The 68,096-nt window shown below is 36.0% G+C and overlaps 3 protein-coding genes and 1 pseudogene across 4 annotated transcripts; 1 reads left to right on the forward strand and 3 right to left on the reverse strand.

Moving 5' to 3' along the window:
• Positions 1-5,222: 5,222 nt before the first annotated feature.
• LOC133297721 (annexin-like protein RJ4) lies at positions 5,223-7,947 on the forward strand. The gene is made up of 6 exons (XM_061496910.1): positions 5,223-5,295; positions 5,534-5,679; positions 5,825-6,046; positions 7,179-7,391; positions 7,528-7,617; positions 7,744-7,947. Exons 1-6 carry the CDS (start codon positions 5,223-5,225, stop codon positions 7,945-7,947), a joined length of 948 nt encoding a protein of 315 aa, XP_061352894.1.
• A 23,069-nt stretch (positions 7,948-31,016) lies between these two features.
• Positions 31,017-31,574, reverse strand: LOC133297717 (uncharacterized). Its single transcript, XM_061496906.1, has one exon. It carries the CDS (start codon positions 31,572-31,574, stop codon positions 31,017-31,019), a length of 558 nt encoding a protein of 185 aa, XP_061352890.1.
• Positions 31,575-36,821: 5,247 nt separating this feature from the next.
• LOC133297719 (uncharacterized) lies at positions 36,822-50,358 on the reverse strand. Of its 2 annotated transcripts, XM_061496907.1 has the most exons (11): positions 50,325-50,358; positions 49,017-49,161; positions 48,501-48,893; positions 48,120-48,334; positions 46,963-47,473; positions 46,378-46,470; positions 46,189-46,280; positions 45,775-45,892; positions 45,537-45,622; positions 37,577-37,628; positions 36,822-37,467 (listed from the first exon to the last, which is right to left on the reverse strand). In XM_061496907.1, exons 2-11 carry the CDS (start codon positions 49,023-49,025, stop codon positions 36,943-36,945), a joined length of 2,094 nt encoding a protein of 697 aa, XP_061352891.1. In that variant the 5' UTR covers positions 49,026-49,161; positions 50,325-50,358; the 3' UTR covers positions 36,822-36,942. The 2 variants fall into 2 exon arrangements, with proteins under 2 accessions (XP_061352891.1, XP_061352892.1); XM_061496908.1 differs by lacking the exon at positions 46,378-46,470.
• A 3,588-nt stretch (positions 50,359-53,946) lies between these two features.
• On the reverse strand, positions 53,947-55,427 carry LOC133297718 (putative disease resistance protein At3g14460; annotated as a pseudogene).
• Between the last annotated feature and the right edge of the window lie 12,669 nt (positions 55,428-68,096).

Here is a 68,096-nt window from a genome sequence, read left to right on the forward strand (position 1 = left end):
AGATAGTATTCAAGTTAGATTTTATTAGCATAAATCCAAATTGATTTATAGGCAAGGTTGTTAAAATCGCGTGGAATATCGTCGGATCGTACGATCCCACGATTTTTTCCCTTCCAACGAGCTGAATCACACATAGGATCGTTTTCTTCTCAGATCAATTGGGATTGACGTGTAAACACGTAGAATCGGTAAGATCGGACGATCCCACAAATCTAGCGATTCAAGAGAAAAATCACAAAAAGAAGAGTGGGAGAGAAGAAGAAGTTGGCTGTTGTCATCAGCGACCATCATTGAAAGAGGGAGAAAGAAAGAAATCATCCTTATCGCTTGAAGTAAGTAGAAACTCTTCTTTTTGAAGAGGGAAGAAGACTGTTTTTTTCTTCTTCTTTTTTTGAAATCAGAGGAAATAAAGACAAGAATTGAAAGCAAAAACACAAAGAAACTTCCTCCTAGTTTCAGATTATACAGTCCTTGAGGAGCAGGTCGAAGGTCGAAGCAAGCCACCGATGGAGATTGAAGATTGGGTTTTTTCCCCTCGAAACTGCAGCAAAACAGTCTCGTACGAGAGAAATAGAGGAAACAACAATTAATCTGTGTGCTTGTTTCTAATTGGTTCAGAGAGTTGAGGATTGCCAACGCAGATGATTTGTGTTTCTTTTTATGAGAGCCTTTTTTTTGTCTATTTACAATTTTTTCGATTTCCTATACGATACTGGTTTAGGAATTTTGATAAAATCAATTTTTTAAAAATTCAGTTATATGATTAATAACAAAAGAATAGTCCATTCAGTATTTTTATTTCATTTAATTATTTCCAGGTACAGATTTATAAAAAATAATATTGAAAAATAATTGTATTTTATTTTATATGTACGGGTACGATTTTACGATCCGTATCGATCTTACGATTTACGATTTTTTTATCCCCTCCGAATCTTATTTAAGATCTCGATCTTAACAACATTGTTTATAGGGGCTTTGGTCTCTATTCTCAATCGAAGCTCAGTAACTTTCTCCCACAATTTCATTTTATGACTCAAACCTTAATGTCTCTATATAACAATTATAGATATCTCCCTTGTTCTTGTATATAGGGACAATGATACTCTTTCTCCATTCATGAAACATCTTATTAGTTTGGAAAATATTGTTAAAAAGATTAATTAACCAATTTATTGCCAAGTTCCCTAAGCATCTCTCCACCTCAATTTGGACTGCATCAGGTAGGGGTGTTCGCGGTCTGGATTGGATCGGTTTTGGAAGTAAAACTCATCCGATCCAATCCCTTCGGTTTGATCATGTAATCATCCATTCGGTTTAGATTTTTTTTCAAATCCGATCCGATCCAATCCAATTTTTTTCGGTTTGGATTGGATCGGTTTTCGGTTTTTTGAATATCCTAAAATTAGTTTCATGATTATTGTGCAAATAACATCTTTTGTATATATTGGCTTTGTAAAAAAAAATTGAAATACAAAAATATCAATAAACAATACTATAGTTGATGAGACATGACTAAGTTTTTTTTTGGGTTTAGTTGATGAGTTAATGGGTCTTGAGTTTAGAAATTTTTGGGCTATGATTGGAGAAAGGACAAGTAGGTAGAGGATAATTAATATATTGAATTGGTTTGGATTGGATCGGTTTTCATCAACCCATCCGAAAACCGATCCAATCCAATTAAAATTTGCGGTTTTCTTTCGGTTTCCGATTTTTTGGTTTTCAGTTTATTCGGTTATTGGTTTTTTTGTTCGATTTTCGCGGTTTGAATCGGTTTGGATCGGTTGATGAACACCCCTAGCATCAGGTTCTACAACTTTACCGGTCTTCATCTTTTTTAATTCATTTTTAACTTCATGTACTCTAACAATTATATGACTAAACCTTTTAATTAGCTTTCTTGTAATCGGTTTCGTTTTATCTCTTTATGGGTAACTAATTGTGTAATTAGAATAATTAATATTTGTTTACCAAAAAAAAAGAATAATTAATAATTATTTGTTTTAGCTTTTCTTTGATTATGTAATTTAGAGAAAGCTTAATTTCAAAACATTGTGCAGTTTAAATGATAAGCTCACATTAAGGATAACTAGAATCTAATTACTTAATTTTGGAAATCTTAGCTTAAATAATATGATATAATTATAAATGATAAAATCTTTCTTTTAAATATTTATGCTATCAAATAAAATTACATAATTACTCCTCGTTAAATCAGGAGGGCCACATAACCTCTGTGCAATCAAAGATGAGGATGAACACATAGATGTCTTTTAATGTTGAGCTTAAGGCATCTAAATTATGCACAATGAGAGTATTAAATCCATAGAAGGCTAAATATTTGAATCTTTTAGTACCAATATATATATATATATATATATATATATATGAAAAATATTTTTTTATGTCGTAAGAGAATTATTTTTTTCTAGACTCTTCGATTTTTGTGTAATATTTTTTTTTGTTTTTTAATTTTTTTAATAGATGTGGGTCCCACATAAAATATGTTTACAGTATGAATTTTTTTTTTCTATGAGAAAATCAAAACTCATATATATATATATTTGAATCTTTTGTTAACATAGAAACCTCAGTCAAGACCTAACAATGACACAATGCCAATTGTCCTTTTCATGCTCCTCAATGCAGGCTTTGAGTTACATTTTTTTTTTTTTTGTAAATGGCTTTGAGTTACATTTAGTGTGAACGCTGTAAGCACATTTAGAGGAACAAAAATTTCTTGGGAAAACAAATGTCGCTAGTAAGCACATTCTCACATGTCCTTGTGTGCGTTCTCATCATATAGTGTGAACGCTGAAGTTACATGGGAATTATTCTACCATCACATGAAGTAAAAATGATTTTGTGTCTCGAAATCATCACCTATAGATTATAACGGACAATCGTGCAAGTACAAAAACTACTACAAAATTAAACAAAATAATGTTACAAATCAACAAAATTAAACAAGGTACTCAAGGGTTGTTGGTGGCGATCCAGTTGGATTTTAGAATTTCATCTATTCAAAGAATGATGAGTTAGATTTTTGAAAATCACAATTCCTAGGAAAAGTAAAGAGACTCAAATTAAAAATCAAAACTAAATTAAATTAGCACTTTTGACACTTGTTGATATTTAAAGAAGGGTTTACTTTTTCTGCAGTTTACTGCGAATAAGTTATTTGCAGTAAGCCCAATATGACGTTGTTTTGGGGTGAACATCATGGTATTTTTGTAATTTTAATTTATTTCAGGGTTATTATAGTCTTTATAATTATAATTTTTTAATATTTTGATCCCAAAACAACGTCGTTTTAGAAGTAAATGCAGATAATTTATCTGCAAATAATTTCAGAAATATTTTTTTTTGAAAAAAATAAAATAAACAAGTTCAAAAGTTGAGAGAGGATGCTTATGTTTTGTCCAGGACGAGGATAGGTGTTTGACTATTGCATTGCTTATTTATTAAAGATTTTTTTTTTTTTTTGAATAAAATGTATTATATATTCCTTGCGAAATAGAGACATGGAGATCAAAATATTTAATGAGCATCCTCCATTTATTCATTATTTATTTTGGCAATATTTATTCTTTTATTTGGTATCCTTCTGTTTGGATTTATGTTAAGCATAGCGACCTTATAGAAAAGAAACTTAGTTTAGTTGGAGGCCGAAACCTAACACAATGATAAGGATACCCCGTCTTAGCTAGAAAATTAAATTAAAAGTGCAAAGTTAATTGCATCATTGAATTGTGTTACCCGTTTGATTTGTAGCGCTCATGTAATAGTCATCACATTCTATAAATTTAAAATATAAAGCTTTATTTCCAAGGCTAAAACAGGTCGATGATTCCGATAAGAAAAAAAGTTCTCTAGAATGTTATCTCAAAACTATTTTGAAGTTTTTTATATACAATTTTGTTCTTTGTACACCGGCATGTCATTGGATTCTTCCCCCATTAATTCATATTCTTAATGTTTCCAAAATTTGTAATTTTTGTATTAATTTATTCTTCGGGGATGAGAAATAATTTATATCGCAATGTTCTTAATGATAATATTTTATAGTAAATTGTTAGAGTACATTATTATAACTTCTTTTTAAGAGATATTGTTAGATAAATATAAAATCAATAAAATCAATATTGTGTTAAGTACATGTAGGTGAGTCTATACATTGTCTACCCTTCAAGTCTAATAGGCTCTCATGAGATGGACGTATTAGAGAAACATAAGATTATTAATGTTACCTCAACCAATAGATTAAATTTTTGGGTTAAATTGGTTCTTTTACAAATATACTTATTTGATAATAGTTTTGGTGTCAATTTTGATTATATATAATCATTTAAAAAATATTATACAATTTAAAGTTTTAGATATTAAATTCTTTTAGTCATTTATTGATTCTGTGATCTTTTGTATTCAACTTCCACTCCACCACACTATCTAGAAGGATTAAAAATCTCACTAGGGAGAGACAAACCTCCACCAGATATGTTTCACTAGCTACGACGAGGAAACCCTAGTAGATGATCAGATGCGTGAAAAGGACTTATTTTTTAAAATAATATATTGAAAAGTTAATGATTAATTAAAATTAATGTAAGCGAATTATTCTTTTTAAAAAATTGAGAGTTAATATTAAATAATATATTCTATATAGTGATATTAATTACTTCTTAAACTTATTTTCTTTTACATTTAATAATAATAATACTTGTAATTTAATAGGGTCATTATTTATCTCACAAATAATATAATTTTATTAAACACCAATTTCTCCAAGGTTGAAGCTTGCAAACATTGTGTGTGCTAGAGATTATTAACTATTAAATGAAGATTTCATCATTCAGATGTATGTAATAATTAAGTTACTTAAATAAATAAATAAAATAAAATAAAGACAGATACAAGGGGTTGTTTTTTTTTTACATTAACCCTCCAAAAACGGACCAATAGTATGAAAGGAATTCTATCTACCTAATTAATGCATTTCTTATTAATATTTCTAATATATAGAAGGAACACCTGTAGCAAAAATAACTGAAAATGGAACCATTCTAAGAAAACAGTGGGCATTCTTAAATCTTAATGCATAAGTAATATATTATATATATGTAAAGTATTAACTTGTGTGTATGTTTTATATATAATAGTGTTTGATGAAACACTAATTACTCATTAACAAGCCAGCAGCATAGAGTAAAGGACATCCAACCATGGCTACTCTCATTGCTCCTCCCAACCACTCTCCTGTAGAAGATGCTGAAGCTCTCCATAAGGCTGTCAAAGGTCACATGATCCAACACTTCCCATTTCTTCTTAAACAATTCATTTTAGTTTGATTGATTTATATATAATTTTCTATCTTGAATATTGTCCATTTAATTTCAATCCTTCATTCACATAACAATCATTTTTAATGTAAATTATTTTTTCCCCATATAAGAATAATAACAAGTTAGAAACTTAGCATAGTTGATGAATATGTGATATATTTTTTCAATTACTGGGTTTCAAAACTTTGTAGGTTGGGGAGCTAATGAAAAAGCCATTATAGCAATACTAGGTCATAGAAATGCTAAACAAAGGACACAAATCAAACAAGCATACCAGGAACTCTTCCAAGAGGATCTCATCAAACGCCTTGAGTCTGAGCTCTCTGGTGACTTTGAGGTATATATACAAAAATGAAAAAAGAACCTTATTTTTTATTTTTGGCAATGACAATTTCAAAAAAGGCTTGTAATGAAAAAAATTCTAATTGCTTTGATGCACTAATGAATTTGACTTGTTTTTGTGTGGGGATTGTACAAAATAGAAAGCAATGTACCGGTGGATGTGGGAACCTGCGGAACGTGAGGCTTTGCTAGCAAATATAGCGCTCAGAAATTATGGTAACAAAAACTACCATGTGATCGTGGAAATTTCATGTGTCCTTTCACCTGAAGAGCTTTTTGTTGTGAGGCGTACCTACCATGACCGGTACAAGAGTTCCTTGGAGGAAGATGTGGCTATTAACACCAGTGGTCATCTTCGCCAGGCAAGTCATATTTTTTCATATTTATACTAGTTTTTCTTTTTTTTAATAAGAATGAAAAACAAGTGAATAAGTGAAAAACGTAGGGGGCCTTTGGTTGGGGAGAAATTTTTATGAATTATAGTCAAATATGATTAGTGGAGAAATGGGTGGAAAGTGAGTTTGGTGGGAAAATGTAAAAATAGTTGTTTGGTTGAAAAATATTTTAGTAGGAAAATTAGGTAAAAAAAGTCTACGTTTGGCTGATGGTAAAAAATAGATGGGGAACTCAATGCACAGTTACGAAAATAACCTTCTTTTATTAAATTAAACAATGTGGGCATCGTACCCTTTTGTAAACAATGAGGGTAAGCTGGTCTTTTGTTAGTCTAAACAGTGACCAAATAAGGCTGCTTTTCCAAAATACCACTCGACCATGGGGCAACTTTCGCTGGCTAAATGGTGTTGGAAGTCTATGCTTTTTGGTTATCTACACAACTGATTTAGCTGGCATAGTAAGAAAAATAGTCCAACCAAACGTGAGCAAGTTAGATGTCTTGCTTTCATTTCCCATCTTTCTCCAAGAATCCGTAAACCAAACGCACCCTTAAAGTGTTCGGACCAAAAAACACACGCCATCGCAAAACGTAATAGAGAGAAGTGAAGAAAAAATGGAGACACAAATTTACCTTATTCACTCAACGTGAGCTATGTCCATTAATAATGTTTTATCACGATCACTTGTAACACTTTGTTTACAAAGAGAATCTAAATAGGTTTAGAGATCCTAAGCAATAACTATTTATGAGTCCAAGCTCAAATTATTATGCGAAGTATGAACCATACCAAATATAACGTGTATTTATTTGCACAAGTTTAGACACAATTTATTATGTTTCCACAGCAATTAAATCCTGATTTATAGGTTCAATCAAAATCATTATATTTTAGGAGAGATGTGGAATTCCTCTGTCTCAATAATTGAATAGAATCAATTTTAATATTTTCTCAATTAGAGTTGATTATTATAATTATTAATTTTCTCTCGTCTTGTATATATATTGTAATCTCACTCTATTGAAGAATTTGAATGTATGAAATACCAATTTTTTACCGTAGTGACTAATGATACTAGTCTATGGTTGATTTTGAGCAGCTTTTGGTAGGGTTGGTGAGCTCATTTAGGTATGGTGGGAATGAGATCAATGCAAGATTGGCACAATGTGAAGCTGATATTCTTCATGAGGCTATCAAAGACAAGAATAGCAATCATGATGAAGTTATCAGGATCCTTACTACAAGGAGCAAGACCCAACTTGTGGCAACTTTCAACCGCTACAGGGATGACCATGGCATTGCCATCACTAAGGTACAATTAGGAACATTTTCCCAATTGTTTTGTTTCATTCTTAATTGTTTCTCTAAATATGCAATTTCAAAATACTGAGTTATAGACCTCATTCAACAGCAATTAGTTTTCTAATTCTTCCTTTCTCTCTTTGCAGAAATTGTCTGATGAAGCATCTGATGACTTTCATAAGGCAATGAACATAGCCATTCGTTGCATCAATGATTCTAAGAAGCACTATGAAAAGGTTTGGATATCTTTCTTTCATATAATATAGTAGATGTTCAATCATGCATTGAGTACAATATCTCTTTGAACATGACATCAAAAACATTTGTTATACAAAATATTTTACCTTGAATCCTAATTGTAGGTACTGCGCAATGCTATGGAAATTGTTGGAACTGATGAGGATGCACTCACCCGTGTGATTGTAACCAGGGCTGAGAAGGACCTGAAGGACATCAAAGAGGTCTATTATAAGAGAAACAGTGTTCACCTTGAGCATGCAGTGGCCAAGGAAACTTCTGGAGACTATAAGAAATTCCTCCTCACTTTGTTGGGGAAAGAAGACTAAACTACTAGATTTAAGGACATATATAAAACGGGTTTGAGTCACATTGGTAACTGAAGCTGTTATCTCAATTTGTTTGCCTATTGAGTTTCTTTTTTTACTGAGTCTTGTCTTCATTCTCTTTGTTCTGTGGCAACTTGGAAAATCTTAGTTAACAAGGTAAGCTATTGGATTAGTATAATGGGTTGATTCATATTATGGTTATAAGTTGGGTTTGCAACAGAAATTGAGACCACAATATTGATTAAAGAGGTTTTTGCAATTGCATGGTGACAGTAATTAAGGTAACATGTACTGTATTTAACTTTTTGTAATTTCAGTAACACAATTTCAATTAGAAAAGTGGTTAAATAAAAAGTTGAGATTTTCACAAAAGAGTAACCCTCTAATTCTTCATTTCTATTAACAAAATAAAAAAATTCAACTCCTAAAATAAGGCTCACAAGCACTCTTTTATAGACTAATACAAATTGATTCAAAATTCAAAATTCAAAAATCTAAAATCTAAAATCCTAAAAATAAGAAAAATTCCTACCATAAATATAATATTTCCAAAAATAAATAAATAATTATAATTAAATCATTCAAAATACATCTCAAATCTTATATATCTAATCACGCCAAATGTGTTATATTTTTAGGCAAATAAATCTCAATTGTATCTGCTGCTTTATTAGAACTTGGATTTAATCATAATTTGTTATATTTAAAATCGCTGCTTCTTTCAACAATTGTGTCATACTTATTGGGCCACAATTCTGGTTGACTCTAAACTTCTTGAATCAATGGTTAGACCATGTGCAATGAGCCAATTATAAGTGCATCATAATCTTAACTCAAAACCTTGGTTGATATTAAAATAGATGAGTCCTTTAATACAAATCAAGCCAACAGAAAAATGTTTCTTAGTTTGATTTTTATTGAGAAAGTGACGATGTTAGGTTGATTCATGATTTAAAATTTGAGCCAAAAAATAATCCTACTAGTGATTTAGTTGCTCTCAACCACCAAAGGCCTACATTGGAGTTGTTGTGGTTGGTTATCCCCACGGAAGCTGAAACCATTTGGTTCAAAAGTCTTTCATCTGATGTCATTTATGTGTCCTGCATTTCTAAATCAACTTTTTTTTTTTTTTTTTTTGAAAAGCTCTAAATCAAGTTTTGTAATCAATGTGTTTTCACTATATTTTGTACCTTCGGCAATCTCCTATACGTAGGAGACACATATCTGGACAAAACGACAGAGTGCACAAGTATCCAAAGAAGTTGAAAACAGAGAGGTATGATGACATTTTGCCCACAAATAACTACTAAAATTGACGGAACAAAAAGAAAGAAAGAAAAGAAAATCCCTACTAACGATTTATTTACACCCTAGAAAATAAACAGAAGTGGTAATTTCAATGAATTGTAGTCATTTTGGTGAACTCGAGATCACTCATTAGCTAAAATAATCTTTTACGAGTTGATTAACATATTTAGTGGTATTATATTATGGTTTCTAATTGAATACAAAGCTTTAAGGGACGTTTGGTAGATCAAATATTTTTTTTACTAAGGAAATATAATTACTGAATAAATAGTGAAAAAATCAGTTTGGTAGGAAAATGGAAAAAAAAATTATTTGGTAAGGCGAAAAATTACCGGAAAACTGGTTTAAATTTTCAAAGTCTATGTTTAGTTAAAGATAAAATATTGATAGGAAAATAAAATTCAATTACACAACGCCCCCATAGTTATTTGGTTTTCTTGACTACATTGGGTCCCTCATTAACTTATAGCAATGAAAATGAAGGTCTTAACGTGATGCAGGAATTGCAATGGCGCTCCTTTTTAAACAAAAGAAAGAGGAGAGAGACTCCACTGTAGAGTCATTTTGGTCATTGCAAATTGCGCCCTTTTTTTCTTTCCCATCTAAATCTCAAATACCACCCTTCTGGTGATTTTTTAAAACAGTGTTTTTCAACTATTTTTGCAAACGAATTGCAATGGTTGGGGAAATGATTTTGCAGGTAAAATTTGTTACTCTTGTACCAAACATGGTCAAATAAAAATACCAATGAAAGTTACATGAGTATCTATGTTAAAAACCCTACTAAACGCCCCCTAAAGGAAAAAAGACCTACTTTATTTATATAGTTATTTGCGCATCAATTTGAACGTTGTATTAGTTACATAAAATATTCAAAAATAAGATTAATTATATAATTTTTATTGAAATTGTAATTTGAATATTCCGCCCTATGTTTGACATTAACCAACTAACTTATTTGGAACTTTGTCATGTCTTCATTAATATAAAATAAACGATGAACATACTTCCCCATGTACTACAATACATTCATGAAAAAATAACCACTCTAATAAAAATAAAGAGTTTAGTGTTTCTCATAATGATAAATTTATATTTTATATATATATATATATATATATATATATATATAAATATAAATATGTAGGATCTAACTGACCCAATATGAAAAGATAAAGAATGAAAAAAAATATGAATCTCATATACTTTTATATATACAGAAGATATATTTATCTTCTATAGCATAAGAAACATTAAACCTAAAAATAAAATATAAGAAATACCCGCAATATTGTCACAACATGACGACAAAGGGGATTTGGTCTCGTAGATATCATCCACAAATAAAAAAAAATTTATTTTATGGATTACAAATTTTCTTGTCTTTTATGAGGTGTAAATATATATTTTGATTTTTAAAAAATATTATTTTTCATTTAAAAAATTATTTATACGGAAATAAATTTATTGATGAATTGATAATTTTAATTAAATACACTTATTATTTTAATTTATATAAATAAAAAATTTAGAGTTTAAAATAACATTAATAATACATTTAGAATTGTAGTAAGCCAATTACTGCCATGCATTTAATGGCTAGCAGAGCCGTTGACAAAAGAGACAAAGAGCCGCACACTAACTCTCAAGGGTAGTTCAGTTGGCAATTGAGCTTCCAAAAGTTTGTTTGAGTCAGGGATTTAAATCTTGTCTCAATTAAATTCTTGAAAAAATTTTAGAGGCTAGAGGATGCGTCTCTCTCCTCGAATAGGAGATTAGTCTCATTCTTCCTCAAATGGCAAAGCTCAATGCACCCGCTATTCTAATGAGGGGATAGCCTTCGAGGCCGTACTCCGGTCACTTTGTGATCGGAGGAGGTTGAATAGAGATACCTGTAGGTTATACTAAAAAAAAAGCCGTACATTGTAACATCCTAGTCTCGAGTCGGTTCAGTTAACACACATATGATACTAAACATAAACAACGGAAGACTTAACTTACGAAAATTTGAGGTAACCTTTTCTTTTTCTTTTATCACATTCACATGATATTTAATATTGCATACATCTTCTAGTTTACTTTTCATCTGACGGAGACGAAAATCGGACAGAGTGACGTCTGTAAATCGAACAAATAGAGATTTGTTAATCCCACTCTCAAGATAACCTAATAAACAGTTTATATAATCTATGATTACAGAAATATCAGATATCTATCACAAGTCACATACCCATTATGGGCTCATATATAACTTTGCATCGTGCCACTATGTCTAACAACATGTATAACCAACACGTAGACATATAACTGAATACTACATCATAATATAAACATGTCTGAATACACAGATGTACATGCATCAAAGCGGAAAACATGTACAAAGCATATACATTCCATATACAAAGTAATGGATCAGACATTATGATCCACAAAACAAATGGAATACTAATGGAAATAACAATCCTCAAAATAATAGTAGCATACTGTTATCCAAAATCTGGTCCGCGATGCGCTCTATCCACGGGTCGTATCCCTGCCTCGTGTAGGCTCATCGGCAATCTGTACACCTGAAATGATGTCCCCAAACGGGGTGATATAACAAATCTCAATAAGCTCCAGGTTTATATAGAATTCTCTATACCCCTGGGTCCACCCCTGCATGAAAATCAGATACAGAGTATACAAAGCATCATATAACAGATATCTTAACTAAACAAAATATATATACATATCTTATCAGAGGCGTACGCAGTCATTCCCAAGGGAGGACCCCAAACGGAACCAGAACATATCAGAGATGTACGCAGTCACTCCCGAGGGAGGACTCCAAGCAGACATCAGTGCACATACAATCAATGGCCAAAGATCATTACAGAAATCACATCTGAACAGAACATATCATATTATCAAATAGCTCTATATGAATGCATTTATACAAAACATCAAATACAGTCATACAATCCAACCATAGTCCACTAACCATGGTGGAGCACTCAAGTAGGAAAAGACTCCGTAAACATAGAGCTTACATCTTGGAGCTTTTACAATATTCTTACTTGTTGCACAATTCATTTATCTTGATCCAAAAGAATCCAAATGTTCGCAATATCTAGGCACACCTAGAGAAGGAATTCAACACAAAACTCAATAAAATGATATAGTGCCATGTAAATTTACAAGACACACACTTTATTGTTTACTTTCTTTTTCTTATCAATTCTTATGCCAATATTATGTCACTCATACAAGTTATAACCAACTTTTTTTTTTTGCTTAATCATATTAGGCCATAGGTGGGAGGTTCTTTGTTCAACAAATTCTCACATAATTTCACATATTCACTAGTCTTAGGATAGTCCCAAAAGGCCATCAGAACATTCATTACTCCTCTTAGCACTTAAAAAACTATTCTTTCCAATTTAAGGCAGAGTGCCCATTACAAAGGAGCTATAAGATTTCTCTATGTCTAGTTCCTAAACCCAAGCTTAGCCACCTATATAAATTATTTTACGCATAAAAGTGTTCTCACTTTGCGAAACAGTAACTCCAAACGTATACCTCCTTTGAAAATGGCCAAAACTCATTTTAAGGGCATACAAAGGAGCTACCTTATTTTCTTTTTTATTTCACCAAAGCGATGGTTCATACACCTTCGAATATTATTGCACGCATAAAAGTATGCTGACTTTGCAAAATAGTAACTTATAACACATACCTTCTATGAAAATGGCCATAATCACATATAAGGCCCAAAGAAGGAACTTACTCATTTTTCTTTTTATCTAACCCAACCAAAGGTTTAAAAATCTAATCATATAGTCCTTAGACCGTATAAGTTCTCATTAGCACAAACAAGCACTCTAAAAACATACTTTCTTTGTAAATGGCTAAGAGGCACATAAAGGAAATCATGCCAATTTCATGATTCCAATGCTTTAGTCCATCAAATTCAAGCTTATCATACAACCATAATCATCATTAGGTAATAAAACACTTTTTACACAGTAATTCATCCATTTATGCCTCAAAACATAAGACACCACTAAGCGTCATTTAATTAATCCACTCAATTCACAACTTACATATACCTATAAACCTTCACAAGTGTCCAATTATTTTTTGAACATTAAACCCTAATTTTTCACACCATGGTTGAATCTAGTGGGAGGGATTCAAGGAAATTGTTCATACTTTAAACACATGTTCATGCTTGTTTCACATCCTAACTTCATTAACAACACTAATCCATCATAAATTTCAATTTTTCAACTCAATAATAATCCACACAAAGTGCTCATAATATTCAAAACTTAAAACATGACATTCAAACCATTGGAATGAGAATTTCTTATCTCAAATCACTTGTACAAGGCTAGAGAACAAAACTCAAGCTTGGCTCCACACAAAAATCCAATCTTTCTCTAGAATGAATAATAACTCGAAATTTGAGAAGGAGAAAACTCTTCACACAAGTCTTTTCAGCCCAAACAAAGTGGTGGAATGGTTCCTTGAGTTATTTATTTAAATTTTCATGTTAGACATGAAGGGTTTTGGTGGCTAAAAATGGATGAATCAAGCTTTTCACCTTTGGAGCTCACTATTCACGAACAAAGGAAGACAGAGGCACACAGGAAAGGAAGAAGAAATGAAGGAGTGTCACAGTTTCTAAAACTTAAATATGTTATGTTACTTTAATTGGGTAATAGCTTATCTATTTACACACCTCCATTCAATACCAAACTTTACCCAATGAACTATAATATTTTTCCAGTCATATTTCTAACTTTACTTTTGCATTATGAGTAATTTTTCCTACACACATTTTTACCCCAAAATTCTCACTTACTATACTTTTTACCTCAAAAGTAACCCTAATTTATTTAACTAGGTCTTTTACTTAATTTAACCCATTTATGCATGATTAAATATTTACTCAAACGGATTAGGGGTATTATATACACCAAAGTCATTTCAACAAAAAAATTTCTCCTCACGAAAATATTTTTAGGATTATGGGATGTCAAATATTTGATACATTATTTAATAAATATGATAAAAAGTAAGCTAGTAATAATGGAGTTAAAATTTCCAAAAAAAAGAAGGAGGTAATATTGAGTCAGAGAGAGATATTTACCCACCTTCAAATTTAAACATTTTGTTTTAGAATTTACACTTGTAAGTAGTGTTCTGGCCACCCCAGTTGATTGGCCCAATTTGATCATCTCAATATCAAAGGGTCAATGCCGATTCTTCACCCTACCAGCGCCACTAGAGCTGCCTTACTTGGGATATACCCACATCCTTTTGTCTGGACAGACACCCAAAAAGTCTCCCCCTTATGCCTTTATCACACAATAACTACTGTTAGCATTGCAGTAGCTACAAAGTGCTTTGTATAACACCTCACATCATTGAAAATACATTATTATGATTGAGTTATGTAATAGTTGGCTTAATTGGTGAAAATCTTGAGTTTTGGGTGAAAATACACTCGATGGGCAAAATGATAATTTGAAAATTCTGAACCCTAAAATTGTGAAATGATATAATTAGACATTATTTGGTGAAAATAATGTTGGATTTGGTTTCAGAATAAAATTTGTAAGTGGATAAGAACTTTTTTGAAAAATTATTGAATAGTGATTTTTAGCTGATAAAATAGCACAGTATAATTTTACTAAGAGGCTAAAAAATTATATAAATATTCTAGGAATGGATATATGTTGAAATAAGTGTTTAGAACTAAAAGAAATAATTATTTGAATTATTTGAGGAATTTTGGTATTTTTTTGTGAACAAGGGAAAAAATGAAATTATACAAAAATTGTCCGAATCTTTTAAACACAGTATGTGACATTATTAAACTATAATTGTGCATCTTGAATTTATGAAAATACCTAAGTCTTGAAATTAGTTAAGATTTCAAGAAGATTAATTAAATAAATTGAATTTAGATATTTTCTAAACTTTTCCAAAAAGTCAAAATTGGTGGCCAAGCTTATTTAAGCATGAAATCAGCCTTGAAAGCTTATCTTCTTCCTCTTTTCTTGTGCCTTGGCCGAAACCCCCATCAGAGAATAGCTTAGGTTTACAACTTTTTATTTTGACACCGAATCAAGAAAGTTACAACATGAAAAATACCCGAAATGTCTTAGTGATCAAAAACCTAAAAGAATTTCTTGAGAAAGTGGGTGTGTGAGGAGATATGTGAGCTTCAAGGTGGCAATTTTGTGAGGTGAGAGTAGCCATTGTTGGTGCTTTTTGTTGCTTGAAAACTTGTATATTAATCACTGGAAGCCTAGGAACCCATTGGTGAAAAGATTTCTCAATTTCACCTTGCATCTCTTATGGATCGAAATTTTGGACATAATATGATGTGTATGTTGGCAAGCAAGGTTAGAGAGGTTTTATGGCTATGTCCCTTCGGAATTTATTGTTCGTATGGATAAATAATCAGTAGAAATGCAATAAAAATTTAAGTGATTCTGGTGCCAACACTTATACAAATTTTCAAGGATGAAAGAATGATTATTTGTGAAGGAAGTCTTTGATGGATGATGCATTTGATTGGTGGTTGTTTAAATCATAAGTTAAGAAGTTTTATAAGAGTTTTAAGCTTGTGAATTGCTGAAAATTACCTTGGCCGCATTATATACATATTTGACTATATTGATGAAATTAAGGAAAATGATGTAAATTATGTTGTGATCTAATGGAGAGTGTTTGAGTATATTGGTGATTTAGTTGATTTAGTTAAACTATAATTGGGGTGATTGAATTCATGAAAAATCTTCCTTGGAGTATTAAGATAACCCTCGACCATTGTGGCATAATTAGGGTGGTAATTATTGTAAATTATAATAAAGTGTAACTGTGGTGTATCATGATGTACGAGAGGCTTGTGAAGCAATGAGATTAGTTGGTTTGGATTAAAATGCAAGTGGTTAGACTTTTGGACTTAATGATCTTGAGTTAGGATTTTTCTAAGAGTTGTTGTTTGTGTTTGCTTGTGTATTCTCAAGCATGTGATTGATCATTGTTAACTCTCCCAAATGAGAGTTAATTTGGTATTTTTATGATGAATTTGCTGCATAAATTACATATAAGTTGTCTTATTTGCATGTTAATTGAGCTAAATGTTACATATTCATGATTAAGTGACTAAGTACCAAAAATGAGACAATATTCTTTGATTTTATGTAAGAAAAGATGTTTTGTTGAGTGTTTGTCTTTGCAGGAAAAATTGACTTCTGAATGCTGTAGCAGAGAAGCTGACGAAGTAATGATATAGCAATCGGTACAGCATGACAGCGAGGACAAGGGAACAACTGAAATTTCAAAATTCAAAAGTTAGTTATTCCCCAACAAATTGATAAAGCACCAGCAAGCAAGGATTAAGGGCGTTCTTGAAGATTAATTCTTATCCTAAAATCCCAAAGATCAAGGACAACAAACTCGTACCTAGTCAGCAACAATATTGGCACAAGAAAATCAAGAAGATCAAGTTCTTATCCAATCAAGTGCCAACAACCCAAGAAAATAGGGATAAGATAAGGCTGCAGCAGCACAATTTACGGATTTTCACTTCCAAACCTAAGGCCCAATTATCCAACCACTTTTCCTATTTAAATAGGAGTCCTCGACGAATTCCAGAGGTCGAGAAGTGAGATAAACAAGTAGGGAAGCGAAGTCAAGTCAGAAAAGTCATTTTAGAGAGAGAAAGTGAGATTCTTGGAGGAGGAAAAGCTGCTGGAGCAAGACTGTGACAGAGTTTTACAACAACATTCCTTTCATCTTCTTTTCTATTTCTCCATGATTTCTTTCTTCCTTTTCTCTGTTTCCTTTAATTTCATTATGAGCTAAAGTGCTCCTTAGGTTAGGTGATAAAGTACCTATGTTGTAATACTGAGATATATGCCTAAACTATGTTTTTATTAATGTTTAGAGTAAATACCCTTTTGGGTCCCTAACAAAAAACACAGTCCCCACTTTAGTCCCTTACAAAAAAATTAGACTCGAGGTCCCTAAGAAATTCAAAATGGACCCATTTTAGTCCTTTTGAGGAACTAATGTGGATCTTTTTTGAATTTGTGAGGGACCACGATTTCAACTAAATGGGTCTACTTTGAATTTCTTAGGGACCTCGAGAGTAATTTTTTTTAAGGAACTAAAATGAAGACCGTGTTTTTTGTCAAGGACCCAAAATGGTATTTACTCTAATGTTTAATTAGTTTTTCAACATGTTTGCTTACTTTTATTCATGTGTGCATGTCGAGAGATACATATGTGATATTGAGGAGGTTAGGGTCGACAAGTTTCCGAATCCAGACCCTTGTTGAATTGTGTGGATTAATTAGGTTAAGAATAATTTGATTAAGTTGTGGGTAGAGAGATCATTCACACCACATAGCCCTTGAACTTTAACAATTCAGTAATTAGTTTGGCCATAGAGATGTGGAAATAATTATTGGGTATATCTGTTAGGTTGGCCAAAAGCCCTAGCATACCTTAGTGTTCAGTTACTAATTAAGCATTGATAGAGCATCATTTCAGTATTGCTGTATCAGGAAAATTGAACCTGACCTATATCTCATCCATCATCTTAATACCTTTGAACTTATCTTACTATTTTCTTAATTTAAATTGTCTTTAATTTTATAAATCCAATCATCAAAATCAATCATTTTTCCTAATTTCTTTACTTAAATAGCTCATACTTTATAACTTATCTCCGTGAAAACGATACTTGGACTCACACATCCCTATATTACTTGGGACACATGCACTTGCGTATTTGTGTGATTGACTTAATTGATTGCAAATTGCACAACAATCATATTGTGGTATGATCATTGTAGGTTGACTCTCTTTGATCCAATCTTGGAGGATTAAGTTTTGGAAACTTCTCTCTATTGGTTTGTGAAATTGCTTGTGGAACTTTACAGGTAAACTTGTGTGTGTCCTGGGGTTAGTCCCTTTGTGTGCTCCGCCATGTTCTTTGGGAATAGTTGGATTTGTGATATTTGATAATGTGTGATATAGTACGATTATGCATTCTTACCTGATGTTTGACATGCATTTTGGCATAGTGTTTGGTATCTATACTTGTATTTTTGGCCAGTAAATAGATATTATTGTGGACTTCCACCTTATAAGACTCTAAGTAGGGAATTCAGGTTGGTGCGGTGCCTTAGAGTTGTTAACGCTCTAGTATTGTCTTGGGAGTTATATGATGGGATCCTTACATAATATCCTCGTTGGGATGTTCTTGGATGTTTTCCTAGTGACAGGATCCTTGGGCAATAGTTCTTTGATGTTTGCCTGATGGTAGTTGTGATTGGGATCCATGAGTAGTAGTCCTTGGATGTTTTCCCAGTGATTGTTGTGATTTCATTTGTTATATTGTTCATATGTTTATCATTGTATGCAAATTAAGTGAGCCATTAGGTGGAGTGAACCTCCAGGACCTGTGGTTTACTGAGATTGTCAAATCTTACCTAGCATTATGGGGCATTATTTTCAAGTACCACTAGTGCTGCTGGAGAAGCTTTAGGCAAGAAGCTCACTTAGTGCGGATACGAGCATATACAGTATTTTGACATGTACATAGGAGTACATGAAGATTGACTTGACATTTTGAGATATTATTTTGATGCAAATGGTAGTTTCTTATTTTGTATCATTAACTTAGTGCATAAACATTAGTCATGTATGAGATGTTGTGGACATTCTTAGAGTTATTCATGCTTTTGAGTCTAAGTCATTTGATATTATGTTGATGATATAATAGTTAAATTTGATAGTTGATGTAAATGTAATTGTATCATTGGAGAACCTTGTATATGTAAATATTGGTGTATGTGATGGAAGGGCTTTAGGCCTATTGTAGTTATTGATGATGTTTAATTATAAAGAATGATAAATGGGACATTGTGTATAAAAAGTAATTAGAGGAATTAAAGTATATTATGGATTATAAGTGCACCAAGATATGTTGATCATTTGGATACCACCTTTTTGGTTAATTAGGTACCCTTTTGAGTATTAGAAGACACTTGTATAAAGTGGGAAAAAGTTATAAAAACAAAGGAGACTCTCTCGGAATTTCAAGAAAAACAGTGAGATTTTATCCTAACTTTGAGAGACCATAACTCTCTCCATAGTGGTCCAAATAAGGTGTACCATACCTTATTTTCAATCGTAGAATGTCTCCTATATTGTCATAAATTTTGGTGTCATTTGGAGATGTTGAAACTTCCTAGTTTCCATTTGAATGAGAGCTATTTTGTTTCACGTTGAAGTTGACAACATTGGTATTCGTTTTTAAAAAACTCATATCTCTCTCATTTCTTACCCAAATTAAGCTTATGATATATAAAATTGAAGCTTGAGGTTTCTACTAGAACATATTAAAATTTTATGGAAAAAAATGTGAGAAACATCTGCAGTTAGAAAATAAGTGAGGTATGTTAGTGAGCTTGACAATGCAGTTTTGACAGTTTTAAGAAATTAACTTACAACGAGTGTATTCAGAGTTCTAGAACTCCAATTGGGGCGTATGATACTTTGTTGGAAAGGTAAAAGAGTATAGAATAATGTATCAAAAGATGAGAATTTATGGACAAGTAGTCCAGCTGCAGTTTTGAGAAAACTAAGTGTACCTTAAATAGGTAAAATATCAAATTGTGTATTTGTGCTTCGTTGATTTATAGAAACCACTTAGCAACTTAAAATAGACGTTGTATGATGTTAAGCAATAATACTTATAATTTCGCAATAGTTTGAGTTACAATCACATTTTTAGAAAATGTTGAATACGAACGTTTTATAAACGTAAGGATTTTGTAAACGGTATTAAAAAGAAAATATTTTGCCGTATTTTTAAATAAATTGTTGTGATTGTAACTGCGCTTAATATCATAATTGATGATAACATTACCGGTCACGAACGGGGTGTTACACCTTGCCAATGCTAGACCAGGCGCATATGGCTCTTCCCTGTGGTAGTTGACTTGGCTCACTCTCCCACATAAATAAGGGTTCAACCCTAACTATAAATACCCCTCTCTTTTACACCATGAGGAGACATGATATTACTACTTGGGTATGAGCTACTGCTTTGTCAACTTGAAGAGCCATAGTGGCCATTCAACTCCACCCCCAGTTGTTATACATTGTAGCTAAGACTTCTTTGCATAGCCTTGGTTCATGCCATTGTCGTCAAAGATACCATTATATTGACCATTATACCCCTTGGTGTAACATGACTTTCTAACCTCACTAACTCTTCATTGGTGCCATCATTGGAAATCTATAAACTCTAATTCTCATTCTCTTACCTAAAGTTCTAAGAGAATTAGAAACCCATTTCCTCTTTGTTTAACCACTGACGCAATGGTCCTAACCAAAAGAACGACCCAACCTAGGGTAACCACCCCGGATGGTTAAGCCCACACCATGCATTTAGAGTCTGCACCTTCAGCTCCATCAACACTAGCTCCTCGAGCCACACTAGCCACAATTGGACTAACTGTGGTCGTCCCGGATGCTGCTAGACCGGTCACAGCTGTTCCTGTTGTTATAGACCTAGTTACCCAACGTGCAATGGATGAAATGAGGAGGGAAAACTTCCCATTTAAATCATTAGCTGATCCTACAAGAAGTACAAGCAGAAAGTATAGTTTCAAACCCACCACCTCTGCCTCAAGTCCACTATGGGATGCCCAAGTAAATCCTCATCGCCCAAGGTGAAATACTAGTCGGTCATAACCCGACCAGTGCGTGTGCTTCATTAAGAAGATAAACTCAAAATAGCAAACCTTTCACTAGCTCAACAAACTGCCTTATACCAGTCGACGAATTTCAATATGAGCAACACCTCCACCTCGATAGAAACACACAACTTCCCTTGTCGGCACACTAATATCGGTACCAAGACTTCGCTTGCTACCGAGCTGGGGAGCTTATGTTTGGCCAGCTAGGGGTGTTCGCGGTCTGAATTGGATCGGTTTTGGAAGAAAAAATTTTCTGATCCAATCCCTTCGGTTTGATCATGTGATCATCCATTAGGTTTGGATTTTTTTTCAAATCTGAACCGATCCAATACAATTTTATTCGATTTGGATTGGATCGGTTTTCGATATTTTGAAAAGCCTAAAATTTGTATAATGATTATTGTGCAAATAACATATCTTTTGTATGAATTGTGTAACATCCCCGTCTCGAGCCGTTTCAATTAACATACATATGATACAAACAGAAACAGCAGAAGACTTAGCTTACGAAAATCCGAGCTAACTTTTTCTCTTTCTTTTTTCTTAAATCCTTTTGCACACGATATCTCACATTGCATACCTCTCCTAATTTAATTCTTATTTGACGAAGACAAAAATCGGGCAGAGTAATATAACACATCGCAATTCTAAATTATATATTAAAATATATTAAATGAGAATTAAAGGGAAGGATTAGTGAAAATCCTGAAAATTATGCCAAAATATAAAGAAAAGGCAAAACGGTAAATTAGCCATGCACACAACCCTAGGAAGGAAATTGAGAAGAAGGTCTCGGATGATAAAAATAACCTTGGAAATGGATTCAGAACGAAAAATTGAGTGGTTAGGCAAGTTTCAAAAAATTCAGTGAATAATGTTTTTACCGGGTAAAAATACCGCGGTACAGTTGCACCGTAAAGCATGCCGATTGAGTTTTGAGCTCTAGGTTTTGAATACAAGTTATAAATGGTATATAGGACTAGGAAATATGATTTCTGATGAAAATTGATGGAAATTAGTAAGTTTGGGGAAGCGTAACAACGGCTCACGTAACAACTTAAAATAACATTTTCTCCGAACGACCGGAAAACTCTGGATTCATCTGATCAAGGGTAATTAAAGGACAATGGTTAATGTTAAAAATTAGAGTTTCTAAATAGGTTATGAAATTATGGATGTTTAGTGGAATCAGAGGGAGTTTTGAATTAGTTTGAAATCGCGTGAGGTGGCGGTGGGGCCCACCTCACTTAAGTCTCTTAAGACACATGTGCATATGCATTATTCATCATCTCCCACCCTCACTCTCTCTCTCTCAAAACCGTGACTTTCTCTCTCCTCACACCATTTCTCTTTCAAAATTTCTTTCTTCCATTACTCACTCCATACAACTCCGAATCAAGAAAAGTTTGTGAGCAAAGTTGTTGGAAATCATCATCCGAACACAACACACCGATTAGTTTTCCTTGAAAACCTCTCATTTCAGAGATATGGGGCAAAACCAGCCACGAAAATTGAGAGAATTTTTGTGATTTTGGAGTTGTTTGCTTAAGCTATTGCTTGGAGATCACTTAGAGGAGTCTTGTGACTTGATTGTGGGTAAGATTCAACACCTTTCATGGATTGATTTGATGATTTAATTTCATGAAAACCTAGAGCTTGTATGCTTGATTTATGGAGTTAGAGAGCTCAAATGGAAAATGTTTGTACATGAATATGTCTTAGAATGATATGTAGGAGCCATAAATGCAATAAAAATTATTGGTGAAAAATATGATTTTTAACTTAAGGAAAATTTTGATGGTGTCATGACTTTGTGTTTGGAATTGTTGTTAGGATTGTGTAATTGGATTGTTGGAGGTGTATATGAGTTAATAATGGGATGATAAGATGTATTACATTGCTAAATTGAATTGAATGGTCCTTGGTGTGGGCATTCGTTGATTTCGGCCAAGAAGGAAAAATAAGGGAAATGATGTTGTTGAAATTATTTGGATGATGTGTTGTGTATTGTATGATAATTAGATGGGTTGTGCGGTGGTTAGAAGGTTGAAAAACCAATAAAAAAATAATTGATATTGTTAAGAGGTGAAATGGAACCTAGAGTAAAATATTAAGCAAAACGATATTTGAATGATGAAAAATGAAAAATGGCACTTGATATGACCTTTTGATAACCTAAGGATGCCTAAGAAAATGAGAAAGAAAATTTAGAAAAATAAATTGCAAATTAACACTATAGAGGCCGAACCTACATTGTGTAGGGGAGGATTTTTGACGTTTTCGTATTTTGATAGATTTGTCGTGTATTGATGATTCGTACATGGTTGTTGTAGGTTGTCGTACGTAGATTTGAACCCCGAATCGTGAGTTCGGTGGATTGCCCTTGGTCCCGGACCAAGTGGGATTTAGGTGAGTAATTGGAACCATGCTTGTATAATTGGTAACTTGCATGTGTTTGCATGAACGGTAATTGATTGAGAATGTCCTCTGTGTAGGCATTTTTGTTGTGTAACGAGCTCGGAGAACATATTACAGGGAGCTAAGTGGAGAGGACTATACAGGTAACCTCTTGGTACTGGGGCTTGATCCCCTTGTGTGTTCCACCATGCCCGTTGAGGGTGATGGTAGGAAGTGTATGTAAGTAATGTAGAATAACATGATCATGCATTTAGTATGTATGTTGGTACATAGGATGTACCGAGTCTCTGGCCAGTAGACAGTTTGCCTTCGGGCGTTACGAACTTCCACTGGATAGGTCTCCGAGAGGGAGTTCCAGTTGACCTAGGTTCGTGGTGTGTGATACGGATAAGAGCACAGTAGGAAGTCTCGGGTGTATATGGATGGAAGGTGCCTTGGTTGGATGTTCTAGGAACACGCCTTGGTTGAGACCCGTAGGCTTATATGCCGAGCCATTAAGCTGGACGTTGCGTGGTAATGGCATCGACATTCCAGCTTCGTCATATTTTGCATCTCTATGTTCCCCGGTTTCTCTAAATTCCTTGCTTTATCCCATTTTCAAGATGTTATTTTATGTTATTTATTTGCATCGAAGTGAGCCATTGGGCGGAGTATTCTCCGAAATCTCTGGGTTACTGAGATATATTCGTATATCTCACCCCGTCTTGGGGGATTTATTTTAGGAGGTAGCAGTGGTGCAGGAGCGGCGGGCAAGAAGCCCGTAGGATGACTAGATAGAGGATTATACATTTTGCTTTTGGTGGCCATTGGGCCTAGGCTAGACTTAGAGCATGAACATTGCATATGTATTTAGGAGGAGATTCATTGTCATATTTGTTCATGTCATTTTGCCTAAGTCTAGTTGTATATGTCATTTTAAGGTTCATGCTTTATGTTGTAATTGAAGGTTATGAATTGTAATATGTAATTGAGAAGTTTTAATTGTACATGTATACTTGATGTAATATGATTAAAGGGAAATAGTCCTATTTTAGAATTATTTTTATGTGTATGTTTAGAAAATGCATGCGAATGGACATTGGTGATTGAAATGTGCTAAGTGTAATAAAGTAAGCAATATGGTATGTATTGAGTAAATTGATATAAATTGTGAAGGATTGTAAGAGCCCCAAGGTATTGCTGATCCTTATGTGTGCCACCCTATGATTATTAGGTACATTTTGAGGTCTTAGATCGCTTTGCAAATTTGGGAATTTTTGTAAAAACAAAGGAAACTCTGGCAAAATTTCTAGAAATTGGCATAATTTAGGCGTACTTCGGGAGAGTATATCTCCCTCCACAGAGGTCCAATAGGGAAGTTCCATACACCATTTTGAATCTTGAGATGTCCTCTATCTTGTGGTAAAATTTGGTAAAAATATGGATTGTACGTCGGCCTGTAGGAGGCAGAGAGCGCAGACTGTTGAGTGGGCTACTGCACATTGGGCAGTTCTGGACCAAGTTTGGGAAATTTAATCCCGCTTTGTTTCTCGGCCAAATTAAGTGTATGATATATCAAATTGAATCTGGAGGTGTCTAGTTTTTTTGTATAAAAATTTGAGAGAAATTGGTTGAGTGGATTTTCTACAGTAATTGATTTAGTGAGGGATGTTTGGAGCTATTTTGGGGTTGGCTGGCAGCTTTGCTTGTCCAACTTCAAACGGCGATATCCAGAGCAAACGAGCTCTAAATAACTCGCGTGATTGCTTCCTAGAAAGGTAATTGAGTGTAGAATAACATATCAAAAGATGGGAGGCTAGTAGATTGCGGTTTGTCCGCAGAAAATTAATGACCGAACCATATTCGGAAGGGTAGAAAACGTAAAAGTGAGAATTATGCTAATTGGGGTTTATGGGAACCCCTTAGTGACTTATAGGAAGTAAAATAAGTGATAAAAGTAGTTTAAATAATTATTTCGCAAAGAGTTTACAGTTACGGTCACAGCTTTTAATTATTACGCTTTTTATTGTTTTAAATGTTCGTGTAATAAACGAAAAAAGTTTACTTGCATTTTTATAAATGAATTGCTGTGATTGTAACTGCGCTTAATATCATAATTAATGTTAACAATACCGGTGTAAAACGGGCTTTTACAAGTAACCTCTGTAAATTGGACAACTGGATTTGCCAATTCCACTCTCAAGTGTTCCTGATAAACAGTTTATACCATATATGATTTCAGAATACCAGATATCCATATAGGACTATATACCCATCCATGGGAGCATGCATAACTTGGCTCCGTGCCACTATGTCTAACAACATGCAAATCCAACATGTAAGCATATAACTGAATGCTACATCGGAATATAAACATGCCTGAATACATAATTGTACATGCATCAAAACAGAAAACATGTACAAATCATATACAGGCCATATACAAAATAAAGGACCAGACATCCTGATCCACAAAATATTGGAATACGAAATAACATAAATACACTCCAAAATAGCAGTAGCCTACAGCTACTCCAAAATCCAGTCCGTCATAGCACCTCTACTCACGGGTCTTATCCCTGCCACGTGAGGGCTCACCGGGAATCTGAGAACCTGAAATGATAACCCAGAAAGAGGTGAGATAACAAATCTCAATAAGCTGCAGGTTTATAGAGAATTCTCCATACCCATGGGCCAACTCCTGCATGAAAGTCAGATACAGAGTCTACAAAGCAACATATAACAGATATCATCACTAAACAAAACATATATACATATCTTATCATAGGCGTACGCATTCATTCCTAAATGAGGACCCCAAGCAAAAATCAACGCATATGTTCCCAAGGGAGGACCCCAAGACCAGACATATTAGAGGCGTACACCGTCAGTCCCGAGGGAGGACCCCAAGCGGACATCAGTGTACAATATAATCAAAGGCCAAAGATCATTACAGAAATCATATCAGAACAAAACATATCATATTATCAAATAGTTCTATATTAATGCATCTATACAAAGCATCAAAACAATCATACTATCCAACCATAGTTCACTAACCATGGTGGAGCACTCATGCAGGAAAAGACTCCTTAAACATAGAGCTTACCTCTTGAAGCTATACCAATCTGCTTACTTGTAATACAAGTTACCTATTTAGCTCCAAAGGCAATTCAAACCCTCTCAGTCCCTAAGGCACACCTAGAGAAAAAATTCAAAATAAAATCAATAAAATGCTACAATGCCATGAAATCTACATGAGGCATACATTTTATTGCTTACTTTCATTTTTTACACTTTTGCAAAATCTATGCCAATACACAAGTCAAGACCATATTTTCTCCATTTCTTTATTAGACCATTTTAAGGATGATTTAATGAACCACAAGCACCCTCATCGTTTCTTATTCATGTAGGGTCCTAAAATAACCCAATCAAGCTTCTAAATACCATTTATAATTTTTAACAATTTCAAGCCCCCCATAAAAACTTAAATGGTCGAACCAGCATCTAGGAAAACTAGGATTTTTTTTGCATCAAATCAATAGATACAACTCAAAGTTCCTAGAATTCACACATAGCCCCTAAATTATTCAACTATTCTCATAACAATTTTAAGCTTAACTTTGCCTAATTTTTTGTTCACAAGGTCATGGCAACTCGTACAAAGGAGCTAAGGTGCATCTCATTTTGTCTTAAACCATTTAACTTCCAAATCATACTAAAACCATGCATTAGGACTTAAATGCATCATCAACATAATTTTAACATAATTTTTCCTAATAATACCCTATTGGCCGAAATGCATAGGGAAGGTTTCCAATGGATTTTCCACAAGGTAATCTCACTTTCACACTTAATCTCAACATACACCAATATTCAAACCTTCACGATTCATGCAAATAAAATTTTTGCACATCAAACCCTAAATACCTATCATGGCCGAATTCTAGTGTGGTTCAAGGGAAATTTTTCTTAATTTTTTTAAACACATGTTCATGGTTATTCTACATTACAACTTACTATACAACACTAATTCATCACAAATTTCTAATTTCAAACTCAACATTTCCCACCCAAACATGCTTCAAACTTTCAAGACTTAAATCACAAAGATCAAACCATGGAAATAGAGATTTCTCACCTCAAATCCCTTATACCAAGCCTAGAGAACAACCTCCAAGCAAAGCTCCATGAAAATTCACAATTCCTCTCCTTGATGAATAGTGATCCGAATTTGAGATGAGGAAGAACTCTTCCCACAAGCAATTTTAGCCCAAACAAAGTGGTGTAATGGATTCCTGGGGTGATTTACTATGAATTTCGTCTAATGCACTTAATGATTTGGATGCTTGTAGAGTGAGAAATCAAAGGAAAGAAAATGGAACCCTTAAGCTCCTTCCGTGGAGAAAGAAAGATAGAGGCGCTCACGGGAGTGGAAGAAGAAATAGGGAGTGTTACGGTGTCCAAAAAGTTAAATAGGCTAAGTTACTTTAACTGGGTAACCACTTATCTATTTACACACCTTCATTCAATACCAAACTTTACCCAATGAATTAGAATATTTTTCCAGTCATATTTCTAAATTTACTTTTGCATTCTGAGTAATTTTTCTTACACACATTTTTACCACAAAAATATCACTGACTGTACTTTTTACCTCGAAAGTAACCCTAATTTATTTAATTAGGTCTTTTACTTAATTTAACTCATTTATGCATGATTAAATATTTAATCACATGCCATTTTCTAATTAAACGGGTTAGGGGTATTATATATTGGCTTTGTAAAGTTTGAATAATGATTATTGTGCAATCTAGAAGTATTATTAAACGATAATCTAATTTTCAATATAGTGCAACAAAAAAGTTGAAACTGGATAAACTCGGTTTCAAGTATCTATCACATGTTGGATAAGAAGGAAAATTAGACAATACAAAGCAAGGAAAATTAATCTCAATTACTAATACAGAGAGATCTTAAAACAGTTTTTTATTTTAGATTTTGACATATAAGTTTTTTTTATAGTAGTATCACATTCAAGTGAAAATTATAAAACTAAATAAAAAAAATCCTTAACTCAATTCAAATGCTATATTTATGTAGCAAAAAATTCATATTTTTATAGTATTCTATCCAAAGGTTGAAATCACAATGATAGTAGTAACATAAACTTGCTAGAATGTACCAATAAATTTTCTTAGGTTTAGTTGATGGGTTAATGGGTCTTGGGTTTAGAATTATTTGGACTATGACTAGGGAATAGGCCAAGTAGGTAGAGGGGATTAATATATATTGGACCGGTTTGAATTGGATCAGTTTTCACCAACCAGACCGAAAACCGATCCAATCCAATTAAAATTTACGGTTTTTATTTTCAGTTTTTGATGTTTCAACCTTTGGTTAATTTGGTTATCAATTTTTCAGTTCAATCACCACGGTTTGAATCAGTTTGGATCGGTTGATAAACACATTTATGGCCAGCCCAGTTGACTGACCCAATACCAAAAGGCCCATGCCACCTTTTCTCCACCTTACCAGCACCACAAGAGCAACCTTTACAGTTCTACTAACCTTGCCCCCCTGCAGCAGGTTTTTCCCAACATTAGACACTAGAATGCCTTGCTTGGGATACCCCCACATTCTTTTTTCTGGACAGACACCCAAAATGTCTCCCCTCTTATGCCTTTCTCGCTCAGCAGCTGCTGTCAGCATTGCATCCGCTGCAAAGAGCTGCTAACCCTGCCCCCTGCAACAGGTTTTTCCCAACACTAGACACCAGAATGCCTTGCTTGGGATACCCCCACTTCTTTTTTGTCTGGACAGACATCCAAAATGCCCCCCCCCCGTTATTCCTTTCTCGCTCAGCAGCTGCAAAGTGCCTTGCCACAGCTAGGCCAGGTGCATATGGCTCTTCCCATGGTAGTTGACTTAGCTCACTCTCCCACATAGATAAGGGCTCAACCCTAACTATAAATATCCTTTTTTCTAGACCACGAGGAGACACGATATTACCACTTGTATGAGTCGTTACTCTATCAACTTGGAGAGCTATAGTGGCCATTCAACACCACCCCCAATTGTTATACACAGCACCTGAGACTTATTTACATGGTATTGGTTTATGCCATTGCTGTCAAAGATACTCCTATATTGACCACTACACCCCTTGGGTTACATATTTGGCTCTAGCCTCACTAACAGTTTAAGTAGTATGGCATAAATTTTACTCTCTTAAACTTAGCTTTCAAGTATTGATTCTTATTATTTCTTATCTACGGATAAAATTTGAATTTTTTTTCAAATATAACTATGTATTAATTTGCTTAAGTTAAGGTGATTTTTTTTTTGGGGCCTTTAGAGTAAAAATGGAACATATATTTATTAAATAAGCACTTGTCTTGTTTATATTATTTCCATAGTTTGGCCATACTTATTGTCTAAGAATTTTCTTCCGAAAAGTGTGCCTAAGGTGTAAGTTCTCGTCTTCGTCTTATTGGTAATCTAATATGGGACTTCCTAATTAGTCACGAGCTTTCTTTACGTCACTTTCCTTTTCACAGCATATGATCTCCTTTTTTTTGTAGGTTACAGGGAATAGAACACACAACCACACACTCACACACACTCTATTACACACCCACACCACTAGCCTAGCTCTTTAGGACTAAGTTTCCAAGTCAGAATCTTCTAGGGATAACTTTTGCATTGAACTGGGCCACTGTTATTTATTAATGGTGGTATCTCATATATAAGTGATCTATTTGCTCTCCTTGATTCAGCCCAGGTTATGATATAGTAATTCGTTGTCTTCCAACAAGAATTGTTTCTTAATGTACAAACTCAATTCAATTCAAAAAGTTATATTAATGATAGTATATTTTATAAGAGTTTGTTGAATTTGAATAATGGACATTACATGGGTCAACCTATTTGTATTAAAAAATTTCACAATATTTTTTTATTTAATAATAAAATGGAGAGCGAGTATGGAACTTGTACTATATTTTTCGCAATATGTACTATATAATAATTTTATATTATATATTCAATTTAAATATATTCATTGGTTCATTGATTATTTGATTGATCCAATTCAAGTTGAGTAGGATGACATAGGCGCCAAAACTCTCCCTACAAGTTTCAACAACTGCTTTTCAAGTAACTCTGATAGCACCTCAAGCTATGAATTCACACAAATAAGAGAAAACAAGAAAAGCAATGTAATATATCTCAGCAATTCGAGTTTGCTGATTACTCCAGAATTTGAGATGAAGAAGAAGGCAAACATAGTTTGTTACAGATTTTAGATAAACCTCTGATAGCACCCTTTCCACCTGTTATACGCAACTGAATACTAAATGGGCTAACAATTACAAAGGCCCAACTACATTTACTATCTTATTAATTGCCCTCAGCCCAAGTTCCAAATGCTGAGTTCAACTCTCCTCATCTATATGACATCTGTTAGCCACGTGTGTGCATCACAAAGTCTCTGGTCCACCTACTCTTCTCCTTGGTTCTCTCCCCTCTTCTCAGCTGAACCACTTCTTTCTTCTCTATATCATCTTCATCTATCTGTGTCTCTCCTTAGCTGTCTCGTGGTTGTGGATCCGCCACCTCCTCTACGGTTCGAGGTTCCAGGTCCCTATCAATTTCCTCCGCCCTTAAAGAATCAATCTTGTCCTCAAGATTAAATTGGGGAAAAGCTTGGCAAAACTCTGATGCGGACATCCAGGAGGCGTCTTCCAACGGCAAGCCACGCCACTGAACAAGGACCTGCAAGTCCGTCCCTTTTTCGTTGGAAATGGTCCGAGAGCGCACTATAGCGAGTGGATCGGTCATCGGATGGTTCTCCCAAGTTACTGTTGGAAGTGGTTGTGGGTGAAGTGCGAGGTTCTTCCGGAAAGCCTTCAGCAAGGAAACGTGAAACACCGGGTGGATCCTTGAGCCATCTGGAAGCTGAAGTCGATAGGCAACCTGGCCGATTCTTTCAGTCACCAAGAACGGGCCATAATACCTGCGACGGAGTTTAGAATAGGACTGATTTCTGACCGATTTCTGCTTGTAAGGTTGGAGCTTGACCAACACCTGATCTCCGACAGCAAAGTGTATGTCACGGCGGTGTTTGTCAGCTTGGTGCTTCATCCGCTGACGAGTTCGGTGCAAGTTCTCTCTAAGTTGCCTAAGGATAGCATCTCGTTGTGTCAGCAGGGTCTCCACAGCTTCTATGGGTGTTGTCTAACCTTCATATGGTTGTAAGGCAGGGGGTAGGCGACCATAGAGTATCTGGAAAGGTGTGGAGCCAATGGAAGAATGGTATGATGAGTTATAAGAGAACTCAGCCCATGGTAAATACTGCACCCAACTGTGTGGATTTTCCATTGTATAGCAGCGTAGGTATTGCTCCAACCCCCTATTAGTCACCTCAGTTTTCCCGTCATTCTCAGGGTGATTTGTTGTGTTGAAGTGAAGGCGCGTGCCACTCAGCCAAGACAACTCCTGCCAGAATCTGCTGATGAAGATGCGGTCTCTATCAGAGACGATCGATCGAGGGACACCATGGTGTTTACATACATCAGAGACAAATATGGAGGCAACCTTTGAAGCGGTAAAATTGTTGGCTAAGGCTGAAAAATGGGCGTATTTAGATAGTCAATCAACCACCACCATGATCGCTGATTTGCCGTCGGATTGGGGAAGCCCCACTATGAAGTCCATGGACAGATCTTCCCACACAGCACGTGGAATAGCCAGCGGTTGGAGTAGCCCAGCTGGGGATAAGGGTTGGTATTTAGTCACTTGGCATACAGGACAGGTTCGAACAAATTCTTGCACATCCTGTTTCATGTTTGTCCAAAAATAATGGGTGGATATTCGATGCAGTGTTTTGCGTACTCTTCCGTGCCCTCCTATCACCGTGAATGAAATTCATGAAGCAATGTGGTCTTCAACTCAGAGTTGCTAGCTAACACAATCCGCCCTTTAAAGAAGATAAGTCCTTCTTTCACAGCATAGTGCTCATACCCTTCGCTTCGTTCTTCAATTGCTTTGCTCAGCTTGACTAATTCTGATTTACTTGTGACCTCAGATTTGATGGAGTCCAACAAGGGATTATTCAAAGTGGACAAGGTGAATAGAACATTCTGAGTAGAAGCTGCTGGTTTCTCCCCTTCATGCACTCTGGACAGTGCATCAGCCACTTTGTTCACAGCACCTGGATAATATTCAATTATGTAGTCAAATCCTAAGAGTTTCACAAGAAACCTCTGCTGCTCTGGTGTTTGGATTACTTGAGCCATCATCTCCTTGATACTGTGTTGATCGGTTCTTATAGTAAACTTACAACCCAACAGGTATTGCCGAAACTTTGCTACACTCTCGGTTATAGCAAATAGTTCTCGAACATAAGTGGATGCTTGTTGCATTTTTGTGGACAGCTTGCGGCTAAAATACGCGATTGGTTGATTGCTCTGACTAAGTACTGCTCCTATTCCAACCCCTGATGCATCAGTGGTCAACACAAAGGGAAGAGTGAAATCTGGTAGTGCCAGGACTGGTGGGTTGGAAAGAACTTCCTTGAGCTGCTGCATTGCGTGAGTGGCTGCATCATTCCACTGGAACCCATCCTTTTGGAGGAGTGTGGTTAAGGGAGCAGCTAGCTGGGAGAATCCCTTGACAAACTTCCTGTAATAACTAGCTAGTCCAAGGAAGCCTCTGAGTTGCTTCACTGTTGTGGGTGTTTTCCACTCTTTGATTGCTATTATTTTCTTCTCATCCGGCCTTACACCTGCTGCTCCAACGACATGCCCCAAGTACTCCACATCCGATTGGGCAAAAGAGCACTTCTCCTTCTTGGCATATAATTGGTTCTGTTGTAAGCACTCCAATACTGTCCGGAGGTGTCTCAGATGGTCCAGCATGGTCCTGCTATATATTAAAATATCGTCAAAGAAAACAATGACAAATTTTCTCAAGAAGGGTTTAAGTACCGAATTCATAATGCCTTGGAAGGTAGCAGGGGCGTTAGTGAGGCCAAAAGGCATAACTACGAACAGCTGTCTTGAAAATATCTTGCTCAGCCATCCGAATTTGGTGGTAACCCGTTCTCAGGTCCATCTTTGAAAACACGGAAGCCCCTGCTAATTCATCTAGCATTTCGTCCACTGTGGGAATGGGGAACCGGTTGGCTATGGTCACCTGGTTAAGGGCTCGGTAGTCTACACAAAACCTCCACGTTCTGTCCTTTTTCTTGACCAATAGGACCGGTGAGGAGAATGGACTGAGGCTGCGTCGGATTACTCCAGACTCCATCATTTCCTTGACTATTCTCTCTATTTCCATTTTCTGAAAATGAGGATACCTATATGGTCTAACATGTACTGTTGTTGTTGCAGGTTCCAGGTGAATGCGGTGATCCTCTTCACGGAATGGGGGTAAGCTGGTAGGCTTCTCAAATATGTCTGCAAATTCTTGCAGAACCTGTTGCACACGTGTGTCCAGTTCTGTTGCTTCAGGAATAACAGCTTCCATCTTGTGCTCTATGGTTTGTAACTGATACATACATGCAACCGAATTAGAAGAAGTCAACCTGCGTAATTGGTTTAATTGAATAGCTTCCATGGCAACACTGGGTTCTCCTTTGATTTCCACTAGCTGGCCTGCCTTTTCAAATTTCATCAATAGCTGTTTATAACTAATGGTCACATCTCCCCATTCGGATAGCCATCGTACCCCTAAAACGACCTCAGCCCCTTGTATAGGTAATACATACAGGTCTGGATAAAAGTCATGCCCTTGAATGTCTATAGGAACTCGAGAGCATACCCCCAAACAACTCATCATTTCCCCATTACCTACCAACACCTGGAACTTCTGAGTTGGACTGATTTCTAGGCCCAAGAACTTCACTAATCGGTCCTGTATGAAGTTGTGCGTAGAGCCTCCATCCACCAAGATTTGGACTGCTGTATTGGTGATTCTGCCTTTGATTCGTAAGGTGCTAGTGGAGTATTGGCCCGCCATGGCATGCAGGCTGATTTCTGGTATGGAATTATCTTCTCCTTCAATTTTCTCATTACTAACTTCATGCTCCAACTCCAATTCGCGAAGGTCACTGTCTCCTATGGTGTCCCCATCATCCTGAACCACCAGAATGAACAGCTTCCCTTTGCACACATGGTTCTTATGGTTTTTTTTCATCACAGTAAAAACATAGGCCTCTTTCTCTTCTTTCGGCCATTTCTGCCGATGATAAGCGTTTAATGCGTATATTCTCCTTTTAAATCAAAGGTCCCATCGGCTGACTACGTTGAGGTGTAGGTAAAAGCCCCTGTGAATTACTGCCACCAGCTACAGGTACGGTTCTGTTTGGGAATGTTCTCATGTGACTTTTATCATTAATTTTGTCTTCCACTAACTTAGCTAAGTCAATGGCCTGCTCTACAGATGCAGGTAGGTGCATACGCACCTCTTTGCGAATATCTGGCTTGAGCCCAGATTCAAAGTAACTTTGGAGGCTAACATCGTCAATCCCAATCACTTGATTCGCCAGTTGTTCAAATTGTGCTTGATAGTCAGTAACTGATGTTACTTGAGTCAGTCTTCCCAATTCTCCCCTCAGATCTCGGTAGCGTGAAGGCCCAAACCGAGCGCGGAGAGCTATCAGAAATTGCTCCCAAGTTCGTAGCCTACCATTGCGATCCACCCAATGGTACCACTCTTCGGCAGATCCGTCCATATGGAAGGAAGTTTGGGTGAATTTCTCCAAATCAGTAAGGTTGTGAAACCCATAAAATTGCTGGGTTTTATGGATCCAAGGCTCCGGGTTTCCACCAGAAAATCGTGGAATGGTAAGTTTTACAGATTTAAATGCATTAGTTCCAAACAAATCTCCCAAACCTCCATGGGAAGTCCCTTCTGTCTTAGTCTTGCTCTTCTGCGTCTGATCTAATTTTCCTTCCATCATTGTTAACTTCAAGTTCAAAAATGATAGCACCTCAAGCTATGAATTCACACAAACAAGAGAAAACAAGAAAAGCAATGTAATATATCTCAGCAATTCGAGTTTGCTGATTACTCCAGAATTTGAGATGAAGAAGAAGGCAAACAAAGTTTGTTACAGATTTTAGATAAACCTCTGATAGCACCCTTTCTACCTGTTATACGCAACTGAGTACTAAATGGGCTAACAATTACAAAGGCCCAACTACATTTACTATCTTATTAATTGCCCTCAGCCCAAGTTCCAAATGCTGAGTTCAACTCTCCTCATCCATATGACATCTGTTAGCCACGTGTGTGCATCACAAAGTCTCTGGTCCACCTACTCTTCTCCCTGGTTCTCTCCCCTCTTCTCAGCTGAACCACTTCTTTCTTCTCTATATCATCTCCATCTATCCGTGTCTCTCCTTGGCTGTCTCGTGGTTGTTGATCCGCCACCTCCACTCCGGTTCGAGGTTCCAGGTCCCTATCAAACTCAAACTCGAGACTAGTGATTAAGTTGGAATAATCTTTTAACAATTAATCCATGTGTTTGGTGGCATTAACGCTTTTGTATACAACGACTCTCCAACCTTTATCGAGATTAACTTCCTGTTGTTGGTCAACATGGATAGAGTTTCCCTTCTGTAGAGAGTGGTTCTATATCTCCAGTGAGATCAGAGTTGTTTGGCGCAAATTCCCTTCATCTAATTTTTCTCTTGATTCAACTAAGAATTAACGAGTTCGAGATCTCATCCTAGCCGTTGGTTAGTGAATGCTCCATCGAAACCAAGTTCTAGTTAATGTTTAGCCCGACCAACAAATCTTGGAAACCCATGAGTCCTATTATTTCCCGCAATTGTTTTTACGATTTTGAATGCATAACGGAGCATCATTGTATAAGTCAGAATTTTTTTATATTGATTATACTTCAGCATTTGCTTCCATGATGGGCTAACAGAATCCAGCTCCAACATAACATTTGCACCTTAATTGATAAAATATGTAAATCCTATACTTTTACATGTCTGAGACTCATACTTAATAAACGGTTATTAACGTGAAAAACCATTTTCTCATAACATCACCAAAACCATATTTTTGTAATAGCTGCAACCAAAATAAAAATCAGTCCAATCGGGACCAATTAAAACCATGAGACCTTATTCTCATTCTCACACTCTCACTCAACATTCAAAGTCATCAGTTCTGCTTCGTGTTTATTGGAAATTCATGAGCTTGACAGTATGAAGTTAGGACCATAATGGTAAAAGTTTCCACTCTTCCATTGATCAAATAAACAAAGTAGTGAATACTGATAGTATTTATTAACTGATATCTATTAATAATATTCTGATACAAGTATTTCAGAAACATCAGTAAAAGAAAATCCATTATATCAAAAACCCCATCCAAAATGCGGTCCACATCTTCATAAATAAGGTAAGTCACGTTCTCATCAGCATTAATGAATACAGATATCTATGAATAAGCTGATACAAGGATTTTACAAACATCAATAAAAGAAAATGCATTATGTCAAAACCCCATCCAAAATGCTACTCACAGCTTTATAAATGAGGGAAGCCACGTTATCATCAGCGGTAGTAATAATGGTACCCGTGGTTCCAATCTCTATCAAGGCTTTGTAAGGGTCTTGTGTGTGAACTTTACATACAGTTTGTGATTCAGCATCACTCATACTATGTTCCATAGATGCATTAATACCCACCTTTGATAATGCCCCCAGAAGCTTTTCCGAATCAGGTAAACCCCAATGTATCAAAGGCCTATTTCTCAAGGAATTTTTTTTCTCATTATCCAAGAGCAAGTGATGTCTAGCATTTTCCATTAACAGGTCCCCTTTTAATCTCGCAATATTGATTTCTTCCTTTTTAAACGTTATCCAATAAAACTGGGAAGCCAAATCAGTTGCAATTTTCAACTCTGAACTGTCTTTTCGGTATGCTACTTTTAAAGTTTCACCTTCAGCATAGTACAAAACTGAGAAAGGCTTTTCACTTGAAAAGCTGATCCGCATCCTCAAATCTTCAGGGCACTAGAGGATAAGGAGTAAAAAAAAAAACAGATCATTAGTTCATCACATGTATAATCTTCAATAGCAATAAAGAACTGTATGTATTATAAAGTAAATTTTGTACAATTACCAGAACAGTCTTCGGCTGCAGTGTCTTCAGCAAAGGTTGAACTTTATGCAACCTAAAACGTGGAAATCAAAAAAATGCAGAGAAAGCTAAATACATATATCAAATGGTCATCAGCAGAGATTTCACTTTTTATTTACTCAACATCAACATCATCTTTAACCCAAGTTAATTGGAGTCGGTGGTGGATGAACCCAATGATAAATAAGAGGAGATTAAAAAATAAAATAAAATAAATAAATAAATAAATATAAAAATAAAAATAAAAAATTAGGGAAGAGGAAAATAAGATAAAAGACAAGAAGGGAAAAAGGAGAGCGGGGATTGAAGAGGAAAAAGGACTAAAAAGAGACTATCTGGAAAATAGGAATAATAACGAGTTTAACCTTCCACCCTGGCTATAGCTTTTCTCCATTTCGTCCTAAGACACACAGTCCGTCAATCTATATCCCACTCCATTAAATCTTGTTTAACTACCTTGATGAACCCTTAGTTCATCAGGTTTTTGAGCATGAATTAGTATAAATTTGTGTGATTAAATAGATGAAAAAGAGGTCAATGTCCTATAAATTCCTAAATACAAGTTCTGGAAGTTGTATTGAAAATTTACATTGTTCTTGTAGGGAATTGAAGCTCAAAGAAGCAAAAGAGAGAAGGAAGAAGATTCTGAAAATTAGAAAATTCTAAGTGTTGGGCGCTAAAACGCCCAAAACTGAGCGTTTTAGCGCCTTGTTGCACAAAAGATGCTGGTGCTGAACATTAAAACGGCCAAAACTGGGAGTTTTAGCGCCCAAGACAGTTAAAAGCAGTTGGGCATCCGTCAAGGTTGAGCGCTAAAACGTCCAGAAATGAGAGTTTTAGCGCCCATGTCAGTTTTCAGTTGTAATTTGTAAATTATAAAAGGACAAAGGGCCTTCACAAGATGATGATCAGATGCAACTCTCTCATATCCATTCTCTGATATTCTGACTTTCCCCATCACACTAGGAGAAGGGAGATCAGGTCAGATTTTTCATAGATCTGATTTGATTCCTCATTTTCTCTGACTTTCCAAATTCTTAGGACTTAGTATTGTAATAGTTAGTATACTTTCATGTAATTGTACTTGAAGATTGAAGACTCAACTATCATGACAATGGAGTTTGATCTTTCTTCTTCTTCTCTTGTTATTATTTGTATTATGTCTTAGTAGAGTCCTTTGTAGTCTGATTCAATGGAACTCAAGTTTGAATTTATGAATGGTTAATTAGATGTTTTGTTTATCTATTATGTGATTGTATGAAGTTGTCTTGATTAATTCTTCATGTTGAGGAATAGTGTAGAACAGACATGTTTACATTGTTTCTCTATTTTTGACAACTTCATCATCAATGTTCTAGTAGTCAAGGGATTGATGCTAGGATTCTGATGTGATCTTAAGACCTTAGTAATTAATGCATGTATTAAGAAAGGAATCACCAAGGGATTGGGGTTTCTGATTAATGTGTCTATCAGGGTAGTAAGGGATTACATCTTGAGATGATAAGAAAAAGGTTGATCAACATCACATAGTAAATATTCATTATGGAAATTGGTTCATCCATAAATTCATGCTTGAGGGAAATTGACATTTGACTACTTGTTTACATTATAATTTACATTTTATTATAATTTACATTTTATTTATTTATCAAGTTTTAATTCAATTCAGTGTAGTTTCTGGTGACAAGAAATCTATGCAATCTATGAACTTTTGTTTGATTCAACTCAAGTACATATGGTTAGTCAGTGCTTGACACAAATCCTCGTGGGAACGATCTTTACTCATCATTTTATTACTTGTACGACTAGTACACTTGCTAGATTCGCAACAAGTTTTTGGCTTTTCCCAGATAAGTTTCGGTCTACCTCTACCTCTCTTTGTGTCGAGCTCTTGGTAACAAATTTTTGTTCTTACAGGAGCATCCAGGGGCCGTCTCATTACATGCCCAAACAACCTCAATCTATGTTCCCTCATCTTTTCAGTTACCGGGACTACTTCTACCTTTCGTCGAATATCTTTATTTCTTATCTTATCCATCCTCGTCTAACCACACATCCACCTTAACATCCTCATTTCTGCTACTCCCATTTTATGCTCGTGTTGCCTATGTGCTGGCCAACATTCAGCTCTATATAACATTGTAGGCCTTACTGCTGTCCTATAGAATTTTCCTTTTAGTTTAATGGGGAATTTTGCGGTCACACAAAAACCCAGATGCACTCCTCCATTTCATCCATCTTGCTCTAACTCTATGATTTACATCCTCATCAATCTCACCACCTTATTGTAAAATTGATCCCAGATATCTAAAAACATCTTTCTTGGGAACCTCTTGACCAAGTAAATGCACGGTATTAGATATTAATTAGATATTAATTCTCTGGTTGTAGCTTATCTTGTTTGTACCAGACTTAGCTGATCTCTTACTCTTGTACAAGTTGTACCAGCTGTTAGTTTGTTATAGGACAGTTATTAAATTGTTAGAATTGCTGAGTCAGCAATTCAGTTAGCTCTAGTCTATATATAATGTTCCCTATTCTTTCTCTTGTAATGATTCATTTTTCTGAACTTTGTGCTAATAAGAAAGATGATTTCTCATATCTCTGTCACTCTAGTTTCTCTCACTTTCTCTCATTTTCCTTTCATGATCAAACTCTAATATGGTATCAGAGCCCTATCCAAGGGCCTGAACCATTGAACAACCTTCAATCATGTCTTCCGCATCCAACGCAGACACTAGTGCAACACCTACAAGCAAATCAGCTTCCAGATCTACAGCTATAGAGCAGAAAAATCCTTCTGCACTTTTTAATTTTCAAGTTTCTGCAAGACTAACAGAAGATAATTATCTCTTCTGGAATCAAATAGTGGAGCCAATCATCATATCTCACCAATTGCAACGTTTCTTAGTGAATCCAAAAATTCCTTTGAAGGTTGAATCAGAAGAAGATCGAGAGAGCAACATCTTCAGTTCAGCTTATACTGAATGGTTAATGCAAGATCAAATGCTACTGACTTGGCTACTTTCTACCATCTCAGAATCAGTGATGAATGATATTCTTCCAGTGAAACACTCGTTCGAAGCATGGGAGAACATACACAAATTATTCCATGGAGTGATGAAGTCGCGAGCCAGACAATTAAGATCTGAGTTGAAGACAATGAAGAAAGAAACGAAGACAGCAAAAGAATATCTCGCAAGGATCAAAACAATCTGTGATTCACTCAAATCAATAGGTAATCCAGTATCCATTGAAGATCATACAGAGACGATACTTGAAGGACTACCTTCTGATTACAACTCCTTCGTGATGATGATTCATGGTAGAGAAAAGGCTTATTCCGTTGCAGATCTAGGAGTGGAACTTATGGCCTTCGAACAGCTTCTAGTCAAGCAAAACGAGCAATTACTGGCTGAAGGAGCCTCAATAAACCTGACCCAGCGTATTCAGGTACAACAAAAGGCTATTTCTGATGAAGAAGATGACACTGTTCATGAATCACTAAAACAGAGCAGAACAGAGGAGCAAAGTTTCAGGCAATTTAACACCTCAAATGGCCAAAACAGAGGAAGAGCACGATATGGTATGAGATCAAACAGAGGAAGAGGACGTACAAACAGGACAAATGTACATTGTCAACTTTGTTATAAGTTTGGTCACAATGTCAAAGATTGCTGGCATAGGTTTGAAGAGAACTTCACTCCTAATCTACCACCACCACAAAACACGTCCTATCCTCAGTTCTTTATCCAAGAACGGCCTAAACCTGTGAGATCCTATCAGTACAACAGGACTCAGAATCAAGCCCAAGCTTATATGACAACTCAACAATCCAACACTGCTCCTCTAGTAGAGTGGGTACCTGATTCTGGAGCATCAAGTCACATCACTGGTGCATCTCAGAATATTATGCAAGGACATCAACTCAGTGGTACAGACCACATTTTAATTGCTAATGGCCAAGGTTTGCCCATAAAAGCTGTTGGGTCTTCTTCTTTCATATCTCCCTTTCAATCTAATTTTGTTTTGCATCTTAAGAACTTACTCCTTGTGCCTTCAATCACAAAAAACCTTATCAATGTAAGTAAGTTTGCTAAGGATAATTCAGTGTTTTTGAATTCCATTCTGATGTGTGCTTTGTAAAATGTCAGGACTCACATAAAATTCTCCTTCAAGGTGTCGTTGGGACTTATGGTCTATATCACTTCTCAGACCTGAATCTTTCAAAGAATCCTGTCACACTGTCAAATAATACCTCTTCAAGTTCATCTCTGCCTTCTCCTACTAACAGATCTGTCAATGTTGTAAATTCTAGCAGTAATGTTAGTAGTCAGAACCATAAAACAGTTACTGGAAAAGGAGACAGTGAATGTACTCCTTCCAGCTCATTGTACTCTTTGTGGCACTGCCGTTTGGGGCATCCTCATTTAGATTCTCTCAAAAGTGTTCTTAAAACTTGTAATATACACATTAGCAATAAAATGGCAGAATTTTGTTCCCCTTGTTGTTGTGCAAAGTCTCACAGACAACACTCTCCACCATCTAACACTGAATATGAGAAGCCCTTTTCACTCGTTTACAGTGACCTATGGGGACCCTCACCCATAAAATCAACCCTTGGTAACCTGTATTACATTTCCTTTGTTGATGCCCATTCGAGATACACATGGCTTTATCCATTAAAACAGAAGTCAGATGCATTTAATGTGTTCAAACAATTCCATGCCATGATAATAAATCAGTTTCAACTACCTCTAAAAGCTATCCAAACAAATTGGGGTGGTGAGTTTAGAGTTTTCACTCAGTATCTCAGCTCACATGGAATAGCACATAGGATCACTTGTCCTCATACACATCACCAAAATGGTGTTGTTGAAAGAAAACATAGACATATTGTGGAAATCTCATTTTCTGTCAACAAGGTTTGTCAATTTATGAGTCAACCTTTGGTAGAACATTGGAAAGCAGTCAAACGTATTTTGAGATATCTTCAAGGCACTATTACCTTTGGACTTCACTTTCAGCCAGTCCAATCTGTCTCTGGCTCCTTTCCTCTCACAGCTTTCTGTGATGCTGATTGGGGGAGTGATCCTGATGATCGAAGGTCAACCTCTGGAGCCTGTATCTTTTTGGGATCCAATCTCATATCTTGGTGGTCTAAAAAGCAGTCTCTTGTAGCCAGGTCCACTGCTGAAGCTGAATACAGAAGCATGGCTCTAGTATGTGCAGAAATATTGTGGATCAAGTCTCTTTTTCAGGAGTTGCAGTTGTCCCTTTCTATTCCTCACATTCTGTGTGACAACCTCAGTGCTGTAGCTATAGCACATAATCCAATTTTAGATGCTCGCACCAAGCATCTTGAGTTGGATTTCCATTTTCTTCGTGAAAAGGTTGTAGCTAAGAATATACAAGTATCGCATATACCTACCATGAATCAGTTGGCAGATACATTTACCAAGCCTTTGCCTTCAGCCTCTTTGCTGATTTCCGAACCAAGCTCAGAGTCTTGGATTCTGTTCCACCTCTCCAACACTGCTGAGCTTGAGGGGGAGTATTAGATATTAATTAGATATTAATTCTCTGGTTGTAGCTTATCTTGTTTGTACCAGACTTAGCTGATCTCTTACTCTTGTACAAGCTTTACCAGCTGTTAGTTTGTTATAGGACAGTTATTAAATTGTTAGAATTGCTGAGTCAGCAATTCAGTTAGCTCTAGTCTATATATAATGTTCCCTATTCTTTCTCTTGTAATGATTCATTTTTCTGAACTTTGTGCTAATAAGAAAGATGATTTCTCATATCTCTGTCACTCTAGTTTCTCTCACTTTCTCTCATTTTCCTTTCATGATCAAATTCTAATACACGGGGTTTTGATCTTCATCTCTTACCATAGAAAAATCACACTTCATATACTCAGTCTTACTCCGGCTTAACGTGAAACCTTTAGACTCCAAAGTGCTTCTCCACAATTCAAGTTTCCTATTAACACCGTCTTTGATCTCATTAATAAGCACAATATCATCTGCAAAAAGCATACACCACGACACTTCCTCTTGAATTTCTTTTGTTAGTTCATCCATCACTAAGGCAAAGAAATAAGGACTCAGAGCCGAACCTTGGTGTACACCTACTGTAATAGGAAAATAACTTGATGTTCCATTACAAGCTTTCACACATGTAGTAGCCCCATCATACATATCCTTGATTGCATTACATACTTTGATGGTACTTTTTTCTTCTCAAGTACCCACCATAAAACTTTTTTTGGGAACCTATCGTATGCTTTCTCAAGATCTATGAACACCATATGTAAATCCTTCTTTTTTTCTTGATATCTTTCCATCAATTGACGCATCAGCTTCTGTGGCACATCTTCCTGGCATAAATCCATGTTGAGATATGTAGTCCCACATTGGTTGTATGTGCAACTAATGTGAAGTTTATAAGGTCTTGGGCACTCCCACCCTTTGAGCTAGCTTCTAGGGTGGTGTATCCCAAGGTTCTTTACATGGTATCAGAGCCTCGCCGCCCCCCACTTTCTCTTGTGGAGTTTCTTAGCATAGGTAGGCTGGGCCTGTTGCATTATCCACGCTTCAAGCCCAATGGGCTCTCGTGTGAGGGGGCGTGTTGAGATATGTAGTCCCACATTGGTTGTATGTGCAACTAATATGGAGTTTATAAGGTCTTGGGCACTCCCACCCTTTTGTAAAGAACCTTGGGATACATCACCCCAAAAGCTAGCTCAAAGGGTGGGAGTGCCCAAGGCCTTATAAACTCCACATTAGTTGCACATACAACCAATGTGGGACTATATATTTCAACATGCCCCCTCACACGAGAGCCCATTGGGCTAGAAGCGTGGATATTGCACAGGCCCAAATTTTGATTTACCTTTTTGTGCTTTTTTTTATTTTAATTCCACTTGAAAGTGGGGGGCCGTGAGAATCGAACTTGGGACCTTATAGTCACTCAAGCTCTGATACCATGTAAAGAACCGTGAGGGGGCGTGTTGAGATATGTAGTCCCACATTGGTTGTATGTGCAACTAATGTGGAGTTTATAAGGTCTTGGGCATTCCCACCCTTTGAGCTAGCTAGCTTTTGGGGTGGTGTATCCCAAGGTTCTTTACAATCCAAATTGATTTATAGAAACCTTAGTCTCTCTCCTCAAACGATGTTCAATAACTCTCTCCCACAACTTCATAGTATGGCTCATAAGCTTAATGCCTCTATAGTTAGAACAATTCTGGATATCTCCCTTGTTTTTGTAAATAGGCACAAGCACACTCTTCCTCCAAGCATCAGGCATCTTATTTGTTTGAAGAATCTTATTGAAAAGATTGGTCAGCCAATTTATTGCCACCTCCCCAAGCCCCTCCACACTTCAATAGGTATGCCATCGGGTCCCAAAGCTTTATTAGTCTTCATCCTCTTTAAAGCCTCCTTGACTTCATGTGTATTGATTCTACGCACAAATCTTCTATTCAGATCATCATAAGCATCCTCTAAGTTCACCTCACTTTTATCGCCATCCCCATTAAAAAGTTTGTTAAAGTAGTTCATCCATCTTTCATTTACATCTTCATCTCTTACCAAAGGTTTTTGGTTTTATTGACTAAATTTCAAAAAAACAATCATTTTGAAAAAACACTCTAGTCTTTAAGCAGAGGTGCTTTGAAATGGGGACGGGAAAAAGGACACACCAAGGAGCCCATCCACATACTGTTAATTCTACAATCATCTGGAAAGAAACAGTTTAGTCGGGTTGATTTATATTCTTGACAGTTTTTCTCTCCCTTATGTTCCTTGGGAGACAAAATTATAAAATGTTACTAACCGGTTAATGTTTATACAGATTTTGAAAATTATTTGCAAGAACAATGAGATGTATACATGAATCTGCAAGTTGGAAGAAGTAACAAAGGGAAAGGTAAACCTACCCAATTCCAGAGGGAAACAGACATTGAAGCACCTTCATTGCAACTGGCTTGAAAGGTAATAGTGCAAGCTCAGGATTCAACACATCCTGAAAAAAGTAAATTTAATTAAACATAGGTCAAAGCCATTTCCCAACTTCATTAAAAGGATGGAACTTACAAGGTACATAAGAAATCAAGGAATAAAATGAGTGGAATGAAGCATCATAAGAATTTATATTATGTGAGGAATATATCACACCTGAAGGATAAGTAAAGATTTTGGATCACCACACCAACGTCGAAGCAGATGAACAACAGGACCCATACGCAGACTCCAGTGAGGACAAAATACAATGCAGGGTTCCTGCCAATTCATTCTGTGAGCAATACATCAGTTTTGTGAGCAAATAACAATAAAAAAAGACTAGGCAAACCATGAGTGACTTATGCAGTTTGTTAAAATTGAACGCATAGCTTCTGGGGTATTAACAGAAAGTAAAACTCAAGATAAGAAACACAAATTTTCCCCAAATAATTAACATTGCAAGAAAACATAATTTTGCATCTTGAAAGTGCAAACAGACTCTAAATTAGTAAATTTGATTGACCATTTCCATTATCAAAAGCTCCTTATAAGAGAGAAGATAAAGGAAAAACAAGGTAAAAATCTCACAAGAGTTGATGCGAATGAATAGTGGGAACCACGTGAATCTTTTTCTCTTTTAGTAGCTTGAAGTGTGCAAACAATGGTTCCCCAGCAAATAGCTGCAGCATCAATTAAAGTAATAAAACAAAAGTTAAATTTTATAAATCAAAGTATGCGAGTGCAACAGACCAAAATCATAATTCTAAAAGCCTGTACTCTTTCTTGGCGCTGTTTGCAAAGCCATTCTGGTATGATGTTAAGCAATGACAGTAATTCTTCAGCCACTGAAGAAATTATATAAACTGGAACCTAAAAATATAAAAATAATTAATACAAATTAGTATAAGTCAATGTGGGCATCTCAGATTTTGCACCAAAAAATTCTTTTGCCAGTTATGTTTATTTACAAACTTTCAAAGATTGAATTTTGACTTTAACTGTCTTTTCCATTACAAGCACAAAAAGGAAAATGAAAAGCAATAAAATTTTAAATAATAAACACTTGAAAACAATATCATGGGTTTAACTCTCTTAGAAAACAAAAATAGAAAATGAGAATAAGAAAAACAAACAGAACCTGAGGCTAATGCCACATAGGTGGCTAAAGAGAGGCATCTTACCAATGAGTGGGAACAAGCAACTAAAAAGGATATGGATATGTGGTGTTGGAGGACAGTAAATAACAATTTAAACAAGGATAATTAATGACACCCCCAAAATATATTCCATATTTCCATCAAAGTTTTTCCTTGATTTTGATGACCATTCAACAGAGACCATAGTAAAAAAAAGAAACGGCACCTTCATAGCTGAAGCTTCGAGTGATGTTGTAATTTCCTCCACAAGCTGTAAAATAGTTCCAAGTTGATTAAAAGGAATAAGAACTGAACCACCAACTTTGAGACACTCTATAGCACATGAGCATATGAAAACCACTTTTTCCTTTTCTTCTGAATTCTCATCAGAGATAAGGTTGAATCCATCCGAAGATAATAACTTATCATCAGTTGGAACAGAGTGATTATCCCCATCCTCAACATCTTGTTCATCATTCAAGAATGAGAAATCTGAATAAATTAAGGCACAAGTCCCCTGTAGACTGCGGTAATCAAAAGCCATTGCATGAGCAGAAATGAAGCTGGAGCTTGAAAGATAAGCAATATCTCCCTTTGGGCCATTTAGAATCCAATTACAACTGCCTATTTCTACACCGGAGCTGAATGCTTTTATAACCAATGTGCCATTGTAGCAAGTTTCCTCAGCATAATTAAGTGTGTGAATCTTTAGCATGCAATCCTTCACATCAGCTGCACTGAGAAATTGCACACTTTACATCCTCAACAACCAAAATTTGCTATATTTGACTTCAAAGAATAAATACACAAAGCAACAAGTTCTATTAGATGCAACTTCACTAACAAGGATTATATAATACAGATACAATTCCCCAATGAGTGTATTATGGTCCCAAACGTAATAGAACAGGATATAATAGAGGTAAAAGTCGTACCTGTCTATTATCAAGAACTGCTAACGAAGAGGGAGAGACTATTCCCAAAGGATTTCCCCTTAAAACTAAGCTATTGCTCATTTTAGTTTTGAATTGGATGAATGAATTCCCCCAATTACAGTGATTCCCTATCGAACTGCCTAACTGACAGTATACCAGCCTGCCTAATTAACTAACAACCCCATCGATTAACTCCTCTTATTCCTACATGCAGATGGGAGTTAAATGCACCCATCTCTGCCCAGTATCGGGTTAGGGTGATTACGACTGGCTTTTGGAGACAAATCTCCAGAGACAAAGAAGAGAAAAACATTTGAATATGAATATATTATAATTAGTTAATCGCAAGATAATAACATACAGCCAGTGCATGGAAGTTTTGGATATAGAATATTTAGTCCCTAGCAAGTCTTGTATTAAAATGCATACTACATTAAGAGTAGATCACCTGTACAGGGGTGTCCAACCACCCAACTCCACTCCATCTTTTCTCAAGAGTATCTCTCTCAATTCAGAAGGAAGTAGTTCAAGTTCTTCCTGCCTCAGCCATGGAGGGATATCAGATTCCTCTGGTCCATAAAACTGCCTAAATTCGACATGCATTGATACAAGATCCTCCATCACTAGCTGGCCTAATCTTGCCGATGCTTCAGTTACATAGATCTAACCAATTGAGCAAAAAACTAAGCAAACAAAATTTGGGGACAGAGATTAACAAAAATGAGAACATAGTTCAATTTAAAATATATATATATATATATATATATATATATATATATATATATATGTATGTATGTATATATATACACAACAACAACAGGAAATCTACCTTAGCTGAGAAACCCTTTGTTCGAGTAAGAAAGGGTAATCCCATAATACCCATTGGACTGGAGATTAATATGACATCAATGAAAGAGGCATTCCATAGGTGCAAGTTATTAACAGTCTTGTACCAAGGTTCTGCAAAAACTAAGCTTTTAGCATCAAGGAGCTTCTCAATTTTCTGTCTCTTTTCATCAGACCCAACCTTTGAACCCAGAAAACAATTGGCCTCGGTGTTGTTGCTTTCTTCAAATGGAAAGGCATCCAAAGTAGTAGGAACAGGGGAGAAGGCCATAAGAGCGGAAAGGTCTAGTGGGCAATCCAATAAGATCCTAATCCCACAAAAATTCAGCATGTGACATGGTGGGAAGTGAAAGCCCCTACCTTTGCTCAAACATGTCTGCAAAAGGCCAAGAAAGATAACAAAGATTTAAACCATGAAGAGAATTTTAGTATAAATAAAAGATTCTTTCATATGCCATTACACAAACACACAAAAAAGCAGGTACAGTAAGAAACTCACCAACTTCATAGAGGACGAAATGGATAGCCTCTTGTAGCTTCCCACAGAAGGTAGGAGTGGCTAGGGGCTATGGAAGAAGAAAGGGGACCAAAGAGGAGGAGAAGAAGAACAATTGCCTGAAGGGAGCACTTAATCGCAAAAAGGCCTACAAATGTAACTCAAAAACTACCAATTAGTAGAATGAAATAAAATAAGATCTCATAAAAAGGGGTGAACCAAACAAACCTACATTTATGCTCCAATTTCAAAATTCACAAGACCAACTACAAAAAAATGGGTAATGCCACAACTGGTGTCAGAGCAAGATGACAAAAAAATATAGAAAAATATCGTTGTCACCACCTTTTTTGTAAGATAGGGTAAATGATTGAGAAAACACTTTAAAAAAACATACAAAATGGTCTTTCAAAACCAGTCAAAGTTCGAGAGCCAATTTTGAACAAGATAAACCCTAATATTTTTGATACACAGCACCCTTGATACACATGTCCTAAGTTGTGCAAATTAAACCCTAAAACTTTATTCCACCCCTGTTTTAGTAGAAAGTGAATATTTGTGGAATCAGATATTTACAACAGAAAAAAAAAAAAAAAAAAACTTGTATTAGTGTGCGAGAGCATTGATAGATCCCAGGCAGGATTGAACCTGATACTTAATCCTAAGATCAACCCCAAAGTAGTTGGTCAAGAATTGGAGACCAATAATGCAATGTTTATATTACGAGCGAGACCATATAGGATTTAATTGGTATATGAGTCCACAAAGCAATCCCAAAATTGGCCAAGGAGCACATTACTCCTCAAGTCCACTAAGCGCACTATTAATTTTCATTTCTATTAGACAATTGGAAGAATTTTCACTTGATTTACCATCATCATCAACACATGAAGATGGGATTTTTAGTGTCTTGCAAAATTATAATGTCATTCGGAACATGATGCATATTGTGGAGAAGAAAATAATTGTGATGTTAAAATCAATGGCGGTGCAAGAACTGCAGAAAGACATTATAACTACAAGACAAGGTTTGCATTGTATCTGTAGTGAGCAACTAATTGAAGGAACAACTAATTGAAGTTCTATATATACCGGTAACCACTTCAACCTAGTTGCTTTCATAGTGCAGTGACATTTTTGCATACAAAGGTCATAAAAGAATAGATATAAAAAATAAAAAACTGAGAAGTTTGTTAGAAATTCATGGAACATCAATGATTGTTGATTGGGCTAAGTGGAAAGGAGGGAAGTGCATAAAAGCATTGAGAAAAATCTAAAACCTAAAAAAGATGATTGAGGTTATTAACTCACGGCAGTTGAGCGGCCAAGACTACTTTGATTCTCTCCGGCAGCAGGCAACAGAGAGAGGGATAACACGTAAGGTAGCAGCGTAAAAGTTTAGTCTATATGTATTGATTGGGTTAGGATTTCGGTTTTCAAATTCCCATTTACATAGTTAAGAGGTATCTGATGCAACATAGACCAGATAGTAGTATTCACTACTTTTTAAAAAAAATAATAATAATAGACCTCACTATTTTATCTTTGTTGTATGATATAATATGAGATAATTATTTCCCTTTAATTATTTTCACATACGAGGAATTAGAAAGAAAAAAAAAAGAATGAAGATTCCAATTCACAAGATGGAGCTCATTTATTATGAGCCGGTACCTTGTGGCCCATGAAAAAAAGATTGGGAGGAGATTTAAAAAGAAAAAAAAGAATATAAATGAAAGGAAAATTTTCTTTTTTGGTAAAGGGCCATCAAATAATATTATGCTCGCGGAACACATTAAAAAAATCCCACAAGATGACCAACTGTCCTCGAATCCAACTCGTAAAGAATAATGGGGAAGTTTTTCTATGAATATAGATACTTTTAAGCATTTTTTCATTTTAAAGAACATAAATTATGTTATTTTGAGAGAAAGATTTATAAGGAATAAAATTATGGAGAAAAAAATGAGTGCTTCTTTTTAAAGAAAAAATATTTCTTCACTCACTGTATATAAAATTATTTTCAATAAGCTCAAAACGACAACGTCGTTTTAAAGTTATAAGATTAAAAAATTATAATAATAATAAAGACTAAAATAACCCTACAATATATTAGAATTGCAAAAAAAAAATTTATTTCTGCCTCAAAACGATGTCGTCTTGGGCTCACCGTAGATAACTTATCTCCATTGATTGGAAAAATCTTTTACCTTCTTTTAATTTAAATTTTAAATAAAAAATATTATTTTGTATCTATCTTTAAAATGACATAATTTTATATCATTTAAAATGACAAAGACCATTTCCTAATTTTAAAATGGAAGTAGTCTCACTCTCACTATTTTTTTTTTCTTTACTTCTCTTCGCAATGGAATTAACTTATTTACTACTCCAGATACTTTTGGCTACTTGTTTTTTAACAAGGGAAAAATAGATAATCTATCTAAATTTCTAACAATATTAAAAAAATGAATTAGATGGACAAAATTTTAGATGGTAAATGATAAAAACAAAAAACAAAAAACAAAAAAAACAAAGATCTCATTCTTATTGATAAAATCTGCCCCGAATCCCATATCTAATGAAAAGTCCAAATTCGTCATCTAAACATGGAGAATAATGGAAAAGTAAAATATAGATAATATGATATTTTTTAGGTAATATATTATTTAAAAAAAGGGTAAGATTATTTTACATCAATGTGAGTTATATTCTTAATCTTAATTGGACCCTTTAGATCATACAAATAGATCAACGTTTAGAATTGGGTGAAAGATATGTATTACTTTTATTTAGTTTAGAATAAATCTATTTTTATATTTTAATCTAAAAATTAATTCAATTTATTGAATATTTTGATTAATTTTTTTATTTATTACTTTTCTTGATTTATTAATTTTGTAATTGAATCTTCTTAATTTCAATTGAGTTTGTTTGATTTTAACTAGCCATGTTCATCACCAAACATTCAAACGCCACATATACAAATGTAATCGTAACATTTATGATTTGTCAAACATCTATCCAATAACAATGTAGTCCATGACACTCAAATGTCAGTGGATTGTTGAATTTTGTTATTTTTTAGTATGGTAAGAGATTGATGAACTTTGTTATGTAATTAAAAAACATACTTTGACATGAACTTTGTCAAGGTAGCAGTATAAAGATGGAACTTGCAATTAAAAAAGAAGGTTTATAAACATTTAGAACTTGTGCAGTTTTTATACATTAACGGTGATATTCATTCACATTAAAAGATATCGTATTTTTTAAACATGTAATCAGTTAATATCTCAAACAAACCATTTTAATTTTTAGCATCAATAAAAGTAAGGATTTCTTATGTAGCTATGATCAAAGCCAGATATATTATTAATAACATCGAAATCATATATAAATGAAAAATATATAGCATAAAAAAAAAAATTCATTCCATTAAACTTAAATCGCTTAGATTTTCAGTTCAACAATTTTCTGACATCTTCCGAATTCCAATATCTTAAACAAACAGCATAGAGTACAAAAGAAAAAAGTAAAAAAAATAGAAAAGATGAGGTGGTAGTTTAAGTAAATGAAAGGAGGAAGAAATGAAACAAGGAGGAAAACATAGGCATAGGAGCCAAATAAAGAGACATTGACTGAGAAGGTCCAGGGTGATGCAAGAACTTGGCTAGTCCAAAATCCACAACATGCATGCGTCTGAAAGTCCCCAATATCCATCAACCTTGAGATTCAACGATCGCTGTATGAAGAGCACACAGTTAGGTGCAGCCAAATGAATTGAACATAGAATATAAAAATGCTTTTTTTTCCTTTGTGCAGTAATGCATTTGGTGGAAATTACAACAACACACAGCACAATATTATATTTTAGACCAATACTTACATTCATAGAGTATAGACAAATTGCATTCATAGGGGCATGGAGAACAATTTCTATAATTTGAAGAAACAGTTGTTCAGAAGAATGAAGACTGAAAGGAAAACATTAATAAGCACCTATGGTTCCATGCTCTTTTTTTTTTTCTGGGGTCTATATATATGTCATTCTCTACGTTTATGAAAGGAGTAAGCATAATTAAGTTCCAAGAAACCAATTATAGCCTTATATATCTGTTATCATGTAGGATCACATGTTAGCTAGGTAGGTATCTCATGCCAGAATGTATCTGATAACTTGATCTTAGTGTATTATGTTAACTTTGATAACGTTAAGAATATACATCAAACCAAAAGCCAATAGAATTTTGCAATGCAGATGTATTGGGTGGTAAAGAACAACAACAATATCAACCACTAAAACCACTAGGAAAGTAGGCTAGCGAAAAGATGATATGATCCATGTTATGTAAAATGCTAAAGATATGTATCCTATAATCATTCACGCATGAGTACAAGACCTAAAGGAAAATGACAGTTCAAAATCGATATTTGTAACGCAAATTGCATAAATAACATTCCGATTATTTAATAATTATAAGTGGGAATAAATTCAATGCATAACTTATCCCATTAGAAAATTTATATTTAATGAATGAATATTGAAGTAATTATAAACTAAATTAATCGACTACTCCTTTGACAAGTTGTTACTATATTAAAAACAATATAACTAGGACTTTTTTATTATCATCCGAAAGTTTCATCTCCGTTCCACCACGGAGTGTTTGTAAAACTCAGATTTTAGCAAAATAAATATGAGCTATACACATATTTCCAAAAAAGTGTCACAGTCAAAGCAGTATGACAAAAATCTTGTGTGAGGAAAAGTCACAAACACAAGACACTATTCCAACATGAGAAATATAGAATCTTATCCCATTTCTATTTAACAAAATATACAGATGGTTTGACAGGTAAAGCACCACTGAACATTAGCAGATGGAGAAATGTGGTGCACCTGTGCATTTAGTAACATCTCTTTCAGCCGCTACCAAATAGACACAGAAGGGATGTGACTAATTTTATGCCAACGCTCTCCTCCTTCCTCCTTTTGGTACCGCTGCTTAAGTAATGGACAATCACGAATCAGCAAAGTGGAAAGGGAGTTGGGTAGACCGTCCTCTGGCAAGTACTCAACACAAGGGCAAAACCAAATATTTAAGGATTTGAGAGATTTGAGGTGGAGAAGACCCCTTTTGTTAATTATTCTTAGCTTTGAACAAGACTGCATGCAGAGAAGGTCAATATTGGGTGGCAGCAGATTCTCCTCCGGGAAGGACTCCTCATTTTCAAAGTCATCACCAACTGTGAATTGTTTCAGAGAATGAAGTTTGGACAAACCCCACTCCTCTCTCGAAGCAATCAGTTTGGGGCAACTCCGTATTTCGAGGCTGCTCAGGCTCAAAGGCAAACATTCCCCAGGAAATGATTCCAGCTGTGGACAATAATACAAAGTCAGGGAATGAAGATTGGTGAACAAGTTTAGTGAGAAAGGCCAACAGGAGGAGTGCCAATACTCTATCTCTAGTTTGCGAAGAGAATTACAGCAATGCAAATCCAAAGAGGAGCATTTTAGATTTGGACCATTGAAGTCTGTGACCTTCAACTTTTCAAGAGAGGCATTATTCAATAGAACTTGCTCCAGGTAAGACTCAATGACTCGAGTTCCACCAATGAAGGCTTTTTTCAAGGTGGATGGCAATTCATTTAACAAAATGTTTTCACAACTTTCTAGCTGTAACTCCACAATCTTAGGAGCCTTGGGAAGTGAAGCCTCAAGCTCTTGGCAATAACTAATCTCCAGTTTTTTCAAATAAGGAAGGTGTTGAGGCAACCCACTTTTCAACTTCGGACATCTTTTAATGGAAAGCTCTTTAAGAAGGGGGAAACCTTCACCATCATCCGGACAGAACCATTCCTTCCATTTCCGCATATACTCAATTCGTAAAGATTCAAGGGACTTGAATGGAACATTTGATGAATTATTGTCGTAAAACTCTCTACCAATTATCTCTATTTCATCAAAGCCAGAAATAGAAAGCTGCTTGAGGGAGGAGAGCTGCCCAAGTGGTGGCAAGCTTGAACAGAATCGGCATCCAACCAGTTTCATAGACACTAAATTGGAAAAATGAGAATCCCCAAGCCAATCTGGAAAGCCATTGCCACAATAGTTTCTGATAGTGAGGCGATTAAGGTTGCAATCTGGTTGAAGTGCCTCCAAGACACGCCTTTCAATTATTGCGTCACTGTTTTCTCCACTCGTTGGTCATCTTTCTTCTCTTCTGCCGAAGTTCAAAAATAATTCTTCTAAATGTGTCTTATTTTTCAAAATAGCTTCCGTGGCATCTTCTAAATGTGTCTTATGCTAGGAACCAGGATATTAGAAGGCAAGCCAAAGTCCAACCTTATGATTCGGCCCTCTGGAAAGGATTGAGTCGGATTTGGAATGGATTCCTAGAAAACTTGCATTGGGATGTTGGCAATGGGAAGGATACCTACTTCTGGCAAGATAGGTGGACCAATCTTGAGAAACCCCTTTGTGAGTATTCTTTTTCCAACCAAATGGCTACTGACTTTGAAACAAGAGTGGTTGACATGGTAAATCCAAACACAGGAGATTGGCTTCTAGAGATTATTTCTGATATTCTTCTATTGGAGGATGTGAATTCAATTTGGGCTACTCTACCTCCTTCTATTGATCGTGGGGATGATGACCTGGTTTGGAGTAATGCGAGTGGCCAAAAGAATGTTGTCAAGCTTGCCTACAATAAGCTGATGGAGTTTAGCGCTCTTGTTCCAGATCCAACTTGGAACTTAATCTGGAAATGGAAGGGTCCTCACAGAATTCGATCATTTGTTTGGTTAGTCTATCATTGGCGTCTTCTAACAAAGGAAATAACAGCCAATTGGGGTGGGAATTCTTCTTGTCATGCCTGTGTGTCTCAAGTGGAGAGCATTATCCATGTTCTGAGGGACTGCCCAAAGGCTGCTCAGGTGTGGAGTGCTTGGTTCTTAGGGAACCCTCCGAAAGATTTCTTTCTAGCTCCCTTCGAAGTCTGGCTTAAGAGAAATCTTCATAGAGGGTGGCCTAATTGCCAAATGTTAGCCTGGAAGGATATCTTTGTTACTACGATTTGGTTCCTGTGGAGATGGAGGAATGGGGAGATCCATGATCCGTCCTTTGCCAGGCCTAATAATCCAATTCTAGTCATCTCAGCTTACATCAGAGATATTAGAAACAGCCTTCCTCAGCGGGTTCATATGCAATGTAATACAGCATCAAACCTTAGTGATAAATGGAAGGCCCCTCCTTAAAGCTGGTGTAAGCTTAATGTAGATGCTGTGGTCAAGGAGAACTTAGCCATATCTACTTGTGGGGGCCTAATTCGTGATGATCAGAGTAGGTGGATCACAGACTTTATGTATAAAATTGAGTTTTGCACCCCCCTTGTTGCAGAACTGTGGGCAATCTACAAAGGAATTCAGGTGGCCTGGGATTGTAAAGCCCAACAGCTCATTGTTGAGAGCGATTGTATGCAAGCTGTCCAAGCCATTATTGAGGAGGACGTAGGCTCCTGCCATTACCAGATCATTAGCAGCATTAGGAGCCTGTGTAATAGGAGCTGGAAAATCAAGGTGGTCCATGTGAAGAGGAATGGAAATAAGAGTGCAGACTATCTGGCTAACTGGGCTGTCTCTTGCCAAGAGTCTTTTGTGGTTCTTAATACAACCCCTGATAGGATGACTCCTATCTTGGGAGCTGACTCTTCTTTCATGTAATTTCTGTTTTGGGTGTTTCCCCCGTTGTTGTACTAAAAAAAAATAGATGTCTTTTTTTTTTTTTTGGGTACATTGCCAGGAGGTATCCCCATTCAACCTTCTCCGGGCACCATGCCTTCGGGGTACGGCCCGTTTGGGCTAGCCCCTCATTGTAACCGAGGGTGCACTAAGCTTCGCAACCGGAGAAAGGACGAGACTAATCCCCCAACCGAAGATTTTTGGCTTATCTTCTGGCCCCCAAAGATTTTCCAAGAAACTGCTTGAGGCAGAGTTTGATCCCTGCACCAAGCAATCCCTTGGGAGCTCAGCTGCCAACTGAGCTACCCTTGGGGGTTAAATAGATGTCTTTCTTATTTACAAGAGCATTTGCCTTTTATTATTTACTTCGAGTTAATGTTGATTTGCCAATTGCAAACAGCTAATAAAAACAAATGGCAGCAAAATCTAGGATTATATAAATATAATGCAATATTAATAGAGGAAGATTATACTTATAACTTTTTTTTGGAATCTCTTACAACTATATCTTAACATCGTTGATTTCTGTCAACCAACAGTTATCATTTATTGTGAATTAATAATTAATTAATGAGTTTAATTTGTGAAAATAATAACCGTTGATTAGCAGAAATCAACGATGTTAAGATATTATTGTAAAAAGTTATAAAAAAAAGTTATACGTATAACCTTCTTCTTATTAATAAAATACCAAAGCTTTAATTTTTTAGTTTCCAAAAAAACAAAAAAACAGAGCTTCGACTTTTTTTTTTAGTTTTTGGCAAATATGGATGAATGGCCACTAATTTTTTGGCAACTACTACATTGACTTAGATTAATTTCTCTTACTCTTTTTTTTTTTTTTTGATAACATAATTTCTCTTACTTTACAATTGGATAGGATAACATCAAAGGAAGAAATAATTTGATTTTTTCGCAAATACAGTAACAGTGTACAATATTTTTTCCTCCTTTGTAACGGGACAGGCTGGCATAAAAAAAAAACTAATGATAAACTTTCTTTTAAATTAAAAAATATAATAGAATGAAAAATAAAATGAAGAAAGAAAAAAGCATTACAATCTTTTGCAGTTTATTTTTTATTTTTTTTATAACATGCAGTTTATTTTTAACTTGAGTAGAGGTGATCACCTTTAAAAAATAAAAGTTCAAATTTGGAATGAAATTTTTATTTTTATTTTTTTAACATCAAATAATTTGTAAGTTTATGTTATTTTTGGAAATCCATCATTATATTTTATATTTTTCGTAAAGTATAAAAAGAAAATATATATAAAAGCTAATTAGGGGTCTATAGTATAATCTCTTCTACAGATTATGTATAAAATAAATGCGAAATATGGATTTGGATTCTTTAATAGATAAAAATAACCATGTTATTTAATCATAATTATTCATTTAAAAATTATATACTTCTTTTTTTAATATTATCATTAATGAATGATTTTTATCAAATAACATCATAAACCTTTGTTCTTCCTTTTTTCCTTCTCTTTTCCTGCAACAATGGCTTTTGCTTTGGATTTCCATACGAATCCATCTCATCCATTATTCCTTCATCCGAATGAAAGTCCTGCTTTGGTGCTAGTTTCTCCATCATTGAATGGAAACAATTATCACACTTGGGCTAGAGGCATGACAGTAGATTTGCTTTCGAAATGCAAACTTGGTTTCGTTGATGGAAGCATCATTCCTCCCCCAACAGATGATCCAGCATACACTCAATGGCAGAGGTGCAACACGATGGTCATGGCTTGGATTCACAGATCAATTTCTGAGTCCGTTGCCAAATCGATATTATGGATTGAATGTGCTTACGATGCATGGATAGATCTGCGCGAAAGGTTCTCATAATCTCATATTTTTCGTATATCAGATCTTCAAGAGGAGATATATAGGCTTCAACAAGGTGAACACCCAGTCACTGAATTTTTCACTCAACTCAAAACAATGTGGGATGAGTTAGAGAATTTGAAACCCCTACTTAGTTGTACCTGTAATCCTCCTTGCGCATGTGGAGCAATGCTCAGGATCAGAAGTTATCAAGACAGAGATCATGTGATCCGTTTTCTGAAAGGACTTAAAGAACAGTTCACTTAAGTTCGTTCGCGAATCATGCTTATAGATCCATTACCAAACATAAACAGAACCTTTTCTATGATTGTTCAGCAAGAGAGGCAGTTTGGATCAGATTCCAACACTGTTACTCAAAGTAATTCGCAAGTGTTTGCTATGTTCAACAATAATAATGGAGGTAATGGAGGCAATCGTCGATTCCTTCCTTCGACTGGAGGCAGATACAGTAGAGGACGTGGTAGGAATTCTTTTGGACGTGGATCATCTGGAGGTAGAATCTGTACACATTGTGGTAGATCAAATCACACGGTAGAAACTTGCTACCAGCTGCATGGATATCCACCTGGATATAGAAATCGATTTTTGGAGCCTCATGCTGCCAATAATGTTTCCACTGAGATTGATACTGTTACCAATGTTTCAGTTGATCAGCCTCAGCATTCTGATGTTCAAACTCAGATGTCACAACAACAATACCAACATTTTCTCTCGCTTCTGCATAATGCTGATAGTGTAGCAAGCTCCTCTGTCCACACTGCAAACATGGTTCAGGTTTCTAATGCCAATACCAATGTGACAGGTAAAATGAGTAAACAGTGGATTATTGACACGGGTGCCACTGATCATATTAGCCATCTCATTTCATGCTTTACCTCATTACACAAAATTGAACCAGTAAATATAAACCAACCTAATGGTTCACAAGTCACTTCCACTATTTCTGGTTCGGTTTGTTTGTCACCGAAACTAGTGCTATTAAATGTCCTTTTTGTGCCTGAATTCAATGTTAATTTGATATCAATTTCAAAATTATTGAAGACTCAAAACTGGTCACTCACCTTTGTTGATTCTTACTGCCATATTAAGCAGATTCACTCCCAGGAAACGATTGGTTTTGCTGAGCAAAGGAGTGGCTTATATGTGATAGTCAATGGACCCTTTGCAGCTAATGATACTCGTGAAGGTCTCAAGAAGGACAGCATTAGCATAAATAGTTCATCCTCTGTTTCAAATAATTCTATCCTATGGCATAGACGTCTAGGGCATGTTTGCAATGAAGTTTTACGTGTAATGTCTTCCCTATTTCCCTTTATTCATCATAGCCATGTAATTCCATGTGATACTTGCCACTTAGCAAAGCAGAAACGACTTTCATTTCCTCATAGTTTTAATAAATCAGCTGGAGCTTTTGACCTTGTACATGCTGTCATTTGGGGGCCATTTGGAACTTTATCAATACATGGACATAAGTATTTTTTGACATTAGTTGATGATTTTTCTCGTTTTACATGGGTTGTATTAATGAAATCCAAATCTGAGACACGAATGCATATTCAAAATTTCTTTGCTTATACTGAGAATCAGTTCAAAACCACCATTAAGATCCTTAGAAGTGATAATGGCAGTGAGTTTTGCATGTCTCAGTTTTTCCCACAAAAGGGAGTCATTCATCAGACTAGTTGTGTGGAAACACCAGAACAAAATGCCATATGTAACATCCCCGTCTCGAGCCGGTTCAATTAACATACACATGATATAAACAGAAACAACGGAAGACTTAACTTACGAAAATATGAGCTAACTTTTTCTTTTTCTAACTTAATTCTTACTCGGCGTAAACGAAAATCGGGCAGAGTTTCCTCTATAAATCGGACAACTGGGGATTTTCCAATCCCACTCAGAAGCATTTCCTGATAAACAGTTTATACAACATATCAATTCAGAAATACCAGATATCCAAATATAATCAAATACCCATACATGGGCGCATGCATAACATGGCTCCGTGCCACTAAATCTAACAGCATGCCATCAAAACATAAACCTATCTGAATACTACATCATCATATAACGTTCCTGAATACTCAAATGTACATGCATCAAACTGACAGACATGTACAAAACATATACAGGCCATATACAAAATAAAGGATCAATATCATGATCCATCAAATGCGAAAATACTAAAATACATCAAACACTCCAAAATGGTAGTAGCCTACAGCCACTCAAAATCCGGTCTGTCAACTGCCTCAGCCACGTGTCGTGTCCCTGCCTAGTGAGGACTCACCGGAAATCTGGGCACCTGAAAATGTGTCCCCAAAGAGGGGTGAGATTACAAATCTCAATAAGCTCCAGGTTTATAGAGAATTCTCCATACCCCTGGCTCACTCCTGCATGAAAGTCAGATACAGAGTATACAAATACAACATATAACAGATATCATAACAGAACAGAGCATATATCCATATCATATCAGAGATGTGCGCCGTCATTCCCAAGGGAGGACCCCAACCGGAAATCAACGCACGTGTTCCCGAGGGAGGACCCCAAAGCGGAACCAGACATATCAGAGGAGTACACCATCAGTCCCGAGGGAGGACCCCAAAGCGGACGTTCGGGTACTATACAATCAATGGCCAGAGATTGTTACAGAAATCAAATTACAGAAGTCATATCAGAGCAAAACATATCATGTTATCAAATAACTCTATATGAATGCATCTATACAAAGCATCTAAATCACAGTCATACAGTCCAACCATAGTTCACTAACCATGGTGGAACACTCAAGCAGGAAAAGACTCCTTAAACATAGAGCTTACCTATTGAAGCTTTACCAATACGCTTACTTGTGGAACAAGTTACTTTTATCGCTTCAAGAGATTTCCGATCCTTCTCAATCCCTAGGCACACCTAGAGAATAATTTACAATGCATCAATAAAATGATGCAATACCATAATTATTTCATAAGCATACATTTTATCGCTTATTTTCCTTTCTTTGCATTTTTGCCAATCCTATGCCAATACACAAGTCTAGACCTCTTTATAACCGTTGGTGTTCTTTAATTTAATCAACCATTCCCTTAGGAATTTTCAACATAAATCATGCTATTTTTCTTCAAAACTCATCACCTTTATACAATTTATTACAACACATTTTATTTAAAATAAAATGTACAAAATATATCCCTAAATACCCTATAGGTCGAATCCTACAAGGGAAATTTCCAAAGATCCTTCTCTTTTACAATGCATTTTCGTTACTTCATTACAACTTGCAAACACCTAGGAATGCTTCCACTAAATTCCTATTTTGAGTTTAGACACCAAGTCCTTTTTACTTAGGCATTCTTACTAACTCATCCATTTTCACTCATTTCCAACACACTATACCTTCACAATACATAATATAATTTTTTCCACAATAACTCCTACTCACTCCATGATGGCCGAAACCTAGGAGGAAGATGCAATAGGACTTTTAAATTTTTATATCACATGTGGATGCTTACTCAACACTATAACTTCCTAAACAACAATAATCCATCATAAATTTCACATTCTAACATCAATTATTTCCCAACAAAATATGCTCATCAATTTCATAACTTAAATCATCAAAATAATATCATGGAAATAGAGGTTTCTTACCTCTAAACACTTGTACAAAACCTAGAGAGCAATCTCCAAGCCAAGCTCCACCCAAAAACTCACTTTTTCTCCTCCAATGAATAGTAACTCGAAAATGAGAGGAGGAATAACTCTTCACACACTCAACAAAACCTCAAATTGATGGTTGGAATAGGTTCATTGGGTGTTTTACAAGCAATTTCATGTGGTGGGTCTTTGAATTTGGAGTAGAAATGATGGAGAATCAAGGAGAAGAAATTCAAAACCCTACCCCCCTTCTCCAATGGTGCAACTCGGTTTTGAGAGGGTGAGAGGAGAGAGAAACTGATTTGGGATAATGAGACTAAGTCACTTATAAGGCTAGCACATGTGGCCTTTTTTAACAGATGTTTTTCTATCGCGTATTTTAACTTAAATTGACCCGGAACTAACTTAAAACTACAAACATATTTTTATTTTTCTAAAATCATTTACATTAATTTTTATCTGTTACAAAACAATATTCATAATTCACAGTATGGTTTCTGCACCGTTTTTGACGAAATGCACTGTGAATCACTAATTGTACTTTATTTACTTTTAAAACTTAACACTTATAAACTTATCATTTTCTTGGGCCTATATTGACTTGCTTGGCATATATTGGACTTTCTTATTCTTATTTCATCAATTATTTATTTCTGGACTCTACCGGTTGCTTAAACAGCAGTACAAAATACCCGGTAGAAACACTATTCACGAGATTTTCACGGAAAGTGCCAGACTATACAATTTTTCGTTCTGAACTCATATTTGTCATCAGAATTTTCAAATTATGTTCCTAAAATTATTTTGCTCATTTTAAGCTCTACCGGTTAATTCACAAAACTGTAAATTCTCCGGCAGAACGCACTGTTCATAACATAGTCATGATTATAGTCAAAATACTCGAAATCGGTCACTGAATCTAATTATGGCATTTAAATCCTTAAATTAAATCTCTAACTAAGATTTACCAGTTATGGTCATTATATTCACCCCACCTTTTAAGGATTTTGCCCACAAAATCAAATATCAAATATACATATACCTGACATCAAACTCAGGATATCGCTGGAGAATTTCATTCTCCCGCTCCCAAGTGGCGTCCTCAGGAGTCAATCCTTCCCATTGTACCTTGATCATGGGAATAGTCCTGTTTCTCAACACTTTTTCATCACGTGCTAGAACCTTAAATGGTCCCACAACAAACTTCAAGTCTTTTCTTACTTCGATATTGTCCGGCTGTACAATGTGGGATTCATCCGGCACGTATTTTCGAAGTTGACTGATGTGAAAAACACTATGCAAATTTGACAGATGTGGAGGTAAGGCAAGCTGATAAGCCACAGGTCCGACCCTTTCATAATCTGGTAGGGCCCAATGAACCTAGGACTCAACTTCCTCACTCCTAGAGCACGCCCAACACCCGTAGTCGGAGAAAAACGGATAAATACATGATCCCCTTCTGAAAATTCAAGGGGTCGATGCTTCGCATCATAATAACTCTTTTGGCGACTCTGTGCTTTCTTCAATCGATCCTTAATCATCATAATTTGATCGGTAGTCTCTTGGACCATATCAGGCCCAAATAACTGCCTCTCACCAATTTCTGCCCAACAAGTAGGCGCCCTGCACCTACGGCCATACAAAGCTTCATAGGGAGCCATGCCCAAACTGGCATGATAACTATTATTGTAGGAAAATTCCACCAGAGGAAGATATTTATCCCATGCATTTCCCTGCTCTAAGGCACAAGCCCTCAACATGTCCTCCGGGGTCTGAATAGTCCTCTCAGTCAGACCATCAGTCTGGGGATGATAAGCCGTGCTCAGCCTCAACTGTGTACCGAAGGCCTGTTGCACTGCATCCCAAAGACTAGAAGTAAATTTAGGGTCCCAATCACTAATGATACTTTCAGGAACACCATGAAGTTTCACAATCTCTCTTACATATATCCGGGCCAACTGCTCTGTGGAGAAACTCGTTTTAACTGGTATGAAATGTGCAGACTTTGTCAATCTGTCAACAACGACCCAGATGGAATCAAAACCAGCCTGAGTTCTCGGTAATGCCACTACAAAATCCATAGAAATACTGACCCATTTCCATTCCGGAATATCCAAGGGCTGCAGTAATCCAGAAGGTCTCTGATGTTCAATCTTAACTTTCTGACATGTCAAACACTTACTCACAAATAGAGCAATGTCTTTCTTCATTCCCGACCACCAGAAATTCCGTTTCAAGTCTTGGTACATCTTGGTAGCACCAGGATGGATAGTGTACTTACCCATATGACCCTCAGTTAATACCTCATCTACCATCTGACCTTTTGGAACAATGATCCGATCCTTGTAAAACTTAAGACCGAACCTATCAGTGGACACAAAGTCCTGCTCTTTCATAGACTGAATCTCTTCATCAAGCAATTGAGCTTCTTTAATCCGCTCAACTAATGAATTCAGGACTACCGTAGTAGTCAATAAATGCGGACTATCTTCTATATTCACAGGAATGTGGAGATCCCTGAATTTCTCAATTAAATTATACTCGGAAATCATCAAATTGGCCATACCAAGCGTCTTTCTGCTTAAAGCATCAGCTACTACATTGGCTTTACCAGGGTGATATTGCAATTCAAAATCATAATCCTTCAGAAATTCCACCCATCGGCGTTGCCTCATATTTAGCTCCTTCTGATCAAACAGATACTTTAGACTTTTGTGGTCACTGTAGACAATAAAATCGGCCCCGTATAGAAAGTGTCGCCAAATTTTCAATGCGAACACTACGGCTGCCAACTCAAGATCATGTGTCGGATAATTCTCCTCATGCGGTTTCAACTGCCGAGAAGCATAAGCGACCACCTGCCGGAACTGCATTAACACACAGCCTAACCCAAACTTAGAAGCATCACAATACACCACAAACTTACTTGTAGGATCCGGCAATATCAATACCGGAGCTGTAGTCAACTTCCTTTTTAACTCTTGAAAGCTCACTTCACATTCTTGGGTCCACACAAATGGGTTCCCTTTACGGGTTAACCGTGTCAAAGGTAAAACCATCCGTGAGAATCCCTCAATAAAACGCCTATAATATCCAGCCAAACCAAGAAAACTCCTGATCTCTGTAACATTTTTAGGACGTTCCCATTCTACCACTGCTTCAATCTTGCTCGGGTCCACTGCCACTCCTTCAGATGAGATGACATGGCCCAGAAATTGTATCTCAGAAAGCCAGAATTCACATTTTGATGGTTTAGCATACAACTGATGCTCTCTCAGAATCTGCAAAACAACCTTTAGATGCTCAGAATGCTCTTCTTTACTCTTTGAATATATCAGTATGTCATCTATAAAGACCACCACAAACTGATCCAGATAGGCTTTAAAGATCCGATTCATATAACCCATGAAAACGGCTGGTGCATTTGTAAGCCCAAAAGGAATAACCAGATACTCATAGTGCCCATAACGGGACCTGAAAGCTGTCTTCGGAACGTCATCCGGCTTTACCCGGATCTGATGATACCCGGACCGGAGATCAATCTTAGAAAATACAGTCGCACCCCGCAACTGATCCAACAAATCATCTATCCGCGGCAAAGGATACTTATTCTTAACAGTAACCTTGTTCAACTGCCGGTAGTCTGTACATAATCTCATAGACCCATCCTTCTTCTTAACAAAGATCACCGGTGCTCCCCACGGAGACACACTCGGTCTGATAAAATTCTTACTGGACAAGTCTTCAATCTGCTTCTTCAATTCAGATAATTCTAGAGGTGACATCCGGTATGGGGCAAGAGAGATAGGTCCCACACCAGGCAATAAGTCAATTGCAAATTCAATTTCCCTCTCTGGAGGAAAGTGCGGAATTTCATCCGGAAAGACATCCTCAAACTCAGAGACAATCGGAATAACAGAAATTGGCTCCTTGTTGACGCCAACCAGACCTCCCAATAAAACATACCCGGAATCTCCTTCCTTCAAGGCCTTTACCACCCGAAGTACAGACAAATAAGGAGACTCCTTTTCTTCATCATAAGATGAGACAGAAATGGTTTTACTGCAGCAGTCAATCTTCACACAGTACTTGGACAACCAATCCATCCCCAGAATTAAATTCACTGAAGCAAGGTGCAAGACAATAAAGTCGGCAGAATATTCCCTGCCCTCATACTTGAATTTCACATTTTCACAAACATAGTCTTCATTAAAAACTCTTCCCACAGCCGTAACAATACGCATAGGAGTTTTCATTTTTATCACATGCAGACCAAATGCTTCAGCTACATAATCAGCAATAAAAGAATGCGTGGCACCAGAATCAAACAAAACACTAAGCATTTCATCACGAATAGAAATCATACCTCGCACCAAACTAGCTGACCTCTCAGCCTCTTGCTGAGTCACTGCATATACTCGGGCAACTGGAGGTGGGAGAGGTAGAGATGGTTCCTCAACCACAATAGGAGCCGGAGTGGACTGAATAGTAGAAACATGTCCCCCATTAAAGGGGCAGTCCCTAATAAAATGCCCAGGTTGGCCACATTTGTAACACAGTCTTTGCTCTTTTCTGCAAACCCCTGCATGAACTTTACCACATGTAGCACATAGAGAAGCAGGCTTAATATTTCCAGGCTTAGAATTTCCCGCCTTTTTGAACTTACCATCAGACTGTCTAACCTGCAACCCTTTTCCTTTAGAATTCCCAGAGGTGTTTTTAGGACCAGAATTAGGAGCAGATTGGTCCTTATGCTTCCTTCTGTAATATTCTTGAATATTTTTACACTTTTTAACAAGTGCAGCAAAAGTATCAAATGAGTCACCTGCAAGTTTTTCAGAGATGTTATCATGTAATCCTCTATGAAATTTAAAAATCAAGTCATCTTCTGTAGGTGGAGCTCTCTGGAAATGAGAGTATTTGGCCAGCTTATTGAACTTATTCAAGTATTCATCAATAGACATCTGACCCTGCTTTAGTTCTTCAAATTCACCCTTCTTCCTTATCCGGGCTTCAGCCGGAAAGTATTTCAGCAAGAATTGCCTTTCAAATAAAGGCCAGGTAATAGCATAACCCTGACATTCCAAGGGCAGACGGGTATTTCTCCACCAATCAGCTGCATCATTCTGCAACATATAAGAAGCATACAACAATTTCTGCTGATCATCACACTCCATGACAGTAAAAATGCGATCCAATTCTTCTAACCACTGAATTGCAGCAATAGGATCAATGCCTCCTTTATAATTTGGTGGTGCATGTTTTCGGAAGGCATTTAGCATTCTTTCTCTTTGCTCTCTATTAGTGGCTGGTTGTGCCACACCACCCCTGTGACTAGATTCTTCATTCACATCATTATTTCCTTCACCCTCCACAACAATGGGATTATGAGGAGGAGGAACAGGCTGTTGTGGTTGTGGCTCAGGCTGTGGCTGTTGCAAAGGCTGTGGCTGTGGACCTTGCCCACCCGCCCTCACCTCAACCAAGAGTAATCTCATCATTTCAATATTCGTCATTCTGCTTGCTGCCATCATTTCTTGATTGGCCAACCTATTAGCCTCTAACAGATCTTGATTTGCTTTCATCATCACTTCTAGCTCTCGCTGCCTAGCTGCAGCCATATTTTGTTGCATCTCAGTTAAGGCCATTATCATTGGATCTGGCTGTGAAGTATTTCCCCGCTGGTTTAGTCGGGGTCTTGCCAAATCTGCTAATATTGGATCGGTCGGGTCAATAGGAGGATCAGAAGTCCTTCTTGGGCGAACCATAATTCTGCATATTTCACACAAAGGAATGAGTTAGCTACGCTCACACTCGGTG

Source organism: Gastrolobium bilobum, unplaced genomic scaffold (genome assembly GCF_033153095.1).
Source record: "Gastrolobium bilobum isolate Gb01-03AN ecotype WA unplaced genomic scaffold, APGP_CSIRO_Gbil_v1 utg28220, whole genome shotgun sequence".
Lineage (NCBI taxonomy): Eukaryota > Viridiplantae > Streptophyta > Magnoliopsida > Fabales > Fabaceae > Gastrolobium > Gastrolobium bilobum.

What these genes read in the sequence shown, in the direction of transcription:
- LOC133297721 (XM_061496910.1), top strand. Translation starts at nt 5,223, where the DNA reads ATGGCTACTCTCATTGCTCCTCCCAACCACTCTCCTGTAGAAGATGCT. An exon ending in AGCTCTCTGGTGACTTTGAG is followed by an intron (nt 5,680 to 5,824) that starts GTATATATACAA and finishes TGTACAAAATAG; the next exon opens with AAAGCAATGTACCGGTGGAT. An exon ending in CCAGTGGTCATCTTCGCCAG is followed by an intron (nt 6,047 to 7,178) that starts GCAAGTCATATT and finishes GATTTTGAGCAG; the next exon opens with CTTTTGGTAGGGTTGGTGAG.
- LOC133297717 (XM_061496906.1), bottom strand. Translation starts at nt 31,574, where the DNA reads ATGAAGCACCAAGCTGACAAACACCGCCGTGACATACACTTTGCTGTC.
- LOC133297719 (XM_061496907.1), bottom strand. An exon ending in GGTTGGACACCCCTGTACAG is followed by an intron (nt 47,474 to 48,119) that starts GTGATCTACTCT and finishes GCAATTTCTCAG; the next exon opens with TGCAGCTGATGTGAAGGATT. An exon ending in TGCAGCCGAAGACTGTTCTG is followed by an intron (nt 37,468 to 37,576) that starts GTAATTGTACAA and finishes CTTATCCTCTAG; the next exon opens with TGCCCTGAAGATTTGAGGAT.